This window comes from Hemibagrus wyckioides, linkage group LG13, assembly GCF_019097595.1.
Source record: "Hemibagrus wyckioides isolate EC202008001 linkage group LG13, SWU_Hwy_1.0, whole genome shotgun sequence".
NCBI lineage: Eukaryota > Metazoa > Chordata > Actinopteri > Siluriformes > Bagridae > Hemibagrus > Hemibagrus wyckioides.
The window spans coordinates 26153887-26225715 of NC_080722.1; the positions used below are offsets into that span (position 1 = coordinate 26153887).

General features: G+C 40.1%; 4 protein-coding genes across 6 annotated transcripts in view; 1 reads left to right on the forward strand and 3 right to left on the reverse strand.

The window, feature by feature from the left end:
- Nucleotides 1–4563: 4563 nt before the first annotated feature.
- On the forward strand, nt 4564–23998 carry phyhiplb (phytanoyl-CoA 2-hydroxylase interacting protein-like b). Of its 3 annotated transcripts, none has more exons than XM_058407077.1 (5): nt 4564–4758; nt 18380–18576; nt 19480–19654; nt 20994–21115; nt 22265–23998. In XM_058407077.1, the coding sequence occupies exons 1-5, from the start codon at nt 4653–4655 to the stop codon at nt 22796–22798; spliced, it is 1134 nt and encodes a 377-aa protein (XP_058263060.1). In that variant the 5' UTR covers nt 4564–4652; the 3' UTR covers nt 22799–23998. The 3 variants fall into 3 exon arrangements, with proteins under 3 accessions (XP_058263060.1, XP_058263061.1, XP_058263062.1); XM_058407078.1 differs by lacking the exon at nt 4564–4758 and adding an exon at nt 11387–13144; XM_058407079.1 differs by lacking the exon at nt 4564–4758 and adding an exon at nt 11390–13160.
- On the reverse strand, nt 23364–36118 carry fam13c (family with sequence similarity 13 member C). Its single transcript, XM_058407076.1, has 10 exons — nt 35656–36118; nt 32255–32447; nt 31793–31934; nt 29822–29903; nt 28861–29066; nt 28373–28456; nt 28160–28255; nt 26534–26718; nt 25169–25270; nt 23364–24786 (listed from the first exon to the last, which is right to left on the reverse strand). Exons 1-10 carry the CDS (start codon nt 35822–35824, stop codon nt 24672–24674), a joined length of 1374 nt encoding a protein of 457 aa, XP_058263059.1. The 5' UTR covers nt 35825–36118; the 3' UTR covers nt 23364–24671.
- Nucleotides 36119–51037: 14919 nt separating this feature from the next.
- Nucleotides 51038–57005, reverse strand: slc16a9b (solute carrier family 16 member 9b). The gene is made up of 6 exons (XM_058406241.1): nt 56721–57005; nt 55045–55278; nt 53936–54079; nt 53442–53537; nt 52489–53328; nt 51038–52292 (listed from the first exon to the last, which is right to left on the reverse strand). The coding sequence occupies exons 2-6, from the start codon at nt 55247–55249 to the stop codon at nt 52108–52110; spliced, it is 1470 nt and encodes a 489-aa protein (XP_058262224.1). The 5' UTR covers nt 55250–55278; nt 56721–57005; the 3' UTR covers nt 51038–52107.
- Nucleotides 57006–60539: 3534 nt separating this feature from the next.
- ccdc6b (coiled-coil domain containing 6b) overlaps nt 60540–71829 on the reverse strand; it is a 12205-nt gene continuing 915 nt past the window's right edge. Inside the window, exons 2-9 of the mRNA XM_058406242.1 lie at nt 68402–68551; nt 66336–66464; nt 64540–64643; nt 63699–63859; nt 62743–62899; nt 62527–62627; nt 61903–62024; nt 60540–61453 (exon numbers count right to left, since the gene is read on the reverse strand). Of these exons, the coding sequence (XP_058262225.1) occupies nt 61286–61453; nt 61903–62024; nt 62527–62627; nt 62743–62899; nt 63699–63859; nt 64540–64643; nt 66336–66464; nt 68402–68551 (1092 nt within the window). The 3' untranslated portion in view covers nt 60540–61285. The remainder of the gene's footprint in view (nt 61454–61902; nt 62025–62526; nt 62628–62742; nt 62900–63698; nt 63860–64539; nt 64644–66335; nt 66465–68401; nt 68552–71829) is intronic.

Sequence of the window (71829 nt, forward strand, 5' to 3'; positions counted from 1 at the left end):
AAAGACACTTCTACAAAAGAGAGACTTCACACATTTTCCATCCTTGTTGAAGGCAAGTAGACAAGCAGCAGAGGTTGTAAAAGGGAGTACTGCATGGTATGCTACACTGCTTGAAAATCTTGAAAATCTTTGGGGACAGATTCTCCAACCTATGACAAAAAAGACCACAGATAACATTTCTGATCAAGCCAATCAGCTGAATCAGACTGATTAAAAGCCTCTTTAGTGGAAGATGAAGCAGCTTGAAATGATGGAACTTTCTGAGGATGACAGACTTAAAAATGTCCTGAAGGAAGGAACCGTGGAGTTTTGGAAGATTGTGCCAGTTGAGAGATATCCCAATGTCAAACAGACTGCACACAAACTATTGTCAATGTTTGGGTCATCTGTGACTCACTTTTTTCAACATTGAAACAAGTGAAATCAAAGCATCACTCTGTTGTTACTGACACACGTGTGAAAGATTTACTACAAATAGACACAACTGAGTACAAGCCAGACCTAAAAAAGATCAGGGGTTCGGGGTCCCACTGAGTCAAGTAAAAGGAGGTAGGCTGGTTTAAATCCATGAAAACTATTGTGTTATTAATTAGGCATATAAGTTATTCTGATATACCGTTGTTTGCACATCTGTTGTGTTGCCATTTGCAATGCTAAATGTATTTTTTGGCTCATCCCGAACAGGTTTGCCACCCTTGCACTATGGGAAGAAGGCGAGTCGGCGGAGGCAGTGTCCTGCTTTGGTCAATGTTCTGCTGGTAAACCTTGGGTCCTGCCATCCATGTGGATGTTACTTTGACACGTACCACCTACCTAAGCATTGTTACAGACCATCTACACCCTTTCATGGAAACGATATTCCCTGATGGCTGTGGTCTCTTTCAGCAGGATAATGCACCATGCCACAAAGCAGAAATGGTTCAGGAATGGTTTGATGACCACAACAACCAGTTTGAGGTGTTGACTTGGCCTCCAAATTCCCAAGATCTCAATCCGAACCAGCCGATCCATGGAGGGCCCACCTCGCATCTTACAGGACTTAAAGGATCTGCTGCTAACATCTTGGTGCCAGATACCACAGCACACCTTCAGGGATCTAGTGAAGTCCATGCCATGACAGGTCAGGGCTGTTTTGGCAGCAAAAGGGGAACCAACACAATATTAGGCAGGTGGTCATAATGTTATGGCTGATCAGTGTATGGGAGAACACTAATCAAACTACAATAAGCAGAAGCACCGAGCAGAACGAAAAACAGATCAATCCATACACTCAAGGACAACAACACAACAAAAATGGTAAGACAAACAAAGAGCAATCATCTAAATATAGAAGATAAGATATAGAGAAGTTAAAGTGTTTTGAAATAAAGAGATAAAGGTGATATTCTAAAGATTCAGGAGGAGTGAATTCCAAAGTTTTGGGGTGATGACAGCAAGTTATCTAACACCACGGTGGAGAAGTGTTGTCATGTATAAGCATTGAGATGCTCAGATAGATTGCATTTGCCATGCAGTTGGATTAATTTGATAATTCAGGATAATCTGGGTAGAATTTCAGGACAAAATCCTCATCTCTTTCCTGGATCAGTAGAATGTTCTGGATCAGTAGAATGTTCATGATCAGTAAAATATTCAGGATCAGTAGAACTTTCTGGATCAGTAGAACATTCAGAATTAAAAAAAACAAAAAAACTATCAGGATCAGTATAACTATAGGATCAGTAGAATGTTCTGGATCAGCTGAACTTTCAGGATCAGTAGAACGTCCTGAATCAATAGAACTTTCTGGATCAGTAGAATGTTCAGAATCAATAGAAGTTTCTGGATCATTAGAAGTTTCTGGATCAGTAGAATGTTCTGGATGAGTAGAATGTTCAGGCTCGGTAGAACTTACTGGAACAGTAGTATGTTTTAGATCAGTAGAACTTTCAGGATCAGAAAAACTATCAGGATCAGTAGAATGTTCTGGATCAGTAGTACTTATTGGATCTCTCAGGTGTTGTGTGCTAAACAGAGACAGGTTGTTTAAACACATGAGATGTACAATGCCGCTATTTATAAGAATGAAACTCATTCAGTTACTCAGTTCAGTTATTGCCCCAGTGTTGGAGCTGAAGCTCATGCTAGAGGCAGATGGCCAGTAATCTTGTTACATAAGAAGTCAATGTAATTCAGTTCTCTTCCACAGCTAATCTCTCCACCATGTTCAACCATCCAGAAGCAGAACAAACATTTCTCACTACATTTACAGTGGATATTCACATCAAATAGATCTTCTCGGTGTAATTAAATAAAAGACTGTGTGCATTCCTGGGATAATCTTCCAACCCTGAACAGGATAACAAATAAATTCGTTAATGAGAGGTCATCTTATCATCCTTTAGGGCTGTTTGGAGAGGACGATCACATGTCTGTGGTTCAGCAGAGAATGTGGAGCTGATGTTACAAGGTCACACTGCAGTTTGAGGAAACAGCTGTCTTCAGAGGAATTCAGCATTTTGTTTTACTGACCAACACAGAAATAAAGAGAGAGGGAGTTATTTATGATGTTATGCTAATTTAACTAAAACAAACAAGATCAGTTAATAACGTAGATAGGAACATGCTAAATCTCCACATGTGAATCTCCAGGTGAACACGAGAAGCATGAAGAGTACTGGACAGCACTTATTTTGGATACCACCAAAATTTTTAAATATATAAAAAACAGCTCCTGTGTCCTCAGTTTTATCCTGAGCTCCTTCTGTGTGAAGTTCTCCCTTCATGTTCTCTCTCTCTCTCTCTCTCTCTCTCTCTCTCTTCATCAGTTTCCGCCACACTTTACCCTCCTCCTAAAACATGCCGGTGGGTAAATTAATGGCTGTTAATTGCACTCAGCTGTGTGTGTATGAATGTGTGTGTCCTGTGTGTCATGTCCAGGGTTTGTTTGAGAAAGACCTTTGTGTTGATTGTGTGTCTAGAAATGACAGATATTTAAATGTAAGTAAATGTAGAGAGAATATTTTATTTTAAGGCATACACACTGTAGTATAAGGGGTTAAGTAAATGTGTGTTTGATTGTGGAGAAGTGTTTTATGAAAGTGACTCATTTACATAAACCTACTTGACGCTACCTATAGAACATAAAACACATTAGATTATAAATTAGTTTCTATAAGAAAGTTTTATTGTGAATAATCACAAAATGATCAGGTAAATATTAGTCATTTTTTTGTTTTTATGAATAAAGATAGATAGATAGATAGATAGATAGATAGATAGATAGATAGATAGATAGATAGATAGATAGATAGATAGATAGATAGATAGATACACAGACAGACAGACAGACAGACAGACAGACAGACAGTGGGCACAGGATCTGAAACTGGACAGTATTATTTATCTTAAACAGTCTAGTTTTAATGAGTCTGTGCCCATGATAGCCTCAGATTCTTGCTGATGACTGACAGGACTGGAACCCAGTGTGTTCTTCCGCTGTTGTAGCTCATCCATAAAATATCAAAGTGTGATGTTTTGTGCATGCTGTGATGCCGTTTCACTCACCACAGTTCTAAGTTGTAAATAGTGTCCTATCCTACACAATCTTTCTAGTTGGCTTGGTCTAATATGACCATTTTCCTCTGACTGGTTTTCACCACAGAACTACTGCTGATTCATTCTGTACGGTGGCTGAGAAGAGCAAAACAAAATAACAAATCCGAAAACAAAAGGAAACTTCAGACAAAGTGGAAAAGGTAGTTATAGTTTGTCTGCCTCTGATTGGACAAGACATGGGTCACTCAGGATCTACAGGAAGTCCAGAAGTAGAAAGTGGATTGGTGTGTGTATGAACACAGCTCTGCTCTTACAGCGCTCCTTACATCCTTTAATCTGGAATAGTTTTGTCTTCCAAACATTCCTGGTGTGTTTTTAGAGATAATCTTTACTCCATGATACGCTATCAGTATATCCAAAATCACACCATATCCTTCCTCAGAGTAGCACTGAATGAACTCATTTTCTTATAAAGATATATATATATATATATATATATATATATATATATATATATATGTTTGTTATTTTCTTTAAAAGATTTAAAGTTGCACTATCGAAAAAAATGGTTTAATGTGAAGGCAGAGCTCCACACATGTACAAGAAATAAAGTTAGATACACAATTTCCTACTTCCTGTATATCCTGAGTGTAAACTCTAGAGACTGTTCTGTGTGAAAATCCCAGGAGATCACCAGGAAATACTCAGAGAAGGCTGTCGAACATGAACAATCATGCCATGGTCAAAATCACTGAGATCAGAGTTTTCCCATTCTGATGCTGATGGATGATGTGAACATTAGCTGCTGCTGATATTATGCATTACACTGCTGCAACATGATTGAATTAATATATACCATAAAATTTAAAGGGCTAACGGCATGACTTTGGGTTAATAGAACATCCATTGTTTAGTAACTAACTGAGTGAGCAGTGCTGCTATAAGCTACAGGAGTGTCCTAGCTGGTGTACCAGTGCACAGCCCATCCTTACCACAAAGCCCTCCTGACGACTTGCTGACGTCATGCATTGAGAAAGCCGGGTAGGGGACAGAGGAGGAAGGCAAGGCGAGCCGCTCAGTGCCGGATCTGCTGTTGGGATATCATCAGTGAAGAAATGGAGGTGCCACGCGTGGCTCGCAGTGTGAGCAGCCCCACGAGCCCGTGCGAGGACGTGATGAAGAATCTGAGCTTGGATGCGATCCAGCTTTGTGACAGAGAAGGTAGCGCTTTTGCATTGTCCAGCTAAGTCATTTCTCTCTCAATTGGTGTGTATGTGTGTGTGTGTGTGTGTGTGTGTGCGCGCGCGCGCATGGGAAGGTTTCGCTTTCCTCCTGTTGCAATCAAAGGTTACCTTTATTCGTCTTTCTGTCGAGGAAAATCAGACAGTCCTCTTAGTCAAAATCTCAAAATAAGATATCATCCTATTTTCTTTTTCTTGTTTTTTTTTGAGAAGTGTAGTCTTAAACTGATTTTAGGAGCGATCTTCATTTCAACTTCTTAAAGACGAAAGGCATGTGCCGTGAAATAAAAAAGCGGCGTTCGTTTCGATTTTCAGCACCATGGACACGTACCTCACAGAGAAGACAAGGCTTGCGGGGGGGGGGGCGTTGGGGGTGCGGGGGGTGGTGGTGGTGTTATGTTGGGGGTGAAAAAAGAGAAACCCGCCTTGCTTTTTTTTTAAATTAATTTATTTATTTATTTTTGCAAAGACCAAATCCTATGTTAGATTGGACAAACATCTATAAACACACACACATATGATCTAAACAAGCTCGGTTTGTCTATAAGTCTGATCCATAGTGCACATTCATAATGCTGATTCATCTTCTCTAAAGTAGAGTGAGATTCGCAGTGCGCCTTTCAACAAAGCAAGGTGACTTAGGTGCATGGAGACTGTATCTATTAAAGTTTAATGATTCTGAAGATGTGTTAAAACAAAACACAAAAAACAGAATAAGCTCTGGAGTGAGAAATGAAGTAACTAAAGTTGTAAAGAAATGTAAAGAAATGAGCCCCCATAGTGCTGAGGTACGACTTACACAGTGCCCAGGTACACACTGTAATTAATCACTGATTTTAATTCACCAGATTTTGATAAAGCATTCAGCATGGCTTTTTCCTCCCTTAAACATTCAATAAGGGCTGTTGTGATCTACGGTGATGTCCGCTGTCCTTACATATTACGCAGTAATGACAAATGTACATGCACCTAACCTGTCCTGGGGTATACTTTATCTTCTTAGCAGCAAGGACACAATGTCATTCAGGTATATATTTAAGACTCATGTTTCTTCTCTGGAAATATAACACAGGCTATGTGCTTATGTGGATCATAAGGTATACATAACATACAAGCTGCAGTATGTTTGTTAGATAGTTTGGACTTGAAGATCATGGCTAGTGTGTGTGTGTGTGTGTGCTCTCGTGAATTTCTTAGGAGGGCTACTTTATATTCCACACCAGCACTAGCACTCTGTTAGAGGAACCTGGAGTCCCTTTGGTTATGCTGAAAGAGAAAAAGAGAGTAAGAGAGAAAGAAAAAAGAGAGAGAGACAAAGAGTATCTGTTCTTACTTTGATGGTTTTGCTGGGAAAAAAAATTGAGTGTTTTGCATTGAATCTAAGCCGGTCATATACACTGCTTTCTCCTCACTAACATTTTAAATCAGCTCTGCACGTGCCATTGTCTCAATTATCCAAACATGTGTGCTCTCTAATACAGATTCCGATGCCAGATGGGTTCCTGTGATGCCCTTCTTTGTGATTATAGTGGGGGTTGGGACTGTAATGTGTGCCCATATGTGCCCAACAGACCCCCATACAGATGCTGGCGGCTCCCTCGTTTTTCACATATGACATCCAGGTCTGATGTGGCACAACATGGGGCATGATGCGGCTATAATCGATACGGCTGAGTCATGCTGGAACATTCTGTTCAGTCCCCAACTCATCCCTGTGCTTCCTACCTCCTGATTCACCTCGGCAGTGACGTGTCTGTCACTTCATTTGGTTTCCATTCAGACTCATTACCATGTGAAGTCTATAATGTAGCGTGGAGAAATGTAACCCTTGGGAAAAGCCCTGGAAGCCCCAGCTGGGGCAGTCCTTTTGAAAAAGACTGATGGTTGCGAGTTTTCAGACGCGTGCTTCTTCGTGCACGGTCCAGCTGTGTGGGTGAGCACTGGGACCAGGGGAGACTTTGCCATCTGCTGAGCGTGCCCTCCCACCTACCAAATGAATAGAGCAATTTAGCACAGGCCATCAATTTACTAATTGTGTCCACAGAGCTTGTGGCTTGGAGAAAAGACAAACATGGGCAGAAAAAGAGAGTTGATTCATCATTATTAGCCCATTCATGCTTAGTGTGGTGGGATGGGTTGCTCGGATGAGTCTAGGCCAACTGTGTTTAATTGGGTGAATCCTATCATAAAGGAACCATTTAAACCAGTGGACTTTGCAACAAAGAGATGGTCATGCTATGGCTTATTAATTTGAATAATAAGCTCTCACTTTGTGCAGACTGAATTTCAGAAAAACCAACAACTGCACAAATACCCTGCGAAAGCACTCAGTGGGATTGTGCTGCCCTTTCCCATAAACCGCTGAAGTATGGTGTTTTTTTCCTGTTAATTCAATATTAATGATCCTAGTGCCTTGGTTATGTCTTGTGTCACCATGTACAAGTGCATCACATGCGTTCTCATTCCTCCTCTCAAAACACATCACAAGTTCAGTGTTATCAATGACAGCTATATTTCACACACAGTATGAAGTAATGGCACTGAGGCTGGCTGAATGCTGAGTGCTACACTGTCACATCTCACATTTGCGGCTCTGTGCATGGGTGTCTGGCATTCATCTGACTCAAATATACACAATCTGCTGCGTTGCCAGTAGAACAGCCCAAAGAAATATGTTTCTGAGTCTAAATCTGTCTAAACAATTCTGGCTGTTCGTATACACAGAACTCCCAAAAATCTTTATTTATTTATTTATTACCCTCAAGCTCAGAATACAAAATGAGCACAGAATTTGACTAAAGGTTAGTAAACAAACTTGCCTTGACATGCTTAAAAATGCATAATATTTAATTATTAAATATTTAACCTTGATATAAAATCTGTCATGAATATTCATTTAAACTCCTAATGTACGCAAAAATAAAGTATATATTCCATTCTTAGCATATGGCATGCTATTATATCATCTAGGCTCTGAGTAATGGCTCAAATTTCTGAATCTTACATGCAAGCCTAACCCTTAAAGACTCTGTTCTGATACTGAAGACTGACATTTGTGTGTAACCTTTAGCCGCTGCTGGCTTTACTGAAATAATTGGCGTGACCAAGAGGGTGAACATCATGGTGGAAAAGTTCAAGGTTGTATATATTCCTTTGAAATTGTGCCCCGGTGCTGTGAATGATCCTTCACTCTTTAATGAGAATATGTTTTATATGTATTAACTGGTTTTAGTGGTCTTTCACTGCTTAAGATCCAGTGGTTCAGTTTATTTCAATGTAACTTTATCCGATGGCGCTTTTAACAGTGAATATTGTTGCAAAGCTTTACAAATATATCTATTCCGAATATAAATTATACATGTTTCATTTTAATTTATTCTTAATGAGCAAGCCAGATGTGACAGTGGCGAGAAAAACTCCCCTGAGACTCATCTTCATCTGGATGACAGCAGAAAATTTCCCAAGATATAAATACCAGGAATACCAGACACCCACAATGTAATATATTAATGCAATATATGAAATATAATGTAATATATATAATAAAAACTATGAACTATTCTCCAAAAATATGCCTAACAGTATTTGAGGTGCTCTAGGCTTCATCAGGTTTAGTAGACACCCCTGCTGTGCCATCCATATGCTCCTGTACTCTTAATGGTGGCCTAATGCGCTGCTTTTGGACTCTCCTCAACACCTCTTGGCAAGAACGGCACAGTCGGACAGGACGGACTGTGGGTCACTGCCAACGTTCCCTTTCAGTAGTCATGTTTCCTTGCTTCCTGTTGTAGCCGCTTAAGTTATAGCTTCACACTTTTAACAGTAAATATGAAAGGTTTGTAAGAGAGCAGCTTTCCACAATAATAAATTAACATTGCTATTTATAAACCTTCTTATTTAAGTTCTTTGAATAATTCTCGGCACATCCTCTGATGCTTCTATAAATATCACAGGCAATGTGAAGGGACTGTGAAATGCAATCATCACAGGATTAAAGGAAGAAACAAAAAAAAAAAACAAGCAATAAAAAAAACAGTTCCTTCTGATTTTACCATCATTATCCAGAATGCATCAAATGATTTGAAGACATCTATTTAAGTTCAGGTTCATATAGTGACAATGCATTTAATGCTAAATAATGCCAGATTATTTTTTCTATACTTCACTAAAAACTGCAATTTTTTCTTTTTCTTTCTTACATTATGCAGCTTCTTTCTCAAAGCTATAGCAACCATCAACCCAAACCCCACCTGACCTCCGACACCACCCAACCCCACCCCGGTCATCCCCTAGTCCTTTAAACAGCTATTATGGTCTAAAGACCATACATACATCTCAATTCTGTGCAATCTTATATTTTTATTATTATCACCACACATACACTATACTGCCAAAAGTACTGGGACACCCCTCCAGATCATTGAGTTCAGGGCTCGGCCCCTTAGTTCCAGTGAAGGGAACTCTTAATGCTTCAGCTTCATACCAAGACATTTTGGACAATTTCATGCTCTTTGTGGGAACAGTTTGGGGATGACCCCTTCCTGTTCCAACATGACTGCACACCAGTGACCAAAGCAAGGTCCATAAAGACATGGATGAGTGAGTTTGGTGTGGAGGAACTTGACTGTCCTGCACAGAGTCCTGACCTCAACCCCATAGAACACCTTTGGGATGAATTACAGCGGAGACTGTGAGCCAGACCTTCTCGTCCAACATCAGTGTCTGACCTCACAAATGCACTTCTAGAAGAACGGTCAAAAATTCCCATAAACACACTCAGCTGAGGAGGTTGGGGTCAGAGTGCAGGGGCAGCTATGATACAGTGCTTGGTGGTTGTGGTAGGGCTTGAGCAATGACATCTTACCTTGCCTTAATAATCTATGTATATATATATATATATATATATATATATATATATATAAAACCCATACCTATTACTGAATTATTGAATTTATAATAAAATAAACGGTTAATCCTTGTGAATGTGAATCAGGAAGCAGACATGTGATCACACAGAATCATTTCATTTATAGAATCCACACCATGTCTAACTATTATTTTATTTAAATGATTTTTTCTCACATACTGTAGAAATGATGAATGAGTCAATATAAATGCTTTCTCTGAGTGCTCACATATGCGTGAACATATTTTTTAATACATTCGGTGCCAGTAATTTCTTCCACAAAAATATCATGTGCAATCTGTCCACAGTTTTTAATTGGTGCTGATTTAATTAAATGTTGCAGCTGTGTCTCTTGATAATGTCTGAATTCTAACCAAACCTTCTTCTTAAATATATGTGACTCTTCTCACCAGCTTACTGATAAAGAACAAAACAATACTAAATATACTGTATATAACAGCCTAGTATTATGCTTTATTGTACACACAAAGATTAGATCAGGTTTAAAAAGCAAGTTTCATAAAATAAATGCCATCTCTGTCTCTCTGGGGCAAACTACAGCGACGGTTAACGATAATGAAATTCGAGCCTATCAGGGGCTGTCGTTAAATTGGGTGCATTTTAATTACATCTGCTAACAATCTCCTGACTCAGTGTGAACAAGCTGTGTCCTCCTTTTTAAACTGACTTCCTGCCAGTGTTTCAATAGTTTCTTATTCTGTAGCATGATGGTGTCCATGATGCATTCTGATCATGACAGATGGTGAAATCTCAGTCCACCAAACTTTAAATATCCTGCAGAGCAACATTTATTACATCATTAAAAAACTGAACCGACTACAGGAGGACAAGTCAGTGAAAGAGTCAGGAGGAATTTAGTTAGAGGAGCAATCAAAGGTAACGGAGGAGCCGCAATGATCCTTGACTTAGAAGAGAGAAGAGCTGTTCACAGGACAAACATAGTCCAGACTCTCACCTGGGCGCATGGAAGAGTGTTGAGAAGAAAGTCATTACCCATGAGGAGTTCACAAAAACAGTCCACATTAGAAAAGATGTGGAGAACGATGATTGATCTGATGAGACCAAACTGGAATTTCTTTAGCTATTGCACAGTACTACATTTGTTAGACACACAAACATTGTTAATTACCTTGAGAACACCATAATCCTACTGCAGTGAAGCATGGTGGTGGTGGAATCATGGGACTGAGAAACCGGTCAGATTTGAGGTCAGACTTACAGATGTAGCCAATCCAAAAGAACGAATACTTATGCAACCAATAAATGTCTTATTTTGTTGTTGTTGTTTAATTAACCTTTGTGTCACAATAAAAACAGATTGCATTTTCAGATGTTAGGCATAGTGCGTAAATCAAATCCACTACAAAATATGGGACTGTGCAAAGGGGGTGAATACTTATGCCAGGCATTGCAAAATAAGAGTCCCTATGGAATGGGTCATGGAATGTAAATTGACTGATCAGACATTTTCAATCAGTATAAAGAAATCTCTGTGAGTCTGATGGCTTTCAGTGTGTGATGTGTGTTTTTCCCACTGTTGGATAATCTTACACAGAATTTTAGTGGATGAAGATAAACACCTTCATATTTCAAAGCTCTTGAAGCATCTCAGAGAGCAGAAATAGGTTGATATCAGCATTTACTTTATCGTTATAAACAATTAGTTTGAGAAAAAAAAAAAAGTATTATGTTTGGAACTTTCTATGGATATATCACCAGAAGGCCAGATAAACACAGAAATACTTATGAAATTCTTAAATCCCTGAGTGTCTACATTCATGACACATTCGTGATACATACAATCACCACTGTGGACTGGAACATGACAAACACTCAATGCTGAACATGGACACAAACAAAACAGGAGGAAATTCTGTTTTGTTAGCCTCTGGGAAAAATGTAAAAAATATTCATTTCACAGCGTCACCCATTTAGCATTGGGTGAGCCCCAAATCGAAGCTAGGTCCAGAACCAACATCTCTATAATTCACCTCTAAAGTTTAAAATTCGCTTCTGTACCTCTACCAAGACGGCAGATCATCTCCCCCATCCTCCTCGACTGATTTAAGAATTAAACAATGAAGCATAGGTTATTTATGGGGCAACTGATGAAAATTTCAAGCGTTGCTACAGGCACAAGTATGGTCTGATAAAACCCAAACTTCCATCTTCAGCATCCTCAGTCCTTGATAAAAAGAGGTGGAGAACCATTACAGGGGTAGGCGTGCTGCTGACAGGAGAACCTGCATGGTTTATGAGACTGAGATGAGACGAGGCGAGATCTGTTCATCTAAACTCATTATGTCCAAGTTAATGACTGGTTTAGATAGTACAGTTTATAATGGGACTAAATTACAGAGGAGGTTTTTAAATGGGAGTAGAACTTTAGACTGGAACTAAACCCCTTCGTAGTCTTCAACAATGTTCATGTAAAGCGTTGCATTGTTCTCCTTCTGTATTGTACTACACTGGTGCTCCTCTACTGTTCCCTCCATACAGTATAAAGGAATCTTAAGAAGGAAAATGCTATTAATAGGCAGCGGGGCTCACACACCACGTTCCAAAATGACTTTCCTAATGCTTTGTACTGCGTGAGCCTCCCTCAGTGTCATGTTTTTGTGTTAATTACTACCCCGGATGAATAGAACAAAGGCATGGTCTTTTCCCCACGCTGTTCAGCATGGTGGTGAGGAGGGTGACACAGTTCAGTAGAGGGAAGGTCCTTGTGCTGAATAGGGTCCTTGTAGGGCTTAGTAAAGTGAAGAGAACAGGCAGAATGAAGACATGCTTTGTCAGCGGCTTTGTGAGCTCCGTCTGTCTATTGTGATCCGGTCACATGAGTGACACTGAACTTATATACAGAATATATCCATACAGTGTGTGGCTGGAAATTCCTCTATTACCTTCATGCACATCATGAATGTCTGGAATTAAAGTACACTATGGAGACTGAACAATATGACCGTAATGCATGTGTGTGAAAGAGAAACTTTTACTCTGTTAAAAGTGCATGAACTACAATTAAATAACAAAATATGACGCAATCGTTTGAAAAAGTGGCATAATGAGCAGAAAGCAGACAGAGGAGCCGGTGTGAGAAGGTTCATGTCTTCTCTTTGATTTTCAGCTTCTGAAATCAGGAGCTTATCGTGCAAAAAGAAAAAAAACAAAAACCTAATCTCATTCCACCTCCCTCACTGTCTCACTCATTCTCATTTCTGACCGCTTCTAATCACACAAGCCGTTGAGATTTAGATGATGACATAATCCGTGCTCCTCCCCTGGGTGCATGGCAGCAGGGTCTCTTTAAATCAAGTGCACTGGTGTGTAGGGTCAGTGCTCTAACTGGACACTCAGCCATGTTCGTCCTGAGCTAGGACACAACAGCGTGCTTCACACAGCATGAGCGAAGGCCATCTAGAGAAGCTGTTACACGAAGGTACTTATTAAAGCTGGTAGGTCATTTTTGTCTTTTGAGTCTAATCTTGTCCAGATCTTCTTAAATCACCAGTTGTGTTGCTTTGGGCTACATACTTCAGTATAAAAGGATTAAAAGAAAGAATTTTGAAAAACCGCCATTGGGGCTAATTAAGGAATATTTACTCTGGCTTACTTATTTGATATTTCATAAGAAATATCTAGTCAAGTTGCTTATCCTTAATAAATATCATATGGAAATGCATGCTGCAAATAGTCTGCATTAAACTGTGCAAAATATTATTATATTTGTTTTGAACTGTTTGTATCTTGGGGCAGTTTAATACTAAAACCCCCAAAATAATGATAAAGCAAAATGATTCTGCTTTGGTTTCCATGAAAATGCCCTTACAAGGAGAAGTTTGTGAGGTTCGGTATTCCCAAGACAGTTTAATAGGAACTTGGCTGAGTTTAGTGGAAGTGCCTGTTTTGTTTTTTTCTCTGTTTGACAGTAATTGTAATGCAAGTGGTTATTACTGCTTGAGTTGGTTATTGTTGATTTATGGGTTTTTCTGCTTTATAAATCATCTTTACTTCATGCAGAGTTATGTAGGGTGTGAGGCTGACTGTTACAGATTTAATTCTGCACTGACGGTGAAGCATTAGGCATATTAAAGTGCACTGGTCATATTCTGCCACCTGCTAGCTTTAGTGTCTGTGACCGCTAATGGAGTTTAGTTCAGGTCAAAGATTGCAAAGAGTAGCACAAGCATCTGGGTATTAAGGTAAAAAAAAAATGCAGTTGCATGATCTCAATCCTCTTTTAGACTTTTTGTGCAGTTATTTTTGGTGAATGGAAACAAATTTAATGGGAAATGTATGTCACAAATTTGCGCAAAATAGTCCATGTTGTTAAAAATATCAAAGATTTTGATTGCATTAATATTACTTTGAAGTCTGTATGTAAACCAGCTGCCTTTATTAAGTCACATGATCAGTTGAATGGCATCTGACCGCATATAATTAAAGGGTCACGTGACCTTAAAGTACAATGATGAGTTTTTGTTTTTATTTGCCAAAACCCACTGATCACACACGGAAATTCTAGTCTGAAAAGCAACCAGGAAGTTAAGGGTCCAAAAAAGAAGCAGACATGGGAGACAAACTGCTTTATGAAACACTGCCAAGAAGAAAGAAGCTTCTAAAACACAAATCCAGACCAAACCCTACAGTATTTGGATTTTGTTCAAAGGCATGTGGGAGACATGTCCCAAAAATGTTCTGCTTCCTTTACCTTAAAGTTGAACAATTTACTATCATTCTAATTCTTATTTCAGTTCATATTCTTTCCGATAGAGCATGCTTAATTGAGTTTAACCCCTGTTGATACCCTTTATTGAAACACAGTGACACAGTGAGTATCTAAGAGCACCAGAGTTCCCAGTTCAATCCTGAGCTTGGATTGCTGTCTATGTGGAGTTCTTCCCATATCTGTGGAGGTTTTCTCCAGATGTTCTCCCACACCTAAACCACAGCAGAAGATGTATGGAATACTTTGGGTGTGAATGACCATGTGTACTCTGACCTGTGATGGGTCTGCACCTCATCCAAAGGTGTGTTCCCCCCTTATGCACAGTGTTTCCAGGTTGCTAAAGTTGAATGAATAAAAGAATACTGTTTTTAGTTTCTTTGTTTGTTTGTTATTAAGGTGACACTTTGGACTGTCTTGTTTGAGTCAATGACACAAAATACCAAATAAATCCAAACAATTTCAATTTCTGTCTTGTGTTAATTACAGGGAATTCTATTAACCCTGAATTTTTCCCAAGTATGAAAATTGCATTTTTGTTTTTCTACAGGAATATCAACTCCAAATTAATTCCAAGCCACTGGCAGCAGGAATGTGTGGGTGTGTGTTATGAGAGCTGGGCTATTCATTTGTTGCTTCAATGCATTCAGGGTTTCTAGTGACAGTGCAGTATTTGTGACCTGCATAGGCACTGTGCTCTGTAATCACACACAGATCCAAAAAAAGGTGTTTTAATCTTTTAATCTTCAATACAGCTCTCTCTGTCTCTGTGTCTTTCCTTTGTAAGATATTGAGGAAAGCAAATAGCAATAGAGGAAGAAGTGAATTTTTTTGTGTGTTTTGGCTGGAGAGATGCTTTCCTGTGTTTAAAACCCCTTTTACTTCTGAAGAAGAAACCCCGGAGGATATACCCATTGCCTCTGGTGCTTTTCTCCTGATTCTGAGCAGCTTCCCTTCATCTACTGTTAAAAACTGAGAATGTGTTGTGGTTCTGATGGCACGTTTTAGCTGACTGGTCAGGATGCTGTGCTTGCTGAGAATTCCCCAGAGTTCACCCAGGGTCTTTTTCAGTTTTACTTGTTTGTTACTTTAATGCTGAAATGTGAAAACTGGCTTCAATATACTGTGGTGGAGTGGAAAGTGATGCACTTGTGTTATGTTCACTCTTTGGACCCTTTGGTACTGATCCGGTCGAACTGATCCAGCACATTATTGGGTTTTAATAATAATAGTAATAATAAATACACAAAAGTCTTTTACGCATATTGTCTTTATCTCAATTCCAAACATTTTAAATAACATTTACAATTGTCAGATCAGATTTTACAATGAAAGTGTCATCCATCTTGTGGCAAAGTAATCATTTGTGTAATAAAATATACTGTAATAAAGACCTTAGTGGCATAACTCTAAACAAAATGGAACCAAAGTTTCAATAAATGCTTATTATTTTGAACTGATTCATCAAATACAGGTGATGAACAGCAAAAAGAACGAGAAATAAAAGATTGTTGTGGTCACTGGCTATGAAATACATCTGCAAATGTAAAAACACTAAAAATATAACACAGGTCAGTTGGACCCGAAGCCCACTCGAGGGCTAAACCCTGCTGTACAATCACTGTTTAGAGCTTGGTGATGGACGCTGCTCTTCCTTCAGCAACACGCCGTGCATTTATGACAGTACTGACCTTTATAAACAAGGATATACAGCATACATCACAATATAATTCTATTTACAGCTTAATTGATTTGGCCTTTAGATTCCTATAGATTGGACATCCAACACGATTTTATAATAGCACACTGGAATATTTTTAGAGGTTATATTTTCATCAAATCATATTGTATAGTGATTTAATGGAATATATTGTGCACTCTACTGTATATTGTGTACTTCTAACTCTAAATATACACTAGGTATTAGTTGTCAGAGTTGGCCTTTAATAGTGTTGGACTTCCTGGCAGGATATAAATGCTGAAATCCAAGGCTCAGTTCTTGATTAGAGAATTGTCCAGTGTTATAATAGACTGCAAAATAATTACTGAAAACTTTGCAACAACAAATACAGTGAATACAGTCCTGGCAAATAATCCTAATTTCTATAGAAAGGGATGTTTAGTTTTAGACTATTATAGCATTAACACATCATAATGTCCAGATGTACTTCAACATCCATCAGTCACGAGTCTCCAAATCTTCACCTTTATTTAACTCTTTTTACCAGATGAAAAAAATAAAAAAATAGAATTTGTCATTTGTTTTGTTGTGCTTATTTTCAGGAATCACAACCATATGTATATATTTTGAACATCTAAATCCTGATTTAGTCGCTGCATCGCTGTTATAATGACCTCTACTGCTCTAAGAAAGGCTTTCTATTAGATTTTGGGGGGTTTTTCCATTCAGCATTTAGTGAGGTCAGATACTGAGGTCAGAGGAGAAAGGCTGGGGTTCAGTCAGCGTTCCAATTAATCCCAGAGGTCTTCAGTGAGATTTGAGCCTCTGTGGCTCTGTGCAGGTCACTCAAGGTTTTCTACTGGATCCTTTCTAAACTGTGTCTTCATGGTTCTTCATGGACATCACAGCCTGGCCACTGATTGTGTGGTTCAGCCTGCAACACCAACCCCTTTTCATGTACCATCCTCAGTCCATCTACTCTTCTGTTTCTCACTGTGTTTCCTGTCCCTGCTAGCTTACTTCCTGTTTCTACTCATGCCATAGTCCTGGTTCAGTCTCTGTTTTCTCTCCTAGCTCAGTCCTGTCCAATCTGATTATTGCTGTATCTGCCTGCAAATGCTATTCCTTTTGTTCTGTAGGTCTGAAGGTCATTCATAATGCACTTCATCCTAATTTAAAACTAATGAAAGAAATGTGAAGGGTTAGCGCCTTTTGTTGAGTTTCGCTAACTGCATTATCTCCCTGTATATTATCTTAAAATGAACAGAATATTGGTTAAAGCAGGCTGGTGAATCAGATTTTCTCACTACTGAAACAGACTACTAAAATAACAACTAAATGCAATTTTAATATGATTTCTACATGAACTTGAGGTCAGGTAACGATCCAGCAGTGAATTTTGCACATTCCCTCTTCAAAATCCCCTGTGTAGGCTTTAATTGTTTTATTTGGACTGCCTGTCTCTGCTCATGTTCCTTGTTTAGTTTCTGTATGTACTCGTATCCTTCACTCAGCAACTGTTTGTTCCTAGTTTAATCTTTGTTCTGGTTCCAAAGTCACACCGATTCAGATCCTTCTGTTAGCTCGGTTTCTGTTTCTGCTCCTCGCTCAGTCTCTGTCTCGGGTCCTGCTCATGTTCTCCAATTATCTGTCCTGTTCCTGCACTCAGCTCTGCCTTCAGCTCTTGTGTTCACTCCTCTTGGACACTCTTTAGTTCTCCTTTGCCACCCTGATGACTGTTCCATAGCAAGCTTCAGGCTTGTCTCTATCTCTGATCCTGTACTCATCTCCGCTAAGTGTGTGTGTAGCGTATCTTTTATTTTTGATCTTGTCACTATTAGTCACTGAGAAATTCTCAGCTCTGTCAGTATCAGCCACTGAGCCTCACTCTGAATTAGTTGTGAGATAAATATAGTCTCAGGCTAAGATGCTGCACTCAGGGGTCATAAAGTGTCTAAAATGTTTTGTACAGTTTTCTGGCCACAGTTATTACAATCTGGTTATGTGTCTCCATGTATAATCATTTCCAGGTCCTGGTTTCCAGCAGGAAAACAAGATGTTGAACAATAAAAATGTAAAAATCAGCTCATACTTAGGACCATATAGCATACATTCAAAGCCCCAGCTGGGTGTAGGCTAGTATACTGCCCACTGTTCTAAAGCAGAAGCCTTCACAATGAGAGTCCTCAAGCTCATAGGGACGTCTTTGTATCTTTAACAATCTCTGACTTTATTTCTCTCTTTCTGTGTCTCTTTCCCTCTCTAAGGAAATAAGTCCCAGGACAGTGGAATCGCAGAGATGGAGGAGCTCCCTGTTCCTCAGAACATCAAAATCAGCAACATCACTTGTGACTCTTTTAAGATCTGCTGGGACATGGATTCCAGGGCCAAGGAGCGCATCACACACTACTTTATTGACCTTAACAAGAAAGAGAACAAGAACGCCAACAAGTTCAAGCACAAGGTTTGTATAATTCATGCAATGGTAGAGTATGTGAAGTTTCCTGCTCAGCTTATTAAAGTCCAGCTATTTTAAAAGGCAAATGCAGCTGAACGTGAATTAGTTTGGACTTGTTCAGAAAAGAAGCATGCTTACATTTACATTTCTGTCATTTACCAGATGCTCTTATCCAGAAAGACATACAAGAGTGCTTTGAAGTCTCTACCGATGAATACATTAACACTGGTTCAATAGGTCACAGACTTAGGATACCATCCGCCTAAAACTGTGTTGGTTGTTTGTTTATTTTTATTAACAAACAAACTGGGAAATTAAGATATAATTAAAGTGTTTCAAGAAGAGGTAGGTCTTTATCTGTCATTTGAAGACGGTCAGTGACTCAGCTGTTTGGACATCTAGGGGAAGTAAAAACAGAGAAGAGTCTAGATGTAGACCTACCTCTTACTCTGAGAGATGGTGGACCAGTCGAGCAGTGCTAGCGGTTTTAATTAGTACATTAAATTACAAACATGATCTAACATGTACTTTATGTGTTCATTACTATGGATGAATTCATCATGTCATAGTTAAAGTTATTAGTTTGTGGTTAGTACATGCCTTAACTCATCATTAGGTTATGAATAAGGAAGTATTAATTCAGCTATTAGTGAACAACATTAATCTTATAAAACCAGATCCCTTTGATGTTTGGAGAAAAATGGTTAAATATTGCTGGTACACATGGAATTGTAATAATGATTATAAACATTATATAATTACTGTGCAGGAAAATGATTTTAATACGTATTGTATTTAATCAGCAAATGAGCATCTGGAACGGTCCTTATGTGAGTCAGTGGAGTTCAGATGAGGGGTAATTGTTTGAATATTTAATGACCGCTCTGCTCTGCCCTCTGCCTGCCCCAGGATGTCCCCACCAAGCTGGTAGCCAAGGCAGTGCCTCTGCCCATGACAGTGAGAGGCCACTGGTTTCTGAGCCCACGCACTGAGTACACTGTAGCAGTCCAAACAGCGTCCAAACAGAGTGACCGAGACTACGCTGTGTCCGAGTGGAGCGAGGTTGTGGAGTTCTGCACAGCCGGTGAGCAAAAAAACCCACGACAAATGTGTTATATTATTAGATATTATATTAACCCACACTCATTTTCTGTTCTCTGTTTCTGTCTCTGCTCATCTTAAATGCCAATACATCTTCATGGCAGTTATCAGAACTGTGCACAATTCCAGATTTTATTTCACTTCATAATTAGACTGAACTGTAGCTTGATGAATCCTTTGCTTTTATTGGCTCGCATAAATTAGGGTGTGTTTCATGTAAATTAGACTCGGCTATCACTCACCAGATTGAACATGCCTCATCATAGGTATCCTATCTTCTTCTTTGGGCTTTTCCTGCATCCTCAACACTTACACCCACTAGCTTCATCTCCTCATTTATTCCATCCATATACCTCCTCTTTGTCCTTCCTCTTTTCCTCCTGCCTGGCAGCTCCATGTCCAACATTCTCCTACCAATATACTCACTCTCCCTCCTCTGGACATGTCCAAACCATCTTAATCTGTCCTCTCTAACTTTGTCCCCCAAACGTCCAACATGAGCTGTCCCTCTGATGTACTCATTCCTAATCCTGTCCAACCGTGTCCCTCCCAAAGAGAACCTCAACATCTTCAGCTCTGCTACCTCCAGCTCTGACTCCTGTCTCTTCCTCAGTGACACTGCCTCAAAACCATACAGCATGGCCGGTCTCACCACTGTCTTGTATCACCTTCCCCTTGATTCTCACTGATATTTTTCTATCACATCCTATCAAACCCATAGGTATCCTATGGGTTTATTAATTTTTTTTAATTAATTTCTACAATTTAGGAATGTTAGCACATCTGGAATTAGGCAGCGTACAAAGAAATTTGTTTCTTTTATTAGAAATATTTATCTGGTGAAGCTTTACTCACTCGTGTTTGGAATAGACTTCATGAAGGAGCTAAAATTTCCCAAGCCAAAATTAGCTGAGGACATGTTGGCTGCTTGTACTTGTTTGGGGAAACAAATTAAATTGCTCATATTTTTGCATAATGAAGGACCAATGTTTTTAGCCAATTGGTTTGTTGCTTTGTGATGTGTTTTTTGTTATTATTTATTTTAGAATTATTATACATGTCCATTCTAGGACTTCTAGGTTCATGGAGCAAAAACATCTCTAACATTTGTTTACTTTTAGTAAAAGGGGTTTTTTTTGTTTTGGAGAAGAATTTAAGCAGAAAATCAACTTAAATTACAGTCATTTATTAAATCCACATATCTCGTAGTGGAATAATTGAGCAGTGTTTATCACTGGTGTCTGTTGCTATGGTTTCATCTGGGTACTGAGATTCGTTCTGGCCTCTTTCCTCTTTTTTTTTCTCCTTTTTCTTACTTCCAGATTACTCCACAGTCCATCTCACACAGCTGCTGGAGAAAGCCGAGGCTATCGCGGGGAGAATGCTGCCCTTCTCCGTCTTCTATCGCAACCAGAACAAAGAGTACTTTGACCATGCAAGGCATGTAGATTTGCACCAGCATCTGTGTGTGTATATGTCAATATCTGATTGGTGTGTAAACCTGAATTGGGTGTGGCCTGAATCAGAATTTTTTTTTCTCTCAGTTTAATTTATCAATTTTTTTCCAATGATGGTCATATTTCCCAAAAAAGAAACTACTAGCCTAATTCCTGCAGGTGTTTTTTATTTTACTTGCTAACCTCCGGGTGAGAATTAAACCCAACCTGTAGTCTCAGGGTTGCACTCTGGTGGTCTGGTGGGGAAACGGGGACGGTATCCATGACAACCTCATATTTATATCCATAGTTCTATATATTTTTCCGACTTAGGTCTGTTTGTTCCATTATGTATTGATCATATATAGATAATGACATTTTATCCCACATCAGAACCCCAGCCAGTGTCTGTGTGATTCCTTAAGTGAGTCTCTACATGTACTACATGTCTGTAAACAGTGCATGAGACTGCTTAAGACTTTCTCTAAAAGGTCACATTTCACAGTATGGAATCGAAGTACGGTGGTGAACGCCTTCTCATTTGACGTTCTCATTCTTTTACGCTCGCGAAAGACTAAAAAGATCAAAGGAAAGGAGACGGTCAGTTCTGCAGCTGAAGATAACAGAACTGACAAAAGCGCTTTATTAAATCTGCCAAAAGAGATGAAATGAGATGTGAGAAACACCTTGGAATCTAATTAGCTTCATTTACCTTCCACATAAGAGTCCCACTGAGCCCTGTTAGTGGCATTTGGCTCCGAAAGACTTTATGGAGAGATTTTGTGTGTTTGCATAGCCTGCTTCTTTCTCGGCATCTCTCTTCTATCTCTTAATCATATGTTTAAGCCTTTGTGTTCTGTTCGTTCTTTGCTGTACGATCGAACATATTTCAGTGCCGCTTCTAGCTTGACATTCATGTCTGTACTGCTGTTTGAACACGTCGCTTTTTCTTCCCTTTTTATTCCTTTACAAGTAGATGTTTGAGTTATAATTGATGGATTTGTAGTAGATGCAGTTCACTGGATCCTGAAGTGTGCAGCTGTTTCTTGAGTCTCTATTTTCTTTAATTAAAGAGCAAAGTCTAATATGTTAATATGCAGCATGAAGAATGGTGATGATTAGATATTTACGTCTAAATGCACCCTCGTTACAGGGAGGCGCAGAAAAACAAGATGCTGCCATTGGTGAAGGACAACAGCGGCAGCCACGGCTCACCCATCAGTGGCAAGCTGGAAGGCATCTTCTTCAGCTGTAACACCGAGTTCAATACGGGTGCCCCACCGCAGGACTCGCCGTACGGCCGCTTCCGCTTCCAAGCGCCGGCCGAGGCTCTCTTCAACCACAACACTAACTTGTACTTTGCAGATTTCTACTGCATGTACACGGCTTACCACTACGTCATCCTGGTGCTGGCACCATGCGGCTCACCAGGCGATGAATTCTGCAAGCAGAGGCTCCCCTTGCTGGACATCACCAACAACCGCTTCATGACGTGCACCGAGGATGAAGAAGGGCGGCTTTCCTTCCACCATGCGCAGGACCTCATCCTAGAGGTGATTTATACAGACCCCGTGGACTTGAGCCTGGGCACGGTGGCTGAGATCAGTGGGCACCAGCTCATGAGTCTGTCTACGATCAACGCCAAGAAGGACCCCAGCTGCAAGACCTGTAACATCAGCGTCGGTCGCTAAACCCCCGTTCAAGCGCCCCCTGCTGTTCAGTTCTGTTCTGTTCTACCTGTTTGTTCGAAGTCTTTTCTTTCCAATAACTCTCTCCTTTGATAACCCTGTAGGAGTCTCAAGGCTCCTCGAAATGCATGTGTCTCTCAAGCTTTTTACCAAACACTCATCTCTTATTGAGTATATTCGACCGTAGCTCTATTTTTCTATCCGTATCCAGAGGCATCATTAGGACTATCCTTGTGTTAAAAAAAAAGGGATGCCTCATTTGCTCCTTTAATCCTTATTGGCTGTGAAACCTTTTAGAGTTACAGTGCCATATTTTGCCAAAGGTGACAACATAAAGTAGCATCAATCTGATAATGTAGCTGGATATATACTGTACAACGAGGCTATATACTGTACGTGTGTATTAATATTACACAGATTTCGGATCATTCTAAAGAACATTGTAGACGTCAATAACGAAACGATGACATCAGCACTTCTTTCCTAGGCGTTCTGCAGTGTTTCATGTTATTTATTCCGATCTAAAAACCTACTATACTGTGTCTGACACTTAATAAACATTGCCAAGTAGTAGAAATAGAAAAATATTTATTTTTTAACCAGTGTATAGAAAACGGAACGGACCAGAAGTGCACGATACCAAGGACTTTGGGACAGGAAATGGATGCACATGAGAGCAAGAAAGAAATTTCTCAAAAAAATTAAATTTGCACAAATCTACCGCATAAAAACAATGCAAAATTAACATGCACTAAAATCTATTGTTCAAACAACGAAATAGTCATGGTGGCTGTGTACGTCAAAAATTCCATCTGGGAACACAGCTAACACATGACACCGAACAAACCACACATGATTGTAGAAGACGGCTCCATGTCGGCCTGGCATGCAAGACACAAACACCATTGTTTAATATAAGTTGTTGTGGCTGAAACGGCAAAGCAGGGTTGGTATAATCTGTAGAGGTTGTTAATTGTTTGGGGGTTTTTTTCTTATTTTTCTGAGTGTGTTAAACTTTCTGACCATAAAAAGGACCATTGTGCTTCATGGTAAAGTGGTAAAGCATAGTCAAATTTCTTATACCTTTATATATATTTTTTCTTTGAATCTTGTCATTGTCATTTTGCCCTTCCTTTAAGAGGCTTCTTAATGTGTCACAGTTCACTTCTTTGTAAAAAAAAAAAATGAAAAAGAAAAGTGTAATAGAGGGACACATTCACAATATTTCACAATAGTTCACATTATAGTTCACATCAGTTGCCACTAATACAAGCATTTGTGTGCTTCAGCAGCTGGTAAGTTTGCATATAATATAAATCTAAATAAGTGCTCTGGGTTTTCAGCATAAAAGTCCCCGCCCCTTTTCCGCCCTAACGCCCGCCCGCCTCGACCCTGAGCATCATGGTCCGATCGTCTGAGAGCACACTGTCATTTCGTTTCAAATTACTTCAGAATGACAAAAAACTCAGAACAAGAAACCAAGAAAATTGCATATTGATTCACGCTTTGGTTTAAAAAAAACAAAAAAAAACAATATAAAGTGCCATATTTTCAGCATTTCTTTTCCTCTTTAAGACACACACATGATTTGTCAGTCTCCGCTGAGTTCGGAATGAAGAATGAGCACAAAACAGAGACCTGCATTTACACGTTACGTCATGCAGAAGCCACGTAAAGGCTTTTTTTCCTCCCTTAGAGATAGATCGAACCCTGCATATGGGACGTTCGGGGCAGACCACTTTAGTACCGGTGTTAAAGTGCATTGTAGTGTTATTATGGCACGAGCATGTCATATGTACGTAAAAAACATGGTTTGGTCCAAATATCTAGATCTGTATTGAAAGGCAAACCAGGATATAGTCTATATGTGAATAGTCTATGTAGTTTCCTGTTTGCTTAGCAGAACCTCCAGCAAGCGCAGTTTAGCTTTCAGGCTTTTGTACTCTTGGTATTCTTCCGTCATGGGAATCCGATCGTCTTTTTGTGCAGTCCTTGTGAGAGCCGAGAGCAGAAAAAAAAAGAGAGAGAGAGAGTCATTAATAGAGACTTTGTGAGCCCATTTACCCAATGAGAATAACCCTTGTGCTGCCTTATTGAAATAGTTTTGTACATGGGTGGATATCAGCTACAAGGAAATAGATTTTATTTTCTGCAAATCATTTGAAATACTGTGTTTTTTGGTGCATTGATTATTTTTTTCTTCTCTCTGCCAGTTGATCGTATTGATGTGCATTAAGCTAACCACACTGAAATGCCTGGTGGATGTGTGTATCTTTTCTTTCTCCTGCTCTTGGTGTTTTACAAATGCCAAATGTAACGTACGTGATCATTAAAATGTGTTAATGTCACTGCTGTGTGTCCCTCGAGTGCTACCTGCCCATCTGTCTGAAGAAGTGCTCCTCGAACTCTCTGATGGCTTTCCGTTTCCTCTTCTTCTCCGCACGAGTCTCACGCAGACACTGGAGCAGCTCAGACCTGCAAGCCATTAAAGAGATACGTTTATACCATGAGTGTCTTCACAAACCCTGATCGCTTATTTATAATGCAATTATTCATTGTTTACAGTCATCAGGGATTTATAACATGAATTTAGGCTGAAATGTTGGACAGACAGACAGACAGACAGACAGACAGACAGACAGATAGATAGATAGATAGATAGATAGATAGATAGATAGATATATAGATAGATAGATAGATAGATAGATAGATAGATAGATAGATAGATAGATAGATAGACTATATGGGACACCCCTCCTAATCATTGAATTCAGGTGTTGTTTTTCAGGGGTTGGACTCGGCCCCTTAGTTCCAGTGAAAGGAACTCTTAATGTTTCAGCTTCATACCAAGACATTTTGGACAATTTCTTGCTCTTTGTGGGAACAGTTTGGGGATGACCCCTTCCAGTTCCAACATGACTGCACACCAGTGACCAAAGCAAGGTCCATAAAGACATGGATGACAGAGTCTGGTGTGGAGGAACTTGACTGTCCTGCACAGAGTCCTGACCTCAACCCCATAGAACACCTTTGGGATGAATTAGAGCGGAGACTGTGAGCCAGACCTTCTCGTCCAACATCAGTGTCTGACCTCACAAATGCGCTTCTAGAGGAACGGTCAAAAATTCCCATAAACACACTTCTAAACCTTGTGGAAAGCCTTCCCAGAAGAGTTGAAGCTGTTATAGCTGTAAAGGGTGAGACAACTCCATATTACATTCATGTGCATATAAAGGCAGATGTCCCAAAACTTTTGGCAATATCGTGTAGATAGATAGATCATTTTTAGTCAGAATGAAATTTAAGATTTTAAGATGGTTGTAATTCTAAGAATCAGTTTTTAAGCTCTGTGTGAGATGCCCAGATTAATCATTGTTTAATATTTCTAATTAAGATTCTGTTGCCATGACACTATAATGAGTTACCGGAGGTGTGTTTTTTATTCAGTCAAAATTGGATGTTTTTACATCATGTTATTAGCCGTACGTGACTCTGACAGAGGGACACTGAGCTACACAGATTACAACTCAAAATTTAGTAAAGGTTGTCAGCTTATATCCTGTGTTCCTCTGACCCCTGGCTTGTTCCTATTCCTTTGACCCCTGGCTTGTTCCTATTCCTCTGACCCCTGGCTTGTTCCTATTCCTTTGACCCCTGGCTTGTTCCTATTCCTCTGACCCCTGGCTTGTTCCTATTCCTCTGACCCTTGGCTTGTTACGACACTGAAGTGTGTCTCACCTGGAAGCAGCGTGGAGGTTGGACATGTTGAGTGCAGGCTGTCGAACTGCTTTCACTTCATCCAAAGGTGAGACAAATGCCGTGTCACTGTCCCCATCTTCATCTTCCTCCATCGATTCAGGGGTCGGTTGCCGTGGGGGCTGAGTTTGCTGCACATACTCTTCATCAGAACCTTCCTCTTCCTCCTAAAGCGCAAGAATGAAAAGCAATCAGTGTTCTGATTTCAACATGAGGGCCTAATCGATGTAAGCTCTGAATCTAAAAATACTTTCCATCAGTTTTAATCCAACATTAGTTGAATGTCTTACTGAAGAAAAGCTTGTTGAATGCTTCTGTCTTGCTTCTGTCATTTAAATTCCTTCATCAGATACACATGATTGAATTGAAATATTAAAACATTAAAAAAAAACACTAACATTACCACTGCACTGTTCTACAAAATGTTGGTTAATTCGCTCAATTTAATAATACAGTTATAGTATTAAAGCTCAAGAATGAAAAGAAACGAGTCTGCTGATTAAGGGTACAAAGTTTTATACACCGGTCAGCCATAACACTGTGAGCAGTGAGAAGTGAATAAAACTGATGATCTCCTCATCATGGCACCTGTTAGTGGGTGGGATATATTAGGCAGCAAGTCAACATTTTGTCCTTAAAGTTGATGTTAGAAGCAGGAAAAATGGACAACCGTAAGGATTTGAGTGAGTTTGACCGAAAGGGCCAAATTGTGATGGCTAGACCACTGGATCAGGGCATCTCCAAAACTGCAGCTCTTGTGGGGTGTTCCCGGTCTGCAGTGGTCAGTATCTATCAAAAGTGGTCCAAGGAAGGAACAGTGGTGAACCGGCAAAAGGGTCATGGGCGGTCAAGGCTCATTGATGCACATGGGGAGAGAAGGCTGGCCCGTGTGATCCGATCCAACAGACGAGCTACTGTTGATCAAACTGCTGAAGTAGTTAATGCTGGTTCTGATAGAAAGGGGTCAGAATACACAGTGCAGGACGGGTCAGGGCTGTTTTGGCATCAAAAGTGGAGCAACACAATATTAGGCAGGTGGTCATAATGTTATGGCTGACTTGAGTGCGTATTATCTGAATCTATAATCATAAAGATTTTTCATGAATGAATTTAATTAAATGCTGCTTCAGTTATGGTTTATAATATTAGTATTTGAATAATGAAATTTGATGAAACGGATTTATCAAATACAAATACCAAACGAGAATCAACTCTGATTTCCATGTTAAGAAAAATGCTTTGAATTTAATGAAACATAAATAAAATAAATTGGTAATTTATTACCAATTTATTACCAATTTATTATTGGGACCCAGTAAATTTTACTACATAATTAACTTTGATCAACTCTTCCTAGTTTTTACTTCCTGGTTTTTAGTTTGATGTAAGTCCTATAAATGCTGAAATTTCATCTTATTTTAATTTTCAGCAGCAGAACCAGTCCAGTGTCTGGGTTTTTTAGTATTCTGTATGTTGTTCTGATGAAGTAGTGAACCCAGACACTGAAGGGTTAAATCTCAGGGCCGGTCCCGAGATGAAAATATAATAAAATGGGAGCTGAAGGACAACAACAACAACGTTCTGATGGCGTAGTGAAGCTGCACGTACGATGGTGGTTATGGTGGGAGTGGCACACAGCAGGTGCTTGACCATCTGGTATCTGTCATAAAGCGGCTTGACCAGGTTCCTCTCCTGCTTGGTGTCCTGGAAAAAACAAATAAACAAGAGATTAGCACAAAGCTTAGCAGAATATGCCTTTAGCTTACTTCCTCTTACAATGTGAGTAATGAATCGGTCAGTTCGGGGGTGAAAGGGTCTTACGGGGCGGCCGTGTAGACTCTCGAAATACAGCAGGCATTTCTGCAGGGTGAGCTTCTCCAGCGCCATCTGCCTCTGGGTCATCTCCTGAGCAAATACGGTTAATCATGGGTCAGTGTTTCACATTCCATTTTTTGGGAGAAATTATTTTGGTTCCCAAAACACTATATGATTGATTTCTCTAATTCACATTAAAATGTTTATAGAGTGTTTATTACAGTGTGTTAAAATGTTACCCTGTGCTTGGACACATATAATTACTGTCTATAAATCTCCTATAAAAGTCTCCAGTCTTATGAACATGCATATTAAGATGATAAGATCTAGATAAAATATCATATTTTTCTAGTATTATTTTGTTATAATGTGACCGCAGAATGACCACCAGGATATCTTCTACATTTCTGAATATGAGTGTGAGTGTAACCTAAAGGTTAATGGTCAGAGTCGGTGAACTCGTCTGAACAGAATGAATCCACAGATGGCTTTACCTTCATGTTGTCTGGGAGTCCAAGAGCCTGGCGTTTCTCCCTCAGTCTCTTCAGCAGCATGTCCACCGTCTCCTCCAGAGAGGGCTTGTGCTGCTGCTGCTGCTGCTCTGGCGCCTCATGCAGGCCATTCGAGTATCTGCAGACGCCTGTGGGCTGGTCATTCTCTTGGCCTCTCGATTCCTCCACTGACTGCCTCAGCTTCAGATCTGAAAGACGGATCAAAATAGAAAAAGAGACGCTTCTTTCAGATAGATTACATTTATTACAATATTTTTTTATTATTTTTATTATAAAATCACTTTTTTTTCACCTTGGTTTTGATTATTAATGCTTTTCATATTTTGACAATATTAGAAAATATTTTTTAAAAATGCGTATACATAAAATACTGTATATCCAGGGTCCCATAATAACAAACTGTTCAGTTGTATGCAAACGTTTTGGCACCCCTGGCCAACTCAACTAAATAAAACCATTAAAATATTTTATTTCGTTTTGAAATGTTTATGCAAAGTTATTTTATATTAAATGAAAAAACAGAGAAGATTAATTATAGTAATTAAGGCACATCCAAAAGCCATCTTTGGAAGATATTAAGCTTCCAAAAAAAAATTCTAGGCAGTTAGGAGTCTTTTTTCTTTCAGTTCTCTGATATTCTAGAGATGTCTTGAATGCATCGCATTGTTAACAATGTTAAAAATGGCAGGGTGATGTAAGGATATGAGTTTTTATTGATTTATTGGTTAATATTAAAATATGAAAATTATAGTTAACACCAAGTTCATGCTTTTTTTTAATTATGGATGCATAAAAGGTATATTTTCCTGATTTTTTTTTTCTGGTGAAGATCTCATAGTTTTATTATGAAAGTTATATTTAAATGACCTGGATATAATATAATAAAATATAATTTTCTGTATATTTTTATGATCAGAAAAGCTACAAGAGTGTTAAAGATTACCTTTGAGCTGCTTGCGAGATTTGGCCAGTTCACTCATCAGCTTGAAAATCTCTGGATTTGCAGACTTGTCATTATGGGAAGGCTATTGGAAAAAAAATAAGAAAAAAGATCAATGAATTAATATAATTGATGATGATATCCCTAACTCAACGCTGTCCTGGACATTTCTTATAGATTAACATGATCCATGAGTCTGGACTTCTTCTAAACACGACTGATTTGTTCTATTTCACTAAGATGCAGTAACTCAGTTTACCACCAGGGGGGATCAGTAACGTGACCCATGTGAATGAGTAAAAAACTAGTTATAGAAATATCTCACTGGTATCTTTAGTGTTAGTGAGAGTGTAAAGGAAACTTCCTGTGTTTCAGGTTCTTCGGTTTAAAAGGTTCTTCGTTAATTTCACTACAGTAATGCATAACTGTCTAAGATCCATTCTGAAGTGTGTGACCGATGAAATGTGTGACCGATGCTACGTTGTAAAATCAGCCTTGACCCTGCTCCTGTTTTATACAGCAGGGCTTCTGGTCATCTCCTGTACATCTGCTGTATATAAGCGGTTGAGTTCGATGAGCTGAATAGAGTTCTGATGTTGCTGTATTGGACAATTGGCAGAAAATACAAGAAAAACAAAAAACATGAAGAACGCCTTTAACCCTCGCTCTCTGTCGGCTCGTGGAAGAACAGTGAAAGGAAATCACTTCAGCCACCAAAAACATCAGCAAGGCTCAGAGATCTTAAATACCCCCCCGCTTTTTAAAGAAATGTTTAAATGTTTTCAATAAAACATTAAATACATGATTAGAGCAGCAGCTAAAGCATTCTTTAACAGTTTGGATTTGATCTTTTTAATATTTTAGAAAACATTAACACTCCTTCTTCACCCTGCCTTGTGTCTACATGATGTGCTTAATTAATGCCATATTCATTAAAAATTCTAATGAGATCTAATAGGCATCCTTAAACCTTTATAAACATGACATTATGTTTCAAATATACATTTAATGTTATTATTCATATTATTATTATTTCTATATCTTTACAATCTTTTGATTAAATAACATTTATTTTACTTTTCCACCAGCATGAATTTCTGTTCCAAAATGACACTTTTTGTTCGTTTGTTTGTTTCGATTTATTAGATGTGCCCTGTGGGGTGGGAGGGTATTATAATGGGGTTGTACACTATATTGCCAAAAGTTTTGGGACGTCTGCCTTTACATGTACATGAATGTAATATGGAGTTGTCCCACCCTTTGCAGCTATAACAGCTTCAACTCTTCTGGGAAGGCTTTCCACAAGGTTTAGGAGTGTGTTTATGGGAATTTTTGACCATTCCTCTAGAAGTGCATTTGTGAGGTCAGACACTGATGTTGGATGAGAAGGTCTGGCTCACAGTCTCCACTCTAATTCATCCCAAAGGTGTTCTATGGGGTTGAGGTCAGTCAAGTTCCTCCACACCAAACTCACTCATCAATGAGCTTGCTTTGGTCACTGGTGTGCAGTCATGTTGGAACAGGAAGGGGTCATCCCCAAACTGTTCCAACAAAGAGCATGAAATTGTCCAAAATGTCTTGGTATGAAGCTGAAGCATTAAGAGTTCCTTTCACTGGAACTAAGGGGCCGAGTCCAACCCCTGAAAAACAACACCTGAATTCAATGATTTGGAGGGGTGTCCCAAAACTTTTGACAATATAGTGTATAGTGCCTGACCTCACAAAGGCGCTTCTTCTAGAGGAACGGTCAAAAATTCCCATAAACACACTCCTAAACCTTGTGGAAAGCCTTCCCAGAAGAGTTGAAGCTGTTACAGCTGCAAAGGGCGGGACAACTCCATATTACATTCATGTGCATGTAAAGGCAGACGTCCCAAAACTTTTGGCAATATAGTGTAGATATCATTTAATATTAATGTAATTTGGCGAGTGTTTGGAAGTAGAAACAGCTGCTACAATCTGGCAACCTCGTACCTTGTAGTTCATCTCTTGTTCGAAGCGTTCTTCAAACTTGCGTATCCGTCTCTTGAGCGTCTGGATGTGTTTAGTGAGTAATGGAATAGATGGAGCATCTTTAGCGTCATCAGACGTCTCCGGTCGGACCATACCACGAGGCCTGACAGAGAGAACGGGACAGTGATTTAATTCTCCATCTGATGAGGAAGGTTTTCTTCAACATTATACAATATAGAGGCAAATATAGTGTGTGTGTGTGTGTGTTTATTTGTACAGAATGAGATGCTTTGTGCATGAGGCTGGTGTCTGTGCATTTGTATGTGTGTATGCATGTATATGAGTGTGTGAGTCTGTGTGATGGTTCACTGCCAGGGTCTGTGAGTATGTGCATGTGTGTGTGTGTGTGTGTGTGTGTATTTTTGGATATATGATGGTAATGGTGCACTGTCAGGGTCTGTGTGTGTGTGTGTGTAATGGTACATGATGAGCTGCTGTGTGCAGGGAGGTGATGGTGCACTCTCGGGGTCGGTGTTGAAGCGCTGGCTGAGGCTGAGGCTGGCGCAGCGTGGTGAGGGTAAAGGGCTGTTCCCATCCGTAATGTAAGAGATGAGACGACTGGGACCAGGGTTCTGCTGGAGATCACTGCTGCAGTCACCTTCAGACTGCCTACGATCTACACACACACACACACACCTCTATATGAGTTGCATTTACATCACATGTAAATTCACTGCTTTAAGCTCTCACATATAAATGTCTGATCAGTTGAATGGAATATTTGATGTGTGTGTTAAGGTGTTCCTGAACCTGAACAGCCCGCGCTCTTATTGTGACATTCTCTATATTCACTTCCTGGTCCTGTCTCCGCCCTCTGTTATGTCACAGGCGTGTCATCCTGACGATGCATCTATCCACCTGTTACCTGTTCAATTACTAATTAGCTTCTCTATGTACACCTTCACTGTTTTCTCTGGTTTTACGATTTTTACTGAAGGACCCACACAGACGCTGTACACAAGCAGAGGATGAGCAGAGTCTATTTCCTGAGGAAGCTCAGATCTTTCAATGTCTGTAACAAGATGCTGGAGATCTTCTACCAGTCTGTGGTGGCGAGTGTGTTTGCTGTGTTGTGGTCAACATCAGCACCAGGGATGCCAGCAGGATTAAAAAGCTAATTCACAAGGCTGGATCTGTCGTTGGACACAAACTGGAGACGTTTGAGTCAGTGAGGAACAGGAGGTCACTGAACAAACTGGACAATCCGTCTGACCTGCTCTACAACACACTACAGAGTCAGGGGAGCTCATTCTCCAAAAGACTCGTACAGTTTTGTCACCGAGAACATTCACACCCTTCACAACGCTATACAATAGCTTGTGTGTGTGTGTGTGTGTGTGTGTGTGAGACAGGTAATCACACTCTCATACTGCACTACTACAACTATTAACACTTTTCACTAGACTCACAACCTTCTTCATTTTTATGATCTACTGCCAGTTTACACATGTGTACTGTACTTTAATGTAAAGACTGATCTAATTAAATCCACAACTGTTTCATATCTGCACTGATAGCTTTAATTTAAATTAATGTATTAAATATTTAAGGTTTTTCTTTTGTGTGTGTTCTATCTAAGAACTGACTGTAACACCAAGAACTTCCCTTGTGGGATCAGTAATCCACCCATCAAGCCATCCATCCATTCCCCCACCCACCAATGCATCCCCACACCCACCCATCTATTCCTCCATCCACCAACCCACCCATCCATCCATCCAGTTATATTTCCTTGTTTTAACCCTTGAGCCTTTTTTTGTTGTTTTTGTTCCCTTTTTTGCTGCTTCTTCTCTAATTCCTAGAAAATTCATCAATAGGCTGCTTGATTATTTTCCAATAACAGCTCACCCCGAAGTGATTTATTCCTCTTCCATGCTACAGAAATTATACTTGTTATTTATGATATCTCAGCTGTACAGCACAGATTTCGCTTGTCTTTACTGCTTCATTCTCCATTCTTAAACTTAGCACTGACACTTTCCATAAATGATAAATAATACATCTCTCCTCAAAAAACACTTAACCATATCAAACCAGATATTAGTTAAGTAATTTACTGTTTTTAATCCATTCATTATTAGACCTTAATTACATAGACCTCTCTTTAATCAGCCTACAAACTTTAGAGCTGCTCTTCGCCTAAATTCTTACTAGAGCCACTTTTAACTACACTGCCCATGTCCATGCTAGACCAGAAATGTCTAAACTTCACACTGTATCTGTACATAGCGAGCGCCTACGTTCCATAAACACCCCTGAAGAGCCTGCGTGAGCTCACATCACGTCCCACATGGCTACAATGCTGCTTCACATCCACGCCTGTCTGTCTGTGTGTGTGTGTGTGTGTTGAGAAGAATCTGGCTTGGATCATCATTGCTCCAAAAATAAATCATGTTATTCTCTGGGACTTTTGGGACTGTTTGTGATGTCAATTGATTTTTTTTTTTTTTGCTAAACATCAGCTTTGCTTCAAATACAAAAGCAGACATTAACCCCAATTAACCTCAATCATTTAGTCACGGGAGTGAAGTTAAATCTAGAAACTTCTACTCCACACCTCGGATATGTGGCAACACCGCTTTAAAACCGAAAAATAACAACAGATTTGTCTGGATAATAAATGATACACGGATTAAAATACAGCGGAGAAATGATCTTGTTTATCCAGGTATTTTTGTTTTTGTATCAGCAACAAATGCACCGTTGTAATTACCCAGTGTTGCCAGATTGTCGGATTACCTCCCATATCTGGTTATTTTTATCCACACTGGGCCGGAGAAAATGGCCTTCAGTGGGTGGATATGATTTGGATTCGTTTCAGGCTGGTTCAGAGAGATTTTGGAAAGGAGATTTTGTCTCAGGGGGAAAAAAAGTCACTTTAAATCCTGTGTGCATTCTGTAGTTCTGGCAATGAATTTGATATGAGAATTATTTTGTCAGCAGGTTACAGGTTTGTCAGAGCAGTTTACAAGAAACATCTTTCACTTGATGCTTTCAGTCGAAGTCTATCACATCGGCTATAATTTAAGCACTGTGCATTTGTATAATAATAATAATAATAATCTCCAAAATCAACTGGACGGTTTTCTAAGAATAACCCTCTGTAAATATAGACGTGAGAGATGAGAAGAGGATGGACGTTAAACAGCAGGTGGAATTCACATCCATGGACGCATCTCTGCATGTATATGTGTTCACTAGCACATGTATGAAGAAACACTTGTGAGTCATCGAACCTTTCGCTCTGACGGCAAAAATATAAGGCGAAAGCTCCGGGCAATCCCTGCCCCTGTTTTATGATCTATAAATAGATGAGACAGGGTTGGACAAGAGAAAATAAATATTCAAAAAATTGAATAAAGAGATGTGCAGAAATAAAGATGAAGATGATAAAGCAAGCAGGATGCTGAAATGTTTGTGTCAGCTCAGAGGTGTGTGTTAGTCAAAGCAGAAGAGAAAGAAAGCCATGCTGTGAGGAGGTGCGGCCACGCTGCATATCCCTCCGACTCGCCGCATTATTAATAGACACCTGCGTGAAATGGCACCACGAGCCAAAAAAACAAAAGCAGGTGGCGAGCACATCTCGAACGAATCCCCTTCTCGATCCTTCATTCTTCTAGAGAATGAATCAATGGGAGAGAAAGAGCTGTCAGGCTAAATTTGCCATGCATTCATCCACAATCGTGACATTTCACACAGCATCCAGTGGCTCCAGGAAGCGTGACATATAGAAACGTACTACGTCACATCTTCCACCTGCATGATGATGCTAAGACATGCACATGTGCGAGATGGTGCACCGTTCAGCATGGTGAAGGTATTACCTTGAGGGCTGTTCTCATCTCTCAGGCTGCCGCGTGATGGGGGTTGTGTCTCGTCCCTGCCACTCGTACCGGTTGGGCTTTCATCGGGAGAAGAATCCGGCGGTGAACTGGCATCCTCCTCCAGAGCCTGGAGCTTTAACAGAGAGCCCTGCAGGCAGAAGCAAAACATGCCAACAAGGTTCAGGCAGAAAGGCTGGGATGGAGGAAGAGGAGACTGAGCAATCCGGTGGGTGTCAAACGAAGAGATGGAAAGCTGGAGTACCGCCGCAGTTTCGCTCTCACACTCATACACACACACACACACACACACACACACACACACACACAGCACTCAGCGCTGCCTCTGCTGCTGCTCACACGCGTCTTCACAAGGGGGTGTGTGAACGTGCTCCGATCATATGAATGCTGCAGCGGCAGCTCCTAGCCTCGCATGGGTTCTTCATGCAGTGGTGGGAAAGAGAGAGAGAGAGAGAGAGAGAGAGAGAGAGAAAGAAGGGGGAGGTCGGGGGGGTCTGCTAGCGTCAGCAAGCCCCAGGGCAGGCCGGATGAGACCGGCTGAAGTGGTAGGAGAAATGAACGGAGGGAGGGAGGGAGGGAGGGAGTGGGAGTGATGACTGGATGCGTGGGGTAAGAAGGCGAGGAAGGGGTTTCTCAGGCGTGGCATGGAGGTTTTTCCCGCATCTGAGGGACGGCCGATGTTCTCACACGTGATAGAATTTGTGATACAAGTGCATAGCTCCTCCCCTTATCCATTCATAAAAAAAAGGAGGAGGAGGAGGAGGAGGAGAAAATCCAGCTTCCAGCGGCAGGCCAAGATGAGAGGAACCCATACATGCAGAGACGCACGAACTAACGTCAAGGAATGATGTATTTCTCCTTGATGGAGCTGCATCCCCCTCTCTTTCTACCAGATATATGGAAAGGAGACTGAGACGTGCAAGGATGACTCATCCAGCCCCTTCCCTTCTTATCCTCCTAAGCTATCTCTCTCTCTCTCACTCTTTCTCTCTCACTCACTCATTTAGTCCTCAGGGGAACAAACAATGTGGTTGTGTGCACGTTGTGTGGTTGATGCCTCCTGCTCCAGTGACACACGTCACGTCAGCAGTCAAGTAGTGTCTTTATTCATGGATGTGCAATCATCTACAGACATTCAGACTGAAAATGTGCAGAAATGATATGTTCTAGTATATCTTTAACCACATGAGTAAAAAAAATAATATTCTGCTTTTAAAATGATCTGCATGCTTATTATTAATAATTCCTGAAACCCTGCCTAGGAAAAATAACAACCCCAAGCTGCTTCCTGTGAAATCTAACAGGGTTGGAGACACTCTGGGATTTCCGTTCTTTCTCTGAGTCTGTGATCGTTCCTGTGTTGATTTAAGCATCACAGATGTATTGGAGGTGATAATATTCACCTGTGGTCAAGACCTGGCAAAATAGGGTAGGACAGAATTCAGAATGGCATTCATTTCCATAAGAACCACAAAATAGTTTTATGTTATATATTAGATTTTTTTTGTTTTCAGGAGAAAATATGGTTATTTAACTCTATTTACCAGATGCCAAAAATGTATTTATCAGACACTCAGGGCTATCTATGGATCTACACTATACTGCCAAAAGTTTTGGGACACCCCTCCACATCACTCAATTCAGGTGTTGTTTTTCAGGGGTTGGACTCGGCCCCTTAGTTCCAGTGAAAGGAACTCTTTATGCTTCAGCTTCATACCAAGACATTTTGGACAATTTCATGCTCTTTGTGGGAACAGTTTGGGGATGACCCCTTCCTGTTCCAACATGACTGCACACCAGTGACCAAAGCAAGGTCCATAAAGACATGGATGAGTGAGTTTGGTGTGGAGGAACTTGACTGTCCTGCACAGAGTCCTGACCTCAACCCCATAGAACACCTTTGGGATGAATTAGAGTGGAGACTGTGAGGCAGACCTTCTTGTCCAACATCAGTGTCTGACCTCACAAATGTGCTTCTAGAGGAATGGTCAAAAATTCCCATAAACACACTCCTAAACCTTGTGGAAAGCCTTCCTTCATGTGCATGTAAAGACAGACATCCTAAAACTTTTGGCAATACAGTCTATCTATCTATCTATCTATCTATCTATCTATCTATCTATCTATCTATCTATCTATCTATCTATCTATCTATCTATCTATCTATCTATCTATCTATCTATCTATCTATCTATCTATCTATCTATCTATCTATCATTTTGTTGGCCCGGAATGTGTGTGTGTGTAATTGTACCATGTGATGGAGATGGGTTTAGGCTCCAGGTTCCCTGTGTAGAATAAACAGTACAGAAGATGGATAAATCGATCATTTTGGATCAGGTATGCTAATAATTTTGGAGATGAGAAAACACTAAACACTCTATACAGAATAGAAATGCAACTAATAACAAAATAAATGAATGTCATGGGCAGAGGATCTTTATTCACATAAATAATCTTTCTCGTCTTGTGTTACATAAAAGTCCTTTACTTACTGGATACTGTGACATTTCCTGTTCAGTTTTATTTTTAGTTTGTGGTTTCTCTGACATGAACGCTGGTCTTGCTATTTGTAGCACAAACCCATAGGGACCTCATGGCTAGCTATGATGTCTGGTCAGTGAAGGTTATGAGAGCGATGAGAATGCATTGTTTTGTCACAAAACTATTGCTAGTCTGAATCTTATCTCTCAAATCCGTGCTTCTGTAAACATCTTCTGCCTCTGTGGCTCAAAATACAAAGGACGAATCTAGACACGACAATAAACAGTCACAATTAATAAAAAGCTATGTTGATTCTTCCCGACTCTGCTGCTCATAGTACCATGTGAGAGTTCAGCCGTTTTCTGGTTCTGACCTCAGCCTGTCTGTTTGGATTATGAGTATGAGTTCATGCTGCCTGCTGATACTCTGACCTTAGCTACTGTGCCTTGCATAAATATTCACCCCCTTTTTGCAGTGAACATAAACCCAAATAAACTTAACTGGGATTAGAGATCATGGATCTAGACAAAATAGTTCATGCTCAACATTATAAGTATTCACCCGCTGTTGTGGCAAAACCATATTAAAATTATTTCTGGTGCATTCATGTGCTATCAGAAGTCACATAATGCTAAAGTGTCACCTAATCTAAGTGTAAATACTCCTGACCCAGTGTATGATGACCAAGTGCTATCAAAAGCCGTACATGACAACGTTCTGGGAACATATCAATCCTACCATTATTAAAGAAAAGAAACAAAAATCTAGCACTATGTACCTAGAGTAGGCTGTCCACCAATGGAAGCCACCAACAGGCCAATTGGCTAGACGGATCCACATACAGGAGAAGCTGGACTTTCTGGAACTGTGGTCAGAAGAAAGCTATTATTAAACCATTTTAACCAGCAGTATGTTGATGCAGCAAGATTTCCCATCAAGAGTCTGATGAGACTGTAGCGTAACTTTTTGTCTTGGCAGAAAATCCATTACCTGAGAATACTATTGAAGCACACAATAAAATGTGGCCAAGTGGTGGTAGCATCTTGTTACTGGCATGCTTTTCATCTATAAGCCTGGGAAACTGGTCAGGGTTGAAGGCTAGTTGGATGGAGAGAAATAAATCAATCCTAGAAAAAAATCTGTTCAGGTTTTGCAGAGATTTGGGATGGAGGTGTGGGTTAGCTTTCCAACAGGAAACAACTTACTGCCAAAACTAAACCCCAGAGTCCAAATGACCCAGTCAAAGCCCAGACCTCAATCTAATTGAGAAATTGTGGTAAGACATGAAAACTGCTGTCTCAATGCTGTCTAACAGAAACAGTTGTGCCAAGAAGAATGAAAGATCCAGCTGTGAAAAGCTGAAAGAGACATATCCCAGACCTGCAGCTGTAAGTGCAGTCAAAAAGCAAGGATCTAGCCAAGGGGCAGTTACTTAGGCATCAAAAAAAGTCTGCTGTTCTCTTTCAATGACCTTGGTGTCACAGAACCAAATATTCTGCACCTTTGAATGGTCCTACATGTTTTTCTAATTGAAGGCACACAGCTGAAATCACATCCATCAGTTCCAGCTTGTACAGCTTTGATAAACACATCAGGAAAGGCCATTTTGGGATCTACATGGCTAGTTAAAGTAGTTAAAAGTAAATAAACTCTATTTATCTAGCTCTAATAGTAAGTAGTAATAGTAAGTGATTTAGAATAAAATAATAAAACAAAACAAAAAAATCCACACAATAAAATATTGAGACACACAAGACAGACAGAAACAATAATCCAGAACTTTAACATGTACATGACAAAACACACAACAGTTTTTTGTGATTGTTGCAGCCAAAAATGCTTGATTTTACTTCACTCTTTTTTTGTTTTTAAAGTTTTTGGTGCTTTTTGTGGAAAGAAACATGACAAAATCAAGGCTATATTAACCCTTTTTACCAGTACATTGGCATTTCAGTGCACCAGAGGGATGGAAATCTCAGAGAACAGCACTGAGGTTAATATCACCATTTATTTTCAACTTTTTTTATGAATAAATAAGCCCCTAGTAGGCTTGCAAAAACAGAAAATACAGAAAACTTAAACCACCTTCTTTCATATGAGCCATTAACCATCACTGTTGAGTGTGACGTGACAAAGAAATTCAATATTGAACAAAACCCGGGTAAAAAGAGTTCAAACAAATCCCAGATAATTAAAAAATCCCAGAGTCGCACGTCAGAGCTTCCTGCCATCCCTTCGTTACCGCGTCCTGTGAATCTACATGTTCTATAAATGAGATATGTTTGCATTTCATCATTAAGTTTATCAAATCACTGAATCATGGGCTTTTATATGGGCAGTAATTTTAAAAAATGTACAATAATTGTTTAGTTAATCTATTCTGATGTCTATAAGATACCAGGTTATTTTAGCAACAATAATTTAAAAAGATATTGTAATTTTCTCATGCAATCTTGTGTTTTGGTTACTACTCCCACTCCATCTAACCTTGTGACACTGACTGCAAGCTTAATGACGTCATTTCACCTGCGCTGTCTTATTCATTATTTGGATGAAACTCTGTGAGAATTTCATTATCACCTTCAGCTGCATTTTATTGGTCCAGCTTCTCACGATGAACGAGCACAGGTGTTAGACAAGCAATCAAAAGATTGATAATCTGGCATTTGGCAACCCTGTGTTGTTTGATGTTTGCTGTGTGTACAAAAGAGTCATAGGGACGTGAGAGAGCAGGACAGCCTGAGTCACTACAGCAAAGCGGATCTTGAAGCTTTCATGGCCTGACTCATCTCCACACACACGGTCACTGGCAGGGATTACACACTGGAGACATCCAATTACAGCATGGATCTCCATTTCAAACGGACAGACCAAAGCGAATTACTGTGATAAAGTTCAAGCTGTCCCTTCCTACTTCCTCTGTCAAGCCTGGGGGCTTCAAAAAGCTGAAATGCTTTGAAATGTCAAAAGTCGCAGTCCTTGCCGATAGCAAGTCAGATTGGGGGAAAAAAATTGATAAACAGCATTCATCTTATTGTCAGGAGATCATGAATGAGGAAATGGAACAGCTATCTGTAGAGGCATGTGAGGAAAGCTGTCTTGATGTCTTCACACAACCTCTAAAGACCTACCTTTTCCTAAAGTACAAACACTAGCACTTAAAAACATCAAACTTTTTAAAAAACTCTGATGGCATTATCCCTCATTCATCATTCAGTCGTGAGCATCGGTCAGCTCATGTCTGTCGAAAAGAATAGAATAACTCTTAATCAACTTCAAATTACAAACCATGACTGCCCCGAGAGTGAGCTGTAACGTTAAAATTATCACTGTTATTAGCTAGTTAACTTTTCACTAAGCTACTCACCATTGTCCTCTTGCTAGCTTGTTGCTAAGCTACATGCTGCTGGCTGTTGATGCTGCTGTATTGTAGTTTTATTCAGAAATGTAATTATTTAGAGAATATTTTATTTCAGCGCTACAGAAATTCAGATATAAGATTTACATTGTGTTTGATGCCAAGTAAAAACTCCCTGAGAAGACATGAGGGAGAAAGCTTGAGAGGAGCTATATCGTCAAAAAGTACTAATTGTGTTAAGGAACTTGTGTGTGAGCATCTTCATTTCTGAAGAACTTTTTATAATAGTAAAGCATCGAATCAAACTGAAATTATTAACTGAATAGCGAACCTCAAGAGCCAAGGTCCAGTGGTCAGGAAGTCTGAGAGCAGGAGCTGTGGAGAAGTCTTACTTTTTAGAAACCTCTTTAACTGTAATTTATTTCATTTCATTTATTCATTCATTCATCATCTATACCCACTTTATTCCTAATTAGGGTCATGGGGATCTGCTGGAGCCTATCCCAGCACACATTGGGCAGGGGTACACCCTGGACAGGTCACCAGTCCATCACAGGGCTACACATAGACAGACAACCACACACACACCATGGACAACTTAGAATTACCAAACAACCTAACATGCATGTTTTTGGACTGTGGGAGGAATCCAGAGTACAACCACAAACAGAGAGAACAAACTCCACACAGAAAAGCCCCTGCCAGTTCGAACCTGGGATTCAAACCCAGGACCTTCTTGCTGTGAGGCAACAGTGCTAACCACTAAGCCAAAGTGCTGCCCATAATTGAGTTTGTTTCTGTTTATATGATAATATACAGAAAATGACAGCAACTTTTTAATAAACATAACCCAGATCTATGAAGAATCTTCAGTAACATTTTAACCACAGTTTCAGATACTGTGTTTTGCCTTTAGCTCAGTTTATAGTTTTTATGACCCGATAGACCTCGTCTCACTCCTTCCCCCTCCACCGTGAAGAGATATCTGGTCAGCAGAAAGGTAGGATCATGTTACCAGTAATTTATCCAGAGTTGTCTGTGCCCAAGGCTGATAGATTTACTCTATTAATTTGCTCAGTAGGATTATTGATTTGCTGTGTGTTCGAGCATGTGGCTATTTTGTACTGCATTCAGCGGCCAGATGGTGCTGTTTCATGATAACGTGGTGCCTCTGTGAGAGAGAGCAGATAACACAGGGAAAGTTTCACTACGTCACCAGACTTTGCCTGTATTTATATTGTGACATACAGTAATCCTAGCTGTGGTGAGGCTTGATGCTTCTACGTGGCAAGTTAGCAATTAACACATTCCAGACTATAATCATGTTCTTATTAGTGTGGTGAGCCGCTTTATATCCCAGGGTCCTGTTTTTTCTGTGTTACCTTCTTGTCTCTCTCTCTCTCTCTCTCTCTCTCTCTCTCTTTTAGGTTATTGTGTCATAATTAGACCTGACTGAGTTGCTTGCACTTTGATCACATTGTACCAACTTTTGTATCATGTAGGTTAAGAACATATATAATAATCTGTTAGATGATAAAGATTAATTGTCTCAAAAATATTTTATACACAAGTTTTTTCACACTTGCTTTTGTGCATAATTTCACCTGGATACTGTAGATTTCTGCATAATGGCTGAAATTAATCATCCCCAGCCCAGGATCCCACGATATCTCTGAACAACTCCATGATCTCCTCTTCGGCCACTGCTCACAACCTTGGACAATCAACTGTCCTTTTCCTCCCACATTAATAAGGTCACACACTCATGTCGATTTCTTCTGTACAACATCAGAAGGATTTGGCCATTTCTATCCACACAGGCTACTCAGGTGCTTGTTCAGTCTCTGGTCATTTCAAGACTGGGCTACTGCAACTCTTTACTGGCGGGTCTACCTCTGAATGCAATTCGTGAAATTGTGTGACTTGTTTTCCACCTGCCTAAGTTCTCCCACACCACCCCACTGCTGCTCCTCCACTGGCTTCAAAATACTGACGCTTGCCTACAAAGTCAAGAGTGGACCAGCTCCATCTGACCTCAAAGATCTTGTTACTCCTCACACTGCACCTCGGTCCCTCAGATCCACTAGCACTGCCCGACTGGTCCACTATCTCTCAGGGTCAGAGGAAGGTCTACATCTAGACTCTTCTTAGTTCTGGCACCGAGGTGGTGGAATGAGCTTCCCCTAGATGTCCAAACAGCTCAGTGAATGTCTTCAAACGATGGATGAAGACCTAACTCTTCCTGAAGCACTTAAACTAGCACTTATTTTTTCCTGTTTGTTTTATGTACTGTAGTGTTGTATGTAAGTCTGTGTTCTATTGAACCAGTTTTAATAAATTCATTGATAGAGACCTAAAGCACTTTTGTATGTCGCTCTGGATAAGAACGTCTGCCACATGCCAGAAATGTAAATGTATTGAACATGAAGAATAATAATTTGTCATTTTTCTATTTGATAGATCAGTTCCCTTTTCTTTTCAGTCTGGTTCCTCTCCAGGTTTCTTCCTCATGACTATTCAGAGAGTTTTTCCTTGCCACTGTTGCCTTTGTTTGGCTGATTAGAGATTTAAATATAAATATATGTTTATGTTATGATTATTAATTTATCTCACAGACACAGACACTTAAAGAGTGGATGCAAAAATAGGAACAGTTCAAAATATAGCAGACAGTTCTGGGCCAGATCTGGCATTAAGCCGGCACTGCTGGCTGAGTTCTGGCATGGCAAGTGGTATGTCAACCAGATGCGGACCAGGTCTGGCGGTGATGGCACTGTTCATATGATGGCATGGCAGATGTGGCCCAGTTATGGTTTGGTTTATGTGGTGTGGCCCAGTGCTGGCCCTGTGCTGGCCCACGTCTGGCAAACCAGACATGAGCCACCAAAGGGCCGACATTCTTTGTGGTATGTGGGCCGAGTGTAAGTGAATTGTGTGGGCCAGACCTATTTTGCTACCTGGGTAGGAACAGCAAACAAGCCAACAGGCATGGGGAAAAAAGCAGGGTCAAAACAAGCACAGGTGGATCAACTGGGTACAACAGGCTCTGAAAATCGTGGTCAAGAGCAGAAAATACTCAACAACTTAACTTATATATAACTGAACAATTCAGGATTAAGGGCCTTGCTTAGTGGCAGTGTAATGTAATGTATATCTGCTAAATAAAGACAACTTAACTTACATTATTTCCAGTGTCACCCAAATGAGGATGAGGTTCCCTTCTGAGCCTGGTTCCTCTCAAGGTTTCTTCCTGAGATCATCCCAGGGAGTTTTTCCTCACACCATCACCAAAGGCTTGATCATTAGGGATAAATGTTTCTAAACTTCTGTAAAGCTGCTTTGAGACAATGTCTATTGTTAGAAGTGCTATACAAATAAATAGAATTGGCTCTTTATTCTCATTTTATATATCAGGGGCCCAGCGGTGGCAGCTTGGTGGACCTGGAACTCAAACTCACAACCATCTGATCAGTGTTCCAACACCTTAAGCTACCACATCCCTATGCATATAAACAGTGCTAACAGAAGATACTAATTAAACACAGATAGATGGTAACTAGGCATGAGGGAGGGAGTCCAGGGTGGCCATGTTTTTATTCTGTGGTGAAACAGTGAGGTGCGAGAGGATGCTTTAATCTGAAGTGACTTACAAATGAGGAAATACATGCAGAGCAAAATATATGAAGCAGAGGACAAAACAAGATTTCTATTTGCATGCTAGAGGAGACAGTGCACAGAGTAGAGGTTAAAGTGTAGCTTAAGTGTAGATTTGTATAATTTTTGGAGTTAAGTGTTCATTGAAGAGATGGGTGTGAAGATGATGATGGATTCTGTTGTCCTGGTTGAGGTTCATTCCACAGGTTCATCTTCTTCCAGGAAGATCATTCCACTGCTGAGGGTTTGATGATTTAAATCTGTAGAGCTGCTCCTTATTGCTCCTGAAAGGCTTTTTTTTTAAAAAACTATAAACAAAAAACAGCTTTTACTATAATTATAAAGTTTATCTGATCTCATTGACTGGTACCAGAATCGGTTTATTGTGGTCATTTATTGGTCTACAAATGATATAATGATATGCATCAATAAACTTCCTTACTGTAATCTTACACTATATGGCCTGTTGTTTATCTTCAGCTTCAGCTTTTTTTATAAGCAAGGCTCTGGACATGAAGAAATGTTCGTCTGCAGAATTATTGGCACCCTTCTTTTTAAAAAGAAAAAAAAGAAAAAAAAAATCGACAAAATGAATAACTAACACATACAACACGTGCATGCTGAGGCACTGGGACAACCTGATCCAATTTTGGATAGTGAAACCTTCCCAAGACTAAATTTACTGAAGTCTTTAAATTAACTAAACAAATGAACCCCACAAGAGCAATTAAATTAAGTGGAGCTGAGCTTAACTGGACACAGGAGCTCCAAAAAATGAGCTGTGTGGTAGAAATAAATTAGCTAGAGTTTGTACATATTATGAAAAGCACTAGACTTATTAAATGATATGTAAATATATAAATAAAGGTTATGATTAAGGGAAAAAGCCAGGCAGGGATTCATATTAAAGTGCTTAGTGTCTGTCCTCCTCTTTCTGTGTGAATTATTACACTTCAGGTTTTTGTTTGACCGAGATATCAATTTGTGTATGTTTGTGTACTCATTGTCTCTGTCTCTGTGTGTGTGTGTGTGTGTGTGTGTGGAGTGTGCATGAGCAGAGTGGAAAGCTACCGGTTTAGGCCTCGCTGTGCTATTTATACCCTGATCAAACACTGCAATCTACATGGCACGTCAGAGGAGCACTAAATCTCCTGCCTTCGCCCTGTTACCATGGTCACACGAGTGTCCGTCAATTACTTTAAATATGCTACTATCAATAATCTCACACGTGTGAAAGAAAACATTTCGAGCAGTGACATTTGTTCAGGACCACTTTGTTTTGTCATTATTTCTTTCTTTTTTTTAGGAATATAATTGTGCATTTACGCACCTTGATTGTTAAGTTTTGCCCAAAGCACATTTCCCAAGCATTGAAAATAATTTTTATATGCAGTGAAAATCAGTTAAATGGTTAAAATGGTGAAGATAAATAGTAAATAGTGCCCTCTGGTGTTAAAAGAAGAAGAATAGAGTCGATCCATGTTTTTATTTTAACCGCTTTAACTGGTCAGATGTGCTGGTTTGGCAGTTGATTAGATAACTACATGTTCATAATAACAGAAAAGGGTTTGTATTAAGAAGAAATCGGTCAAATGTAGTTAACTGCTTAACTTCATGAATATTCTGCATTACGTTATTAAAACGTTAATGACCAGACTGTTCTTTTCCTTCTCTGATCTTTATTCTATCTTGATATCAGCAGCAGTGACCTAAATGTGTATCTAATCCTGGAATATATCTCTTATATCTTGACAGTTATCTCAGTAATAAGCTTTATTACTGTTTATTACATACTTATAAAGCCATGAAACTTTCCTACAGCACAGTTATTCACTCTGACATAAAGCTATGGACATATAACATCATGCTAGCTGTAATCGTTCTCTAGTCTTAAACCAATCCAAATTCCCCATGTGGACAAAACGAACACGAACTAAAAGAACCTGTGTATAAATTTTAATCTGATCATGTACAAAGGCTTTCATAAGTATTCGTCCCCTTGTGTTTTACAGCATGGAGGAAAATTGAGGACATGAATCTACACAAAGCTGCTCATAATATTAAAATAAGTGGATGAATTAATATATTTAATTATTTATTATTATTTTATTTATAAGTTAATTTAAAAAAAAAAATAGTTCTGGTGCAATTTTAGCTTAATTGAGTGTGTAAACCCCAGAAACAAAAAAACATCAAGAAAAAGTCTAGAGCAAAGTTATTGAAAAGTATAAATCAGTAAACAATGAACAATACTTTACATCACTTTACCTCATTTACTTTACTTTACTTTAAATTACTGTATTTACATTACTTTACATTACTAAGTTTTGGCTTGAAAATAGTGAAATGAGAATGTAAACAAATGAAAGTAGAAGCAGACACACCCAGGGAAAGGAACGATTTCTTCTTTAAATAGCTCAAGGGAAAAAAACACTATCTTTTTTCTACACTGCTCATTCTGCCCCCGGCGCACGTTGTTTATCTGTAATGATTCCTGGCTGCACCTAAAAGCCAGAAAGTCGTTCACCGGGTGATTTTATTACCTGTGTTTGCATAATGTTTTTTTTTCTCCTCAGGAAGACGGGTATCTGTTTACCATTAACCTAGAATTTCACTTAGGAAGACTGAAGACAACACGCCGCTGTTGGAGGCTCTGTGCTCAGGACAGAGAGGGTGTGGTGTGTGTATTGTGCTCTCTCTTGCTTATAAAAACATGACATGAGAAGAACATAGTCAGTTTTGCAAAATCCAGTGGCAGGATCAGGCAACAGGCTCTCGCAGGTTAAACACGTGTTCATATTATCATGCAAATATCTGACTCTGCTTATATAACTGATTCCAAACAGTGACCTCCAGTTAAAATGTTGGGAATGTATTCGCTCTCAAAAAATTTTCTTTCTAATACGTTCCCAGCTTTACACAAATCTCTTGATCTGCAAGGCAAAGCTTTTACTCAAATGTGACCTAACGGTCTCAGGGGAGTTGATTTATTTTTAAAGTATGTAACTGTGTAATTTCTTTAACTTTTTTTTTGCTAGCTCAGCGTTTTCTTATTAAGATAAAAGCAGGAGCCTTTTTGAAATTTCATTAAAATGTCACCAGCAGTATAGTAAATAAAAGTTTCTTGTCAGACGTTCATGCTGTCTGCGAGAGATAAATTCTAGCTGCAATTATTTATTATAGCTATGAGTTTTACACTTTTACAGTACTTATATTACCACTGACCTGCACATGCTACCTGGAGTAGGGCACGGTTTTACAGCTGGATATGATAAAATAATACTTTGGAGATCACACAGGATTAGCGCTCGTCTAAGACTATGGTCTCGCGCCACAGTACCTGAGCAATCTTTTAGACTTTTATTATCCATCATGCCTACTCCGATCAAAGGGTGCTGGTTACTTGGTAGTACCTCAAGTAGCAAAGGCTACAGCAGGGGGCGGAGCTTTCTCTTTCAAAGCCCCACAGTTATGGAACAGCCTTCCAATTAGTGTTGGGGATTCAGACACAGTCTCAGTGTTTAAGTCTAGGCTGAAGACACATTTGTTTAGTCGAGCTTTTAATGTATAGTTTTCTTAGGTAAAGGAGCAGATCTGGAAGGTTCATGGTCATAGAGTGTTTGGTGACTGGGATGTCTGGATGCTGTCATCTTACCACCCTCGCAAGTCGCTCAGGTCACTGACTGTGAAGTGGTTGGGCGCTTTATGTCCCGGGAAGCCTTCATGTCTGTGACCTTCTGGCTCTCCCTTTTAGTTATGATGTCATAGCTAGTCTTTACACATTTTACACATAATCTACATTGTCTTAAACATCACATGATCAGAAGCATACTTAATATCTTTCTCTTTCTCTCTCTGTCTTTCTCTGTCGAACAATACACCACACTCCTGAGCTCCCAGTGTTTGCCAGTTCCATTGTGACCACTGCCTCTACCCCTGGTCGGAGTCTAGTCACTTGATGGTGCCCACTGATGCTGTAGATGGATCTGTGTGGACAGCCTGTGACCCAGGAGACAGTCATGGACAGAGCCACTTGGGGACTTTCACACCGTCACAGATCTGCCGTTACATCTGTCAGCTTCTGACAGCAAAGAAAAAGTGTCTATAATGACCTCAGAATCTACACTGACCTAATAGTTCCTCATGGGCCACTGATTGCTGTTGTAGAAAGGACATTAATCAGTTACATTATTTACTGTCCAGTGTCACCCAAATGAGGATGGGTTTCTTTCTGAGCCTGGTTCCTCTCAAGGTTTCTTCCTCATAACATTCCAGGGAGTTTTTTCTCACCACTGTCACCACAGGCTTCTCATTAGGGATAAAATAAATTGAGGATAAAAAGTATTTTAATAATTTAATTTAATAATTTATTTTAAATAGAGAGAGATATGAGAGGAAGAAAACACAAGGCTTGCTTTCGTGTAAAAATAATCAACAAAATGGTTCATACCAGTGAGCGAATATTTTTTTCATACTTTTTTTTAAAGAAAAAAAAATAATTTACAGTTATATTTAAGGTTGTGGAATATACATGAAACAAATGAGCTCCTATTATTACTGAGATTATCGCACACATAAACAGACCTCTGCTTTACCAGCCTCTGATTTTTCCTCGCTTGAAGTTTGATGAAAATGCAGCTTGTCTTGTTACTGAGAAACTATAAAGTCCTCTGTCCTGAAGTGTCTCATGGAGCAAATCATATCGCTGATCTCCGAGACTCTTTACATAAATATTAAATAAGCATCTTCTGCTTTTAATATTTTTATTGAATTTTCCAATATACATAGCATTTAACAAACCCCCAGTGCTTACCAACGAAAGCGTAGAGTAGCGTTCATGCTGTCCATTAATCCCAATAAGAATTACAGGTGTTAAATAAAATAAAATAAAATATATTGTTTAATTAATTCCAATAAGAATTACAGATGTTATTAAAAAGAAAGAAAGAAAGAAAGAAAGAAAGAAAGAAAGAAAGAAAGAAAGAAAGAAAGAAAGAAAGAAAAAATAAATAAATAAATAAATAAATAAATAAATAAATAGGAAAAAAGGGGAAAATAAAATTAAAAATAGAGCATTATCTGAAATGGTCAAGATAATCAATGCAAGGGCGCCACATCTTAAAGAGGTTTAGAAAGACAACTACGCCTCCTCCAGAGCAGCTCCAAGTAATGGCACAAGAGGATCTAACTCTAATCTGTGTTGAAGAACCACCGAGAGGGTGTTAAATATTGATCACCAGAAACACGTCCAGAACATGTGAATTAAAGTACCCTCAGCACGCTGACGTCTACTGCACAAAGAGCAATACGCATCTCCTTACAGAAACCTTCACCATATTAATAATTATACTTCATTCTTTTATCTTTTTCAGTAGCTGTCTCTGTGAAGTGTGTAGTTGTCACTACAGCAAAGTTAAGTTGCCTTTATTTGTCACATATACATTACAGCACAGTGAAATTCTTTCTTCGCATATCCCATCCTTGGGGGTTGGGGTCAGAGCGCAGGGTCAGCCATGATGCAGTGCCCCTGGAGCAGGGTGGGGTTAGGGTCCTTGCTCAAGGGCCCCAACAGTGGCAGCTTGGCGGTGCTGGAGGCTTGTACCCCGATCTTCCGGTCAATGGCGCAGAGCCTTAACCACTTGAGCTACCACTGCCCCAAAGCTATATTATAAAATAAAACTGTGATTTCCCAATAAAACAATTTCCCTAGCAGAGATTTTTCAGGCTACTACACATCTGTCAGAGCTGCTGATGTCGAAAATGAGTCCACACCTTCTGCACGTTACTTAAATCACGTTATGACTGAAAGGTTCACCATCACGTGTTAAGACCTTGTGCTACAGATGATATGAAACTGATGCTGACAACTCATTTATCAAGCTTAGTTTATTTCTATTTTTAAAAATCATATAAAGTAAAAAAAAAAAAAAACAATACATAAATACATAAATATCACAGGTGGCATCATGTGCTTTAAGACAGTGTACAGGTCTTTCACACCTGCTATGACCCTATAAGCAAAAGGTCATCGTTTGCTTTACACGATAACATCAACGGCAGTTCAAGTAAAATAACTCTTCATCTAAAAAAAGGAAGAAAAAAAACAGAGATCGACAGTGCGCAAAACTAACTTCAGTGCGCGTGAAAAATACAACAGTCTGAAAGAGTTAGAGGATAGGAACAGAAACAGAGAAATAACATGTCGACATACTGCTTGAAACAGATGAAACTGACTGAAATGAAATTCAGGTGAACAGGTGATCATCTGCCTCACATGCAGACACACAGCAAACACTTTTCAGTCAGATCTTTTCAAAACAAACTGTGATTCTGATAAAAACAGGCCAACACTGTGGAAAAAGATGACCTCAGCAGCACAAAGACCGATGGGTTTATTAAAACTTGTGTGGCATGAGATTGTCAATTTAACGCTTCTGTCCATGACTAAATGAAAAATCAAATGACTTTGGTACAACATTAACAACAACACTAACAACGAAGGTCAAGAAGTCATTATTAAAGGACCAGGATGTAGTGTAGTGTTGCATCTTTGTTTAACAAAAAAATGTCGTTTGCATCTCGTCTTGAATTAGTGGCATGTTCTTATTACTTCAATATAAAAGAAACACAATGCGCGGACGTGCATTTTAAGAAAAAAAAAACAGCATCAATAATTAATAAATTGCAAATTTTTCACCATATTCTGAAGCCTCATAAAACAAGGCTAGGAAATGCCAGCAGAGGACAGGATGAGCTTGGGTCCATTCATTTACCATGGTGTCTTCAAAGCACCGATAGAACCATCAAATTACAAAACATCAACTAACAATAAGGCATGATGTATCATTGGAAAGTAAATCAACAAAAAGAAAAAAAAACAGGTTCAGCCACGGACTCGAGCAGGCAAATCGCTGGCCATGAAAAGGACTGTCCATCTTTCAGGCGACGGCAGCCACGCTGTCACAGTTCTGAGTGCGCTCTGCTTCAGGTTTGGGAGACGAATCGTGGGTCTTGTCCCAGCAGGACAGGGCAGTGAGTAGAAGTTGCACTCCACCCAGCAGCACACAACTCCCACTGAAGTAGAAGGCCAGATCATAGGACTGCAGCCAATCATAGAACCAGCCTGAAAGGACAACAATAAGAACGCATTAGAGCAATCAGCTAGCAGCATGCAGGACACACAGAGCAGATTCTCTTTATCCTGAAAATATTCATCAGGAATCCAAAGTCAAACCAGTAAAATGAACAACCACAATGAGAGGAAAGTTCATCTATGGATTGGTACTCAGATGCAGTGGATAAAGGTATGGGTTGCTTACCTACAACTGGAGGTCCCAGCATGATCCCAAATCCACCGAAGAACATCAAGATCCCGTAGGCCTCAGTGAGCCGCTCTATGCCAACCACCTTGGTGGTCATGTAGGGTGTGATGGACCAGTTCCCTGAGAAGAAACCCAACACTGCGGAGATTACCTGGAGCCCTATGTAGCTCTTAATGAAAGGGATGAGCAGCAATCCCATGCCGCTGCCCACCAGTGTGACACCATAGAGAAAAAAGCTGTTCATCCAGCGGATGTCCATCACCATTCCCAGCAGCAGCTTCCCAATACCTCCTGCAATAGCAAATATTGAGACCAGAGGGACAACGCTGATGCCCTCAATCAAGCCCTCACTTTGGGCCACGTCCTCCAGGAAGAGCAGTGGAGGAAATGCCCCAACGGTGTAGAGGAACAGTGCTAAGCACATGGCTACAAACACCCGGTCCCTCATTCGTTCAGCGATGGAGTGTAAGTAGTCTATGTAGGCTTTTTGCTTCTTCTTGAGCAGTTTTACCACGGCTGAACAGATCAGCAATTCCTTTTCAGAAGCCAGAGTGTCTTTGGTCTCTGCCGTTATCAGAAGATCAGTGACAGACAGGTCCTTTTTGATGGAGTGGTCCAAGGCCAGGGGTCTTTCTCCAAGCTTCTCCTCAGCCTTCTCCACCAGGGCAGCTCTCTGCTTGAGGTAGTAAGCAGGCAAGTGCAGCGGCCTCATCAGTCCACCACAGGCAATGATGTTCAATGCAAACGATCCAATGAGCAGCAGGCAGCCATCGAGTCCAAAAAGCTCAATGAATTCGTTCTGTGCGGTGGCATAGAGGAATCCTCCAATACTTGTACCTAAAATGTGATGATGGATTATTCAGAACTAAAATCCAATGTAACATTACAATACATTTGATGCTAATGGTTATTAACTAAGGGTTATTATTATCTATGTTTAACGTGCTTACCTGTAGTAACAATGCCAAGAGCAAGGCCACGCTTCTTGTCAAAGTACTGGCATGTGATGGTCACAGTAGCAGCATACAGGAGTCCACAGCCTACTCCTGTTTAACAGAAAGCACGAGGCTACTGCGGGGGAAATTATACAGATCCGCTAGCAAACTATACGGTTAATGCTCAAATGTAATTTTAAAGGAATGCATGCTTCGTGCAGCTGACTTTCCTACACCCCCATTCCAAATATATTTAACAACCAGCACAAGTTTTACCGTATTATCATCAGCCACAAACACACAATGTTCTTTAAAATGTCCATTTCAACATCACTGCTAAAAAAGTCCCTTGTATCACCTGTATAAATGTTCTAAATGTTCCTCCTAGGGTGATCAGAGAAACATACAGTAGTTCAACCCTGAACACTGACGCCATTGTTAGTACACTGGCCTAATTTTACTACCGTGAGGCCAAGGATTATCTTCACAAACATAAACACAGGACATACCAACGACTACGCCATAGGAAAACATGAGGAAGTGGACGCTGGGGGCAAAGGCGCTCAGCATAAGGCCTCCAGAGATCATGACTCCACTGAAGATGGTCACGGGCCTGGCGCCGAAATTTACCACACAGGCACTGCAGATGGGACCTGTGCAAGAAAAAGGAGATTAATATCACCCTGTTATAAAAAGCAATACAGAAATGATGATGAAAAAGCAGCAGTTTATTAAGCTGTATTATTAAAGCCAGTCTACAATAAACTGATGAACAAGTGCACAGATGAACTCAAGATTTCTTGCAACAAAAATTTTGGCAACAACAAACGGTGCTTCAAAAAGCATTTAGCTTTCCAACAGTGTGATGTAAGGTTTCTTTCACATATCTAACTGCTTGCTTCATAAGAAGACGTGCTGTCAGTGCTGACAAGATCAGATCAGGGCTTATCATTTCAACAGGGTTGAGAACACTATAACATTTACACGGTATTTCTTCACTTTCTATGAAATCCAGGGCTTAAAGATTGACTCATCGCTGCTAGTTACTGAGTACGTGTATGAAATTAGTGATGTCTGTTTTTTTACACAGTAAAAGGAATTGGTAACTTTTTACTAAAATACATTTCAGTACAGATTTATTTCATGAACACAATCCAACTATTCAAATATCAGGCTCATGATTCAAATGTGTCTGAAAACACTGTTTATTAGAACCATGGAGGTTTCTTTTGATTATTCCAGCAGGAAAAGAACCCCTCTCTGAGAACCGCAGCTCCTCACCCAGGCTCCTCGTTATATCTCAGTGCAGGTGTTTAAACTGAAAGGGATTTCCTGTTAAGTACTTAGGCTATTATATGAAACAGTATGCTGAGTATGCAAGCAGTCTCTGCAGAGCGCATGCCAACTCAGTGAAGAATTTATGGCTGTGGCTTCAAAGTGTAACTTGCTGGCGTATACACACACACACACACACACTCTTTTTCTTTACTGAAAGTTCAGCCTTCTGATGCCTGGCTGTTGAATGGTTCCTCCTTCTCTACAGATCTGTGCACACCGTGACCTGGATAAACTTTTGCTCCAGTTTACCGGTTACATTTTAATGTATTATCCAACTTACTCGCAATGAGGCCGACCCCAGAGACGAGGGATCCCACCCACGCGGTCATCCCCTTGCTCTCTTGGAAGGCATTGAGCCACTCGGGATAAAGCACTCCGACAGACTGGGGTGAGCCGTAGGCGAGGAGCTGGGCTGAGAACGAGGCCACCACAATGACCCAGCCCCAACCTCCGTCCATGGCTTTCTTTGAGCTCTGAACACTCATTCTTAGATGCTGGGTTCTTCAAAGAGATCCTGTAAAGACAGAAAAGCCATCACATAAACACACACCTATACTTTCTTGTACAGGGTGGGGCGCAGAAACTTCACTTTTTTTAAAGGCGAATGAGTGCAAAATTGTGGCTGATAAACAAAATTTATTTTTTGATAATGAAAGAACATAATTTCAATCTTCAAATCATGCTGTTTTAAACAAAATATCTTGAAGGTGGTGGCCACCGTTCTCTATGCACTGATGCATCCGATTTCTGATGTCTCCCTCTACACGTTCCAACATGTCCACCGAAATTCTGGCTATTTCCTGCTGAATAACATTCTTCAGCTGAAGCAGGTTTGTGGGGCGATGTTTAAACACCTCTGCCTTGAGGTATCCCCATAAAAGATCGGGCGAGCGCGCCGCCCACAGGATGTCACCTCTAATCGAGATGAGCCGTCCGGGGAACATTGCCCTCAAACATATTGGAACGTGTAGAGGGAAACATCAAAAATCGGTTGCATCAGTGCATAGAGAACGGTGGCCACCACCTTCAAGATATTTTGTTTAAAACAGCATGATTTGAAGATTGAAATTATGTTCTTTCATTATCAAAAAATAAATTTTGTTTATCAGCAACAATTTTGCTTTCATTCACCTTCAAAAAAGGGAAGTTTTTGCGCCCCACCCTGCAGTTTTAGCCCAATTATTCATTAACAGTAGCAGAACTAGTAAATATTTCCAGGTTTGGCTTTCACAAGAATGACATGACCTGTTAACAAACACCACTTACCTCAGCTCAAAAAATTCAATTCATTTGTATAGCATCTTTAACAACGCACATTGTTTCAAAGCAGCTTTTTCCAACCGTGGCAGCTTGGCAGTGCCAGGGCTTAAACCCTGATCTTCCAGTTTAACGACCCTGAGCCTTAACCACTCAAGCTACCACCGTCTCTAATGAGAAGCCTGAGGTGATGGTGGTGAGGAAAAACTCCCTGAGATGATCTGAAGGAGGAACCTTGAGAGGAACCAGGCTCAGAAGGGAACCTCATCCTCATTTGGGTGACACTGGACAGTAGCTAGCACCATGTAAGAGCTTCACTCTATAACGGGTTCCTGTACAGAACATGAAGTAATGGCTCCTCTACCCTATCTAGTGCACTAGGACATATGGAGTGGTTTGGACATGAACCGGTTTGTTGCTTATATTGTTTGTGCCTCATGTTGTGACGTTCTGGAAAAGGACAATTTCAACGTTTTTTGCTTTTGTTTTTTCATCATTATTAAATAACCGGATGTCAACAGAATAACAATGTAAACACGCCAATAATCTAAAACATCTCAAAAACAAATCATTAAAAACGCGGAAACGAAAGTACCAGCCGTGCTGAACAGTACACACGGATAAGTCGAGGTTAGCTCTATCAACAACAGAATTAAAAACGAATTAATTATAAAGTTATAAAGAAAAAATAAGACTTACCCAGAAATGTGCAGAACCAGACGCGGTACCGGAATGAGAGCGGTTAAGATGCTGAAGTGCCTCTCTGGGCCGCTATTGGACCGAACCTTAATATCATGGCGTTTTGGATAAATGACAAGAAAAACCTAGTCGATGTTACACTTTTATTCAGCTGAATCATGCCAGCTGTCGTGTGTGAGTGTGTGTGTGTGTGTGTGTGTGTGTGAGTGTGTGTGTGTGAGTGTGTGTGTGTGTGAGTGTGTGTGTGTGTGTGAGTGTGTGTGTGTGTGTGTGCTCAGACAGTGTGCTGGAGCCGCTTTTGTTACGGCGGTGCTGAAACCGGTTTGAAGCTGTTCCCGCTGGTCTGATCACATTTCGATGCTCTCTATAACTTCCCAATCATTTACAGCACACAAAGGCACCACAGAAAAGCCCAGTTACACTGCGTCTGATTTATAATGAAGAACTCGTTCGTTTGGTCTGAAATGGAAATGCCGGTGCGACTGGACAAATTTGTGAAAACGTAACAGGAAGGGCCGGGCAGCACTGTTAAATACAGTTAGCATCCATGCTAAATGTGTGTATTATGTATTACTGGTGACTGTGTTGTGCTGTCGTGGATCGGTTCCGGTCCAAACCGGTTACTGAAGACACAACTGTCACTCACCAGTGTCCCACATCCGAAACCGGCCACGTCCTTACCAGCACACTAGCGCACTACATAGTGCACATCTACACTGTGTAGCCTGAGACGGTGTGCACTTGGCTATATAATAGGCTAGTATGCGGTAAGAGCGGTTGCTATGGAGATCTGAGGTTACCAGTAGCGATCAGAAAACCGAACTGTGGAGAGGGAGAGGATGTTAAATAACTGTTGTTAAGAAACGTAAGCTGAATATTAAACCTTTTTTTTTGCAGGACTTTTCTAATAAGTGTTTATAGAAAAACGTGTAACTAAACAGGGATTTACAAAGATACACTATATTGCCAAAAGTTTTGGGACACCCCATCCAAATCATCCTAGTTCCAGTGAAAGGAACTCTTAATGCTTCATTTCAGGCTCCCAGCTTTGGGGATGACCCCTTCCTGTTCCAACGTGACTGCACACCAGTGACCAAAGCAAGGTCTATAAAGACATGGGTGAGTGAGTTTGGTGTGGAGGAACTTGACTGTCCTGCACAGAGTCCTGACCTCAACCCCACAGAACACCTTTGGGAAGAATTAGAGTGGAGACTGTGAGCCAGACCTTCTCGTCCAACATCAGTGTCTGACCTCACAAATGCACTTCTTCTAGAGAGGAACGGTCAAAAATTCCCATAGACACAAAAACTTTCCTAAACCTTGTGGAAAGCCTTCCCAGAAGAGTTGAAGCTGTTATAGCTGCAAAGTGCGGAACAACTCCATATTACATTCACGTGCATGGAAAAGTGTAAAGACGTCCCAAAACGTTTGCCAACATAGTGTATTTATGTCTCCAGGTCATGTATGGAAAATATGTATTGTGGAAACATTCATAGCTTTGGTGGTAAAGTCATTGTTTAAGATTATTAAGTGAAGAATTATAATTAGTAGTAGCCGCTTGGTCAGGGTTGAGGACGAGCTGAAGCTTCTCTCACGAACACTATGAGGCGTAACACAGTCTCACGCAGAAAGGAAGCAGAGCTCAGGATCAAACAGTGGAGCTCAGAGATGGCAGCTAGAAGAAGAAAAAAGATCCAGTTTTGTATCTCATACAAGTTTTACAGGTCTTCAGAGTACAAAGATTATAACCCTCGGCGAGAAGCATCTGCATTCTGATACAGGTTAGAAGTTAACTGCAGCAACATTCTCACCTCCTAAACACAGACAAGCAAATTCTTTCCTCCTGTTTATGGATATTTTATAATTGGCATTTGATAAGCGGTTAAGTTTTTACACATCTAATTATATCAAACGACAAGTGCAGGACTTATTTTAATGAAGATTCAGATGATTATGTAACTTGAAGCGTCTTGCATAAAGACCTGGTGCTGAAGTCCAGTCTGCATGCGCATCTTTGCAATTGACACGTGAACATCGATTGTGTGTGTGTGTTACAGCAAACCAGCACAGGTTTCAGTGAGGGGCACCTGGATTTCAGGAACGCTGCAATACGTTTGCCTAACCTGAGATCTTGTTTACACAAGAAGATAAATTCAGAATGGAGTGGTGCCAGCACCCAGGACTACTCCAAGGTCAAGTGCAAGGTCAAGAGCTCCCTTTCCAGAGAAGCTTCATGAAAAAAAGACATCACTAAGCACAACTCATCCCCCTGCATAGCCATCTGACATTTAAAACGATGTTGAAAAGTTCAACCGTGCCACAGTGTGGGTTCTTACCTCCTCCTAGCCTGAACTAATCTCAGGAATCTTTACAGCAATAAGAAAACCTGGTTATTAACGAACATCCAATCAAGTCCAGACAAATGGAACCACATTATTAAGGCTTTAATTATTTGATGTGGGGATAAGCTAGATAATGCTTACATTTAGCAATACCACAGTGAGTTAAGGCTCAAAGGTGTTCCATCCACTGAAGATAGCAGTAAAAGATGAGCGAACGTTACATTCAGTTGTCTTAAAAAGAAAGAAAATGGCCAATGCAACCAAAAACGAGCAAAATCTTACCTTCTAGTAAAATCTGAACACAAACATGAAATGTCTTTGCAACACCTCATGGTAAAACAAATGACTTCTTTTTCTTTTTTTTCCTTTACACAACAAAACGAATATTTACATTGAAATGATAAAAAGGTTAACAAAAGAAAAATCCCTGTAGATTTCCAGGAACTGCGTATATTGTGTGTGTGTGTGGGGGGGGGGGCACAGAAGAGGATGAGAGAAAAGCGATACACGTATGTACTGCAAACAGGTTTTGTATCGAGACAGTTTCCCCAAACACCACGCTGGTGTTATATACACAACACACACAGCGGTGGTGGTGGAGGTGAAGGAGGTGGTGGGGTCATGACACTGTAGAGTGTCCTCACTTAAACATCTGTGCCTTAACCACGAGGGAACTGCTTAGTACCAGTAATTCCATCTGATTTTCATTTTGATCTGCTGTAATTCTGCAATAAATTAGCGTTCTTCACAAGAGACGGTAAGTGCTCTGTGTTTTCTTGTTCTGCCTTTATTTAATTTTTTTTAGCTGCACTCACTGAATGCTATTTGGTAAGGTGGAACAGACTGTACGAATGAATAAGAACCTGGGTCAGCCAGAGACGAGAAGATCGAAGACGTGATCACGGATACATACTAATCGTAGGGGAAAAATTTTAATTGGTTCCAAAAACGATGAATGTTTTCTCTGTCCTGGAATATTTTGCAAAGCTTACAAAAAAGAGAATATGACTATTTACACGTTCTCTTTGTGACAGACTTTGTAGGTGTAGCATAACCCCCCCCCAACAAAAAAAAATCCACACATCTATATTTGAGAATACATTATGGAGGAGTGAATGAGTGGAGGGGGGGGGGGTCACAGTGGTACCATTTACAGACACTGTTCAGAGTAGGATGTGGGTGGAGGTGAACCGGGTACGAGAACAACGTACACACCTCTGCCCTTCTGCCTGGTCCGAGGCATTTCGTTCGAACACATGAAGAGGAAAAAGTGGTGTATCAGTACGCTTACAGTTAGACAGATACACCAACAGCAGCATATAAAGTAAACCATTCTTTCTCCCTTTGCACTAAAAAGAATGCTTTCACGCTTATATTATATATATATATATATATATATATATATAAATAAAATCAACCATGTGTAAGCATCAAGCAATTCATCTCCCTAGTGAGCCCAGGTTGCATTTCATGCATGTTTATTTTTTTGATCTAGATCGAAACAACCTCTATTGCCCCACAAGCATCTTTTGCCAATAGGCACAATCTGAACAGACTCTGCAGTCTTTGCTCTTTGCTCAGGCTAATTGGTCATTTGACCGAGTGTGCATGGTTGCGTTTCTGCATCCATTAAAAGCCATTAGCTGCACTTTCCCAGCGTCTATAAAAGCAGCTCTCGGCAGCACCTGACCAGCTGCACGTGTCTAGTGTCTCGCTGTTAGGAGACTCGTTTAAATGCAAAAATGCAATAAATCACTAGACATTTCTCAAATATCTTCCTTTTCTGTGAGCACAGTGGATGAGAGTACTCTCTCAGTACTTTTGCGTTACGATAAAAATCCTTCAATCCGAAATCTGAGGCTTAACAGGAAATCGATTTCTTTTGCTCCCTTTAACGCTCTCTGCTATAAGCATTTCTGCATTTGTTTTTAAGAAGAGGATTTCTTCTAGTGGGGGGGCGGGGGAATAAATACAAGCAGGTTTAGTGTTGCAATCAATGCCACAAGACCGCTGAACTGCATTCAAAAACGAATTAGGGGGACAAAAAATAAAAACAACAACAACAACAAAAGAAAAAAAAAAAACACAAGACAGATTAACAGTGAAGCCTATTTGATTCTCAGTGCAAGAGGAAGATGCTGACTCCATGTACATAGGATAGATAAGCCTTTGGCTTGGCGGGAATACAGTAACTCTGGTCTGAGTCCACGCTGAGCTCATGCATTATGGCTGTGAGGACTGTGGTGCTGCGGGCTGCTGCTGCGCTGGTGCTGCAGGAGGTGGAGGAGGAGGGGGGGGTCCGGGCTGAGCTCCAGCTTGCGTGTTGGGGGAAGGAGGTGGCGTTGGGCGCTTGAACTTATCTGGGCTGTTGCTTCTTCTCGGGGACGGCCTCTGTCAGAGAAAAACGGAAAAACAATTGCAGTATGTAAAAGAGGCTTGGGTTCAAGCAGTGCATTTCAGAGATTATGTGAAAGTTGTTCAACTAGTGAAAGGAGATTAACTTTGGGATGCAAAGCAAAACAGAACAGTAACACTGTTACACAAACCATGACAAGCAGGTCAGAAAAAGGAGAAAAATAAGTAAGAATGGACTGGCAGTAAACAAGTATTTATATGGACGCTGCAGTTCGTTTCTCAGACGAAGCCAGAGAAATCCACCTTCCATCCACACCAACGTGATCAGATGAAGTTTATCCATATTCACAATCCTCTGCGTGTGCTCGTCAGCATACAGACTTTCAGAGCACTTTGTACTGGAGTTAAAAATGTGCTGGTTTTACAGGTGATGTTTAGAGGAAATGAAACACACAAGCTGTGAGGGGTTGATGGTAGTGACTCACCGCAATGCCATGTGAGGCTCCCACGTGCACGTGTAGGCCTGGCGTGTTGTAGTAAGACATGCCTGCACGGGTCAGTGTGGCTGGAGGGGTAAAGCCCACTGTGTGACTGGCATATGACAGCCCTGCCAGAGGAACAACAAATACTGTTCACATCACATCACACAAACAAGCTAAAGAGCTTTGGACATTTCTGAGCTGAATTTCTATATACAGGGTGGTGATTTATACAGACAGGTCTAAATACAAAAAAGAGAGAGAGAGAGAGAGAGAGAGAGAAAAAATACCTGCACAAATCAATTTATTAAGGTGCCAAGACAATGACAATATTTGTTTGTCAGGAAAACTCTTTATCCATGATCGAAAGAACAAGAATGAATGAAAAACTGGAAGGAGGAGCCACTAAAACTGACCGGAAGAAAAAATCCATTAAAATGTTATGCTATAGTTACACCTACAAGCTACACATAAAGTTAAAGATATGGGGTAAAATATTCCCATAATGTTGAACACAGTCTCTACAAAGAGGGGTAATCAGGGGAAAGAAGCTTAAATAGCACAAACCATACAAGCAGTCATGGTTAAGCTGGAATGGAGTGGAGCAGGAAGAGAAGGGTGTGTGTGTACCTGGAGATATGGGTCTGCTAGAGCTTGGGGAGGGTGTGTAAGGGATCGGACTGGACACGGTGCGAGGGCGAAGGCCTTGGGCCGACATTTCGTTAAAGTATCTATTAAAAAAACAGATTAGAGGGTTAAAATTATATAGCAAAACATGAGACACTTCTTTTTTGTGCTGCATTGATACACAAGCTCACGAGTAAAGAAAAACCACGGTCTCCAGACCTCTCGTCGTCCATCTCCAGGCTGGACTCGCTTTCAGAAAGCTGCCTGCACAAAGCCTCGCGCCGCTCCACCTCCCTCTGCAGCTTCCTCTGCAGCCGAATGTTCTCCTCCCGCATGATCCGCTCCTCCTCAATGTACTGAGCTCGCTTCTCCGTGTCTGAGAGAACAGCAGCAGATACAGAAACAAGTCAAAGCAGATCAGAATGGAAGTAGCATTTATGTGCGTGACCGGTATGTACCTGCATCTCCAACAGACCAAATCAGGACTGAACAACTTGTACCCACATATATGTTTATACACAAACATATTTCAGATTAACCGCCAGTGCCATTACTGTGTTACAGGAAATAAGAAAACAAGACTGCATATCGCTTGTACGGAAAAATAAAACCTTAACCAGGACTGCACTAAATGCTTTACACTTTGGATCCTGTGGTCTGTACAAACTCAGAAGGACAGAAAAAGATGGACATCCAAGCTTTTTCCCTGTTGGGACATGATCTTGCAATCTCCTGCACTTTGTTTGGACAGATTAAAAATAATATTAGCATGCGAGTCCTTACTCAAGCCTTGCGTTTCTTACAAAAGGAGATGCTGATAGTTGTCAGGGATCTAAATAAATTTTCATCTTTGGCATAATGTCTGTTCCTCATCGTGCCCGTCTGCAACATGTGAGGAAACCAAGCTGAGGATCTCATCAGAGTGGTCCGCTGGAAAACGAGCGTCTGATTCATTTCACTGTATGCAGTGCCATCTTGTGGACACTGGCCGAAAACTGCTACATCAGCAGTCCATAAACTAGAGGGTAAAAGTGTCACTAGAGGGTAAAAGTCCTCTTAAGTGTTATATTTCATCATATCTCAAACAGATAGCTAAAAAAACATCTATCCTACAAAACAAGCCTTGGTGAAATGAGGAAGTGAGAACATGGACCTCAGTGGGCTCCAACACTCACGCTGGAGCTCGGCAGTACGCAGGTTCTTCTTCAGCCTCTCCACCTCGTTCTTCAGGAAACGGATGTGTCTCATCATGTTCTCCGGGGAATCAATCTCCATGGAGATGTCCCTAGGGGATGGAGGAGCGGAGACCGGCTGGTCCAACTTCTCCTGAAGAATCCTACATGGATGAGACACAGGACCATCAATAAGTAGGATACTGTACTTCATGCTAAAGTGTGTGTGATTAAAACATCAGGGCAGCATTTATATTTTGAACAAAGCATTAAAATCCCAGAATATTAAGCTTTAACATCTAAATAATGCTTTAGATGTTAAATAAATTAATAAATCTGTGGAGATTTGTTTTATCTACATTTCAAATATTAAGCACATTATTTAAATACATGTAATAATATTAGAGCTATTCATCCCTAAATTTTCCCAAGAGTTTTTTGTTATTTAGTTCTTATTTAAATTTATTTAAGAAGAATAAATGTCATTAGATTTATGCAAACATTTGTTATTGAGGCTTGGACCAAACCTATTTGAATGACCAGCTAATATCTAAAAATAAATCATAATAAAAATATTTCACTATTTTAAATATTAAAATATTTTTTACTGTTTTAATATTATTGTTATTAATATTATTATTATTTAAACCCGCATTTTATTATTTTTATCAAAAATTATTATTATTAAAACCCCCAGTTTCATATTACCTTTATTATTATTAATATATTAAAAAATTCTATGTATTATTATTATTTAAACCAACTAACCATTATTTAAATAACTAACCTGTCTTGGTTTTAAATAATACTCTACTCAATTAATAAGCATTAACTGAAACTGGACCTTTTCTCAGCTTCCAGTTTGTCCATGCGCTTCCACAGCCGGTTGACCAGTGCCTCCTGCTCTTGCTCCAACGTGTTCTCCAAGTCGATCTTCTCTCGTCTGAGCTGGGGAAAAAAAGAAAGAAAAAGTGAGTCTGTAAGCAGAACGCATTCACCATGTCCTCATCATTATTTGTTTATTTAAACACAGGTTTTTATGATCAACCCTACACTACATGTCCCTGTGAATGATGAGGAGTAATATAAACCTGTGATCTTGGTTACAGAGCCACTACTGAGCAATGCTGTTATAGAAAATTAATCAACACTGTCTGACCAATCAGATTTGAGAATGATGGTCTTAACAAGACACTGATACAGACTGGTCAGCTGGAGATGTTTTAAAAATGATATTGTATTCCATCAGCCCTGTGATGGACTGGCGACCTGTCGCCCAATGTGTGCTGGGATAGGCTCCAGCAGATCCCTGTGACCCTAATTAGGTATAAAGTGGGTATAGACAATGGATAGATGGATTGTATTCCATCATCTGAGCCCAACTCATGTACTTGCTGCAGGGTGTCGCTTTCTACTAAACCCGTGCACATAAGGCTGTGGTTTTGTGGAGGCGGGTGTCAGACGAAGTGCAAGTCAGAGCTGAGTCTCAAGTCCACACACACGAATTAGCGGTTATATGGCACGCAGGGGAGCTGTGGAGGCCATCGGGTTACGTAATCTGACCTGCATTTTTATTGGAAACATGCAGCAAAACACAAAAAAGATGAAAACCACTGTTGAGGAACTACAGGTAGATGATACCAGAAAAAAAACATTAACAGTCATGTAACCATCTGAGCACATACTGGGACAAACCACAAGACTTCACACAGAGATTAGTGAAGGGTGAAGGAATGAGATGGAAAAAAATGAACAAGACAAGAAAGAAAGAAAGAAAGAAAGAAAGAAAAGAGACAGGGGAGAGAAAGAAAGAAAGAAAGAAAGAAAGAAAGGAGACAGGGGAGAGAAAGAAAGAAAGAAAGAAAGAAAGAAAGAAAGAAGACAGGGGAGAGAAAGAAAGAAAGAAAGAAAGAAAGAAAGAAAGAAAGAAGACAGGGGAGAGAAAGAAAGAAAGAAAGAAAGAAAGAAAGAAAGAAAGAAAGAAAGAAAGAAAGAAAGAAAGAAAGAAAGAAGACAGGGGAGAGAAAGAAAGAAAGAAAGAAGACAGGGGAAAGAAAGAAAGAAAGAAAGAAAGAAAGAAAGAAAGAAAGAAAGAAAGAAAGAAAGAAAGAAAGAAAGAAAGAAAGAAAGAAAAGAGACAGGAGAAAGAAAGAAAGAAAAGAGACAGGAGAAAGAAAGAAAGAAAGAAAGAAAGAAAGAAAGAAAGAAAGAAAAGAGACAGGAGAAAGAAAGAAAGAAAAGAGACAGGAGAAAGAAAGAAAGAAAAGAGACAGGAGAAAGAAAGAAAGAAAAGAGACAGGAGAAAGAAAGAAAGAAAGAAAGAAAGAAAGAAAGAAAGAAAGAAAGAAAGAAAGAAAGAAAGAAAGAAAGAAAGAAAAGAGACAGGGGAGAGAAAGAAAGAAAGAAAAGAGACAGGGGAGAGAAAGAAAGAAAGAAGACAGGGGAAAGAAAGAAAGAAAGAAAGACAGAGAGACAGACAGACAGAAAGAAAGAAAGAAAGAAAGAAAGAAAGAAAGAAAGAAAGAAGACAGGTGTTGAAGGTTTCCTTGGTCCTATATATATATATATAATAAGGTGCTTGAGAAGGCTGCAATCAGCAAGCAGGACCAGAATCCTTCATGAGCCAGACTGTGAGTGTACCTGCTCCAAGGTGAGCTGCTTGGAGATGGTGTCGTTCTCTAACTTCTTGATCTTCTTCATCAGTTTGTTGACCTGGAACTCCTGCTCCTGCTCCAAGTGCTGCTCAAGCTCAGCTTTCTCGTGTTGAAGCTAAGAGAGAAGAGAAGAAATAAGACACATTTTAGGACTGGAGTACTGTAGAGAGAGTTCTATGAAATATTCATGTTGACAGCTGCGCATCAATGAGGAGGAAGAAAACCACTCGGGTTCTGTACAACTTCTAAACTACTTCATTTAAAAAAAAACCAAACATCTGAAAGCTTTGAGTGTGACCTTGGGAAAGAGCTTCACAACATCCAGCCTCTTAAAATGTTCCCTGAAAGCATATGACTCACCACCTAATGGCTTGGTAAGACTTCAGCCAAAAATGCCATCGTTTAAGCAAATTACAAACAGAGAGTGCTTTTGAATTTCATACAGGAGCAAGAGTGAGGTGACCGAACACCTGCTGTCTGGACATGGTGACCAACAGTCCTGGTTCTGCTCTGATGTCTGAGGTATCGCATGTAATAGAGCAAAATAATCATCGCTAAGCTTACAGCCGTTCCTACACTTACACTGTCCTCAGATGAAAGCTGAGTGAGAGAGAGACAGAGAGAGAGAGAGAGAGAGAGAGAGAGACAAAGAAGAAGTGAGATGGACAGACAAAGAGAGGGAGAAAGACAGACAAAGAGAGGGAGAGAGACAGACAGAGAGACAGAGAGAGGGAGACAGACAGACAGAGAGGAGGGGCAGACAGAGAGAGAGGGGGTAAGGGAGAGACAGACAGAAAGAGGAAGGAAAGCTGGTGAGGGAATTATCGCAGAACACCACAAGTGACAACAGGAAGGAACAACATTAACTTTAATCCTAACTATAAAGCAGAACATATCATTCATTAATAATTAAATCATTCATAAATTAAACACAGTAATTGTGGGCAGATTGCTGTGGTGTAAGTGGAACAGCAGACTTCAGGAAGCAGTGGAACTTCACTTGCGTGTCTCACTGTCTCGTCACTGAGAGTGCAATGTGTGTTCTTCCTAACTCATCACATGTACAACAATAACAACTACATTTTTAAAGATCATCGCGACAAACTCTGATGTTGGCTTGATGAAGCAAGTAGAGAGTGGGGAGATTCAGTGGCAATACATTTGGTGGAGAGCAGACAGATAGGGTCCCGACCCGAGTGTTTTGATACGTTATGTGTATGTTGCAGTAGTTTTGCCATTTTGCTAATTTTGGGGCGTGGCTCTACAGGAAAACCGTCTCTGGCTTTTTCAAGCCAACATAAAAATTAGACTTTCACCGTTATTTTTTAAAAACCACGGCAGTGTCAATTTCACACAGCAATAAAACTGAGACTAAATAAAAATATTTATATCATTTTTACGATCCTTTATTTTAAAAATAAATAATCTTTTCAGCCCATTTATAAACCACACTGATATTCTTTTCATTGATAGAACATTCACCTGGTTTCCTCCTGCAGACATTTTTCCACAGCTCTGTACATGTACACACACACACACGCATACACACACACACACACGCATGCATGCACACACAGGCAAGTTTCTGAAATGAGAAGCTTCAGATCGACGAGGTTTATGACGCAGATATGATAAGAAGGACGAAGCGGAATGGTTCTGGAGCCTCCGTGTTTGTTTTGTTCGATTTTGGCACTCTACAATCAGAACCGGTCCGGATGGTTTATGCCTCGAGTGTTGTTGCCAGGTCACCTGATTCGTTGTGCATGTAATTACAGAACCCCTAAATGAAGTTAGAGCAGATAAAGACATTGTTTCACAGCTGCATAACGAAGTGGAGAAGCTTCTTTCATCTGGAGTGACCTAGTTACTCCAGATAAGCTAGGTGGGTCAGGAGTAGGGCTGGGTTAGGTGACAAAAATATCACATCGGGACATCTGAAGACTTTACTACAGCGCACAGGTTTACTGATACATTCACAGAAAAAGTGCTGGACAGGTCAGGACGTGGTGAGTCCTCGGCTGTTTCTGGACTCGGCCAAAGTTCAGCACTTACTTGCATAAGTTTGCGAGAGAGGTCATTTGTGAGGAATTCTTCTTCCTTCTCATAATTGACAGCAAGAGTTTCCTTCTCCTTCTGTAAAGCTTGGATCTTCTTAAACAGCGTGTTGCTGATGAACTCCTCCTCTTGTTCTGCTCGGGCTTGCTGAGAGAGAGAGAGAGAGAGAGAGAGAGAGGTTTACAAGTCTCAGAAGAGTGCTGTCAAATGAATAAAACCCACACACAATATGGACATGTGTAATTAAAGAGTCCAGGACATGACCGTTACCCAGCACACCGTGTCCACAATGATGAAGCGGACACACTCTTAACATTATCATGAGCTGTGTGTCCGGCGAACACATGATGACCAAGCTGAAATCATGTCCCAGTCAACATCATGACACTTCTGCAGGACAGTCTGGGGCTTTCTCTAATGCTCCTGTCTCTTTTTCTTTCTTGCTCCTTTCTCATTTCTCTTTCTTTTCATGATCTTGTCTCTTTCTTCCTTTCTTTATTACTATTCTGTCTCCCTCTATTCTTTCTTTCTCTTTCTTTCTTTCTTTCTTTCTTGCTCCTGTCTCCTTCTTTCTTTATTTCTCTTCTGTCTCCTTTTTTCTCTCTTTCTTTCATGCTCCTGTCTCCTTTTTTCTCTCTTTCTTTCATGCTCCTGTCTCCTTCCTTCTTTCTTGCTCCTGTCTCCTTCTTTCTTTATTTCTCTTCTGTGTCCTTCTTTCTCTCTATCTTTCATGCTCCTGTCTCCTTCCTTCTTTCTTTCTTTTTTCTTTCATGCTCCTGTCTCATTTCTCTTTCTTTCTTTTCATGCTCATCTCTTTCTTTTTTTCCTTGCTCTTGTATCTTTCTTTCTTTCTTTAACCCTTCTGTGTCATTCTTTCTTTAATGCTCCTTTCTTGTTCTTTCTGTCTTCCATGCTTGTTTTGTTCTTTCTATCTTTAATGCTTCTATCTCATTCTTTTTTCATTCCTTCCTTAACCCTTCTATCTCTATCTCTTTCTTTTCTTTCACTCCTCTGTGTTTAGTAAAGGTGTGTTGAACTTTATGGTTTTCCATCTCTCCACAATCCGGTGTCTGAAATGTCACTAACACCGAGAACACATTCTCCCATGTTGATGAACCTTCTCCACCTGGGCTACAGTTTCAGTTCTCCTTTAAACCATCACATATATATTTATATTTGACGGCAAAACACAAAGCTGTCCATGTGCAAAATAACCTTTGGGGAGCAAAAAAAAAAAAAGACACATCTGGCATCACAGTGCCGTCTCACAGTGCATTATTCTTCATGCCTATTAAAACTGATCTATGATGCAAATCTCTAATCATATTCACTCTATAGGGAAGCTGGGTCAGATATGTTGTAATATGATCCAAAGTGACCGCGGTTCTCTGACAGACAGCTCTATGTATTACTCAAACACCACCATGGTGTAGAGAATGGATTTGCATGTAATTAGAGATCTCAGTCTCCATACACACAATGGAGTGTGTGCACCGTGTACACAACACACCTCATATTAATCCATACGGACTGATCGCTGTGACCTTTATTAGAAGTGTGTTTTGGCTGGCTCAGGTTGCATATGATCAATGGACGCATCTCAGGGAGAGTCTTTACATCCGGAGGCCATTTATCGTCACCTAAAGCTGTCAAAATGACGCATGAGATTATGATGATAAACACTCCATGCTGTGAGAGGAACTTCCCTGGGTCTCTCTCTCTCTCTCTCTATTATATATATATAGGCTGTCCAGCTCTCATAAGGTCCAGTAAAATGAAAAAGGCCTTTAAAATATACATTATATTGCCAAAAGTTTCAAATCATTGAGTTCAGGTGTTGTTTTTTAGGGGTTGGGCGCGGCTCCTTAGTTCCAGTGAAAGGAACTCTTAATGCTTCAGCTTCATACCAAGACATTTTGGACAATTTCATGTCTCTGCTCTAATTCATCCCAAAGGTGTTCTATGGGGTTGAGGTCAGGACTCTGCGCAGGTCAGTCAAGTTCCTCCACACCAAACTCACTCATCCATGTCTTTATGGACCTTGCTTTGGTCACTGGTGTGCAGTCATGTTGGAACAGGAAGGGGTCATCCCCAAACTGTTCCCACAAAGAGCATGAAATTGTCCAAAATGTCTTGGTATGAAGCTGAAGCATAAAGAGTTCCTTTCACTGGAACTAAGGGGCCGAGCCCAACCCCTGAATTCAATGGTTTGGAGGGGTGTCCCAAACCTTTTGGCAGTATAGAGTATTGTTCACATTACATTGAGAACTTTAAGGATGATTATTCCTATGCTAAAGCTGAAATAACAGTGAATAAGCTGGATTTTTGTGCTGACAGAACAAACAAACTTCATCTTAAAAAGTTTTTAAAGACTAGAGAGTAGGATCAACACTGACCGAGCTCCTCCTGGTCACCCGGGTTTGTTTACATGTGTCATGTGACTCTGATAAGCAGGTTTGTGGCGATACTCAGGTGTTTTGTGTATGATGCTCAATGCCAGCTTTTTAATCTGTTACCTGATAAATGAAGTCTAGTATTTTAAAGACTGTTCCGAATTTCAGACTAGTTGCTGTTGTTCTTCTTCTTTCTGGTTCTCCCTGTTTGGGGTCGGCAAGTTAGTAAGTAAATTAGTATGCAATATGTTTTAGCATTTATTACATGCCTTATTACCCATGTTTGTGGATACTGCTGGAAGTTGTAAATTTCCCATTGGGGTGAATAAAGTATCTATCTATCTATCTATCTATCTATCTATCTATCTATCTATCTATCTATCTATCACGAATCATTTGGTCCACATGTTTTGATTTGGCACAGGTTTCCTGACACAACCCTCCCATTAATTCTGGGCTTGGGACCGGCACCGAGAGTTAACTCTTCCTGGGTTAGCATCCTGCCCGGGACTCGAACCCCGGCCACGGCAACGAGAGACGAATTTCAGACTACTGATTAACAAAATATGACCACTTTTGCTCTGAACACAGCCCCCTCAGACTTAACAGACTGTGTGCTGTCCCTAGCGTCCATAACAGGTCACACAGAAAGCGCCGGACATACCTTCTGTGCATTCTAAATTTTTACTCCAAGACAGTTAATTTTTAAGACAGGAAATAATGCAAAAGAGACATGTTTTTATATGGAGGAGAAAAAATGCTAAACCTCTTTCCCAACATGACATAATGTTTTGTTTTATTAGTATATTAATCTGAAAATGGTTTATATTGATATCAGGTTGTTTCTAGAACTGTCTGGGATCCTCCAGAACGTTTCATTTAGAAAGAATATACACAAAACATCTGACTAAAATCCCAAACGTAATAATCTCCTGAGGTAAACTAATCCAGTCCAAATAGGGCTTCATTTTAACAGCAATGACAGGCTCTACTATTAAGAAACACCAAATGATTTATTTATAATTATTCCAT

Coding starts and splice junctions, on each gene's coding strand:
- fam13c (XM_058407076.1), bottom strand. CDS start 35,824: ATGTTTTGCTTCTGCCTGCAGGGCTCTCTGTTAAAGCTCCAGGCTCTG. Junction 32,448..35,655: donor AGATGAGAACAGCCCTCAAG/GTAATACCTTCA, acceptor GTGTGTGTGTAG/ATCGTAGGCAGTCTGAAGGT. Junction 25,271..26,533: donor AACCTCCACGCTGCTTCCAG/GTGAGACACACT, acceptor AATGGCTTGCAG/GTCTGAGCTGCTCCAGTGTC.
- phyhiplb (XM_058407077.1), top strand. CDS start 4,653: ATGGAGGTGCCACGCGTGGCTCGCAGTGTGAGCAGCCCCACGAGCCCG. Junction 4,759..18,379: donor CCAGCTTTGTGACAGAGAAG/GTAGCGCTTTTG, acceptor TCCCTCTCTAAG/GAAATAAGTCCCAGGACAGT. Junction 21,116..22,264: donor ACTTTGACCATGCAAGGCAT/GTAGATTTGCAC, acceptor CGTTACAGGGAG/GCGCAGAAAAACAAGATGCT.
- slc16a9b (XM_058406241.1), bottom strand. CDS start 55,249: ATGAGTGTTCAGAGCTCAAAGAAAGCCATGGACGGAGGTTGGGGCTGG. Junction 54,080..55,044: donor TGGGGTCGGCCTCATTGCGA/GTAAGTTGGATA, acceptor TTTCTTGCACAG/GTCCCATCTGCAGTGCCTGT. Junction 53,329..53,441: donor TCTTGGCATTGTTACTACAG/GTAAGCACGTTA, acceptor ATCACATTTTAG/GTACAAGTATTGGAGGATTC.